A 66,669-nucleotide genomic window follows, 5' to 3' on the forward strand; every position below is an offset into this window, starting at 1 on the left:
GAACAAGAATATGGTGTGTCAATATAAAGATAACCTATCCAAAATCAATGGACTCTGGTTTAACAGGAACCCTTTACATTTTGCCATTCCTCTCTTTTTGTTTCAGCTTTCTTTAATATCTATAACATCTCTGCTTATCGAAAAATGCCTCCATCCTCTTGGACAATCGTCCATAGTAGCGCAAATTTTCGTAAGTCCCAATATTTCTTCTGTCACCAATTCTTGATGCTTATGCTTGAAGATTTGTTAACGATGTTTGCATTATATGTTTGTTTGTTTCGCAGGGTGGTATATTGTATGGCCCTTCGATATTGGGTCATTATGATGTTCTTGGAGCTACTATATTTCCTACTAGAAGCATATTGCCGCTCGAGACAGTCGCCTCACTTGGTATTATGTACTTCTTCTTCGCGATTGGGGTGAGGACGGATCCGGTGACGATGGTCCGGCCAGGGCGACAGGGTTTGATAATAGGTGTTTCAGCTATGTTCCTTACACTGGTGCTCACGGTTTCGTTATCTCTTCTTTTGAAATCTTGCATCATTATGGATAATTCACTTGCGAGAGCTTTACCGTTCATAGCGGCATCTCAGTGTTTGACTCCGTTTCCGAATATCTCCTGCCTTCTTGCTGAGCTTGGGATGCTTAGCAGCGATTTAGGCTGTATAGCAACCACATCTTCGATGACTTGTGACTTAATAGGTATGTCTCTAGTCGCTGTAATGCTAGGAATACTACAATCGGGGAGCGAACCTTTGAATTCCACTCTGTCGATTTCTTCGGCCTTTCTATTTGTTCTTGCTATGATATTTCTGGGTAAGCCAATAATAAAAAGAGTTGCGAAAAGAATACCAAATGGTGGGAAATCCTTGGACGAAAACTGTGTTGTTTGTTTTCTGGCTTGCACCCTGGTGGTTGGATTCATTTCAGAAGTGATTGGACAACATTTTGTGCTTGGACCGTTAGTCTTTGGTCTGGTTGTTCCAGATGGACCGCCTTTGGGTGCACCCCTGATCTCGAGGATCGATTACATGGTCGGGAAATTTCTGTACCCGACATTCCTCACGACTAGTGGATTGAAAACGAACATATTCTCATTTGATTTCCAATCCTTTTGGATTTTGATGCTTGTAATCATCTTTTCTTGCATTGCCAAGATCGGTTCTGTCATAATTGCATCTCATTTTGTGAACATAAACTTTCAAGATTCTATTGTTCTTGGGCTTATGCTGAATGCTAGAGGCGTTTGTGAGCTTATTGTTTACAATCTGTGGAGGGATGGAGGGGTAAGTCAGATTGAATCTCTTGAATCAATCCATTTATTTATAATTTATCAGTAAGTTGATTTAATTACTTTTGATGGCAGGTTCTCAGAGATCAAGAATTTGCTCTGTGTGTTATATCAGTAATAGCAGTAACAGCCATCATAACCCCATTGATAAAGATCCTCTACGACCCTTCGAAACGCCATGTCCCCCTTAAGAAAAGGACGATTCAGAATTTGAAACGGGAGGCTGAGCTCCGAATAGTGGTCTGTATCCTCAACCAAGATAACGTTCCTTCTATCGTTAACCTACTCGAGGCGTCTGATGCGACGAAACAGAGCCCAATTGCTGTCATAGCTGTCCTATTAGAAGAGCTTGTAGGCCGAGCCACTCCCATGCTTGTTGCCCACCAATCGACACGAACTCTACATTCAAGTGACTCGAGATCAGGCCACATCATCAATGCTCTACGCCAATACGAGCTCTGCAACGAAAGATGCGTCACTATCCAGTCATTCAGCGCCATTTCCCACCTACAAACGATACATGACGATATATGCCGTGTTTCGTTAGACCAAAATGCCACCATCGTCATCCTGCCATTTCACAAGCATTGGGAGATTGATGGCTCCATTGGATCGGTGAACAAAGCTATCCAGAACTTGAACATTAAGGTCATGGACAAGGCCCCTTGCTCGGTCGGTATCCTTGTAGACCGAGGAATCTTAACCGGCTCGTTGTCCATTCTCAACAACCAAGCCACCTACCGTGTCGCTGTTATCTACATCGGGGGACCGGATGATGCAGAATCACTTTGTTATGGGGCCCGAATGAGTAGGCACAACAATGTTACTCTGACAGTTGTTCGGTACCTACTCTTCGGATGCGACACGGCAAAGGAGCGGAAACATGACAACAACTTGATAAACGAGGTCCGACACACGAACATGGGTAACGAGAACTTCATCTACCAAGAGCAAGTTGTGAAAGATGGAGTAGGCCTATCAGCATCTTTGAGAACTCTTGAAACAAGCTTTGATTTGCTTATAGTTGGGAGGAATCATCAAGCATCACAAATACTAATGGGACTTGGGGCGTGGAGCGAGTGCCCGGAGCTAGGGGTGGTGGCTGATGTCCTAGCCTCACCGGATTTCGGGAGCACCTCCTCCGTACTGGTGGTGCAGCAGCATAGACTGATAGGAGAAAAGATTAAGAATAGGATGATGAAACCAGTGGTGATTAGTCATGAGTCGTTGCATGATCCAAGAACCGGCGGGCTGGCTACTGCGGCAACAGGGGCTAGTGAACCTGTTGAGTCTAGGTGGGAAATTTCAATTGATAATGCTGATCATCGTGTTTAGATCAAGAGGATTCCAAATGGCTTGTGTGTAAATAATTTATTGAAGTTTGTAGAATATTGTTTTTTCTTTTAGTAGGTATCTTGTGAGACGATGCTACGGATTTTCATCTGTGGAGACATGTCAACTCTGCTCGTATTTACAATAATAAATAATATTTTTTCATGAGTAACTAAAATAAGAGATTCATCCACAAAATTGACTCGTCAAACCTTCTCAAAAAAGTTTTTATATTTTTATTTATTGTTCTTTTGGTGTAGTTGTGCATGCAACAAAAGTCTTGGTTAGAACTATATGTACAGAGGAGCCTCCAACATAGGCAAGAATCTTGATTTCTTTTATCCTCAAATTTTTTATATGTTTTTATTATTTATGTAATTTTTTTACTTAGCACATTAAAGCATATCTTTTCACGCTCAAAACTCAATTCATCTTTTTAATTCTAAAGCACAATTTCATTGAATAATACAATGTAATGACTTTTATATATATTAGCATGAAACACGTGTGGTTTACGTAAATACCAATTATATAATAAAAATTGAAATTTTGATTTTCTCATATTAGAAAAATAAATAAATTAAGAACTTATATAACTTACTATTAAAATTGTTTCCCAAATTAAAATTCAAACTGTTGATTTTATGTTATATAATAAATTATATTAAGCATAATATATAGAACGAAATGAATTGAAACAAATTTTAAATATATATATACATCTAAACATCACGTATTAGGCATAATAACTTAAAAAACAACCAAAAGATTTTATCAATGCATAAATCATAATATGTATATCAATGCATAAATCATAATTTACATACATGAAGCTTACTAAGGATAAATAATTATCAATTTAAAATACTCTTGACTAACTCATCAAAACAATATCAAAACTAATGAAATAATAATATTGATAGTAAAATATAACTCATAATATTCAATCTAAATAATATTTAAGCTCCTACAACACTTTTTTATCTTTTGTTTTTAGAATTCTATATCATATATAATTAATTTTATATCAGAATCGATTTTTTGTAAACGACATCGATGATTATTAATTTCTTGTTAAATACAATTTTAAAATAATAAATTAATTAACATATGTAATAAAATACAAATTCAAGTAATATATATGTTAAATATCAAATAAATTCATGCAATAATTATTAAATATAAATTTTAAACTATCAATATGACTTTTACCATAAAAAATTTGAGTTTTAGAATTTTATTATAGTTAAATCATTTGTAATATTTTTATCCCTTATGTTGGGGATCGATGTATAGTTTAGAGAGTGGGTGAATAAACTCTTTCCTTTAAAGATAGTTTTTGCAAAGGGTGCTAGAATCCTGTTAGAGATTGTAGCTGTTCTTGTTCAAGCGTAAGTCCAGCAGATCACAAATATAAGTGCGGAAACGATCCGATGAAGTAAGGTGAAAACAGTAATAACAGTAGGCAGTAGACGAGTAGTTGTTTCTGGAAGTTCGATTACAAACTCTTCTTCGAAAATTATCGTAAACTGTTTTGCTTGAAGAGGTGAAGAAACAGCAGTACAAAATGATCTCCAAAGATCAGATGTAAGATATGAAGCGTGTACTGCTTTTCTGCAAGTTGAGCTTGGAAGATACGATTGGTTCGTGGTTGCTCAAAGTAACGTTGGATAGATAATGTGTTTCTTGATAAAATAATCAGCGTTGTTCTTTAAATGGGTTTGATCCATATATATAGATAACTTGAATCCAACGTCTATAATTAAAACGGCTTCTTTGACTTCTGATAGAAAGAGCTTTATCACTTAAAAAGGTTCCTGCAAAAAGACTACAAAACAATCAGTCTTGTTTCATACCAAAATAGGTAATGCGTATTAAATGACTTTGTTCAGCATTAATGAAGCATTTAATACTCATACTAGGTAAAGTAACGATAACATTTAAGATTGAAACAATCGAGTAAAAGCCGTTAAGTACCGTTCTAGTGAAGCCAAGTTCTGCTTCTGTTTTTCTAAGCCGTTGAGTACTAACTAAAATACCGCTTTGTTAAAGCGAATCGATAGCTTCTGCTTTGTATTGATTTCTGATAATTGCTATTCCTACCGATTTTGATTCTCATCACCACAACTAAATTAAGTCTATCAATTTTCTCCTTTGTGGTGATGCCAAAACCTAGAAGTTAGTAACGATGAATAATAAAGAAAATAGCAATTAAAACCTGATGATTAATAAGTAAATAAACAGTTGAACAAGGTTCATAAAGCGGCAAGAAATTTTAGTCATCTGTTTCAATATCTCGGAACAAAGGTTCCTCATCCTGAGGATCTTGATTTCTGAAGGATGATTCTGCTTGATGTCCTCCAGTTCTTCCTTCTTCTGACCTCCTTCCTTATGCTTCTGTTCTGTTCACTGTTCCCCCCTTTTTGGCATCAGTAACCTGCACTCGAGTGAGTAAGAAATCCACTCGTTCAGTAAGAGAAACAATGCCATTGTTCAGTATCTCCAGAATTGGTGTTTGACTCGAAACTTGTTCATTCAGAGCCTGAATCGATTGAGATTGGGACTCAATCTGAGTGTTGATAGTTTCAAGTCTAGAGTCCATAGATTCAACTTTGGTAGAGATGGAGTGAAGAGACGCGTTATGAGTAGAGATTCTACGAAGAACATCAGATTGGCCAAGCACGAGGTCAGCGTGGCTTTTCAGGACATTAGTTCTGAAAAGGTCGGATCCAACCTCAAGTTTTGTCAATGATTCTGCTTTGTTGATGACATACTTCGTGACTCGTTCTCTGAAATTTGTGGTGGCATAGACCTCACCAGCATGTGCATGAGATAACTGCTTGACGATCTCTGAGATTCTTTCAATATTCCGTCTGAGTGTGTCAATTTCAAACTCAAGATTGAATTGTTCTTCCTGTGGAGATTGGTTTCTGGCGAGCATTCGTTCTTTTATTTCAGTAAGATGCGCAATATGAGCAATCTGAGAGGGTGATTCAATATGAGGGATAACTAAGGCAGTAGAAGAAACAGGATCTGGTGGAGCAGCAGACTATTCAGCAGCAGCATAGGATTCAGGAAGTGTTCTTTCTTCTGGTTGCTTGGCTTCTATGACTTCCAACTGTTCAGTGGCTGGAATTTGATCATTCACGATAGCTACCATTTCTTCTTGATGTTCAGAGGAGAAGATCTCCAAATTCGGCAGTGATGGAGATTGGGCAGCATCTGATTCTGCTAATTGTTGAGCTGCTGGAGAAGTTTCTGGTTGGACCATGTCATCAACCCGGGCTGCTTCTGGTGCAGCAGTGATATCAACAACAATAGATTGAACGACTTCATCGACTGAAGCCAGTTCACGGACATAGATGAGAGAAGAGGATTGAGTAGGCAACTTGGGGGAGGCAGGAGTACTAGAAACCTTAGCTTCTGGAGGAGCTATAGTTCTTTCCTCAACTGGCTTAGTCTGAACAAGTTCTGGAATGAGGCCTACTGAAATTTTAGTCATCTGTTTCAATATCTCGGAACAAAGGTTCCTCATCCTGAGGATCTTGATTTCTGAAGGATGATTCTGCTTGATGTCCTCCAGTTCTTCCTTCTTCTGACCTCCTTCCTTATGCTTCTGTTCTGTTCACTGTTCCCCCCTTTTTGGCATCAGTAACCTGCACTCGAGTGAGTAAGAAATCCACTCGTTCAGTAAGAGAAACAATGCCATTGTTCAGTATCTCCAGAATTGGTGTTTGACTCGAAACTTGTTCATTCAGAGCCTGAATCGATTGAGATTGGGACTCAATCTGAGTGTTGATAGTTTCAAGTCTAGAGTCCATAGATTCAACTTTGGTAGAGATGGAGTGAAGAGACGCGTTATGAGTAGAGATTCTACGAAGAACATCAGATTGGCCAAGCACGAGGTCAGCGTGGCTTTTCAGGACATTAGTTCTGAAAAGGTCGGATCCAACCTCAAGTTTTGTCAATGATTCTGCTTTGTTGATGACATACTTCGTGACTCGTTCTCTGAAATTTGTGGTGGCTGATGTCCTAGCCTCACCGGATTTCGGGAGCACCTCCTCCGTACTGGTGGTGCAGCAGCATAGACTGATAGGAGAAAAGATTAAGAATAGGATGATGAAACCAGTGGTGATTAGTCATGAGTCGTTGCATGATCCAAGAACCGGCGGGCTGGCTACTGCGGCAACAGGGGCTAGTGAACCTGTTGAGTCTAGGTGGGAAATTTCAATTGATAATGCTGATCATCGTGTTTAGATCAAGAGGATTCCAAATGGCTGTGTAAATAATTTATTGAAGTTTGTAGAATATTGTTTTTTCTTTTAGTAGGTATCTTGTGAGACGATGCTACGGATTTTCATCTGTGGAGACATGTCAACTCTGCTCGTATTTACAATAATAAATAATATTTTTTCATGAGTAACTAAAATAAGAGATTCATCCACAAAATTGACTCGTCAAACCTTCTCAAAAAAGTTTTTATATTTTTATTTATTGTTCTTTTGGTGTAGTTGTGCATGCAACAAAAGTCTTGGTTAGAACTATATGTACAGAGGAGCCTCCAACATAGGCAAGAATCTTGATTTCTTTTATCCTCAAATTTTTTATATGTTTTTATTATTTATGTAATTTTTTTACTTAGCACATTAAAGCATATCTTTTCACGCTCAAAACTCAATTCATCTTTTTAATTCTAAAGCACAATTTCATTGAATAATACAATGTAATGACTTTTATATATATTAGCATGAAACACGTGTGGTTTACGTAAATACCAATTATATAATAAAAATTGAAATTTTGATTTTCTCATATTAGAAAAATAAATAAATTAAGAACTTATATAACTTACTATTAAAATTGTTTCCCAAATTAAAATTCAAACTGTTGATTTTATGTTATATAATAAATTATATTAAGCATAATATATAGAACGAAATGAATTGAAACAAATTTTAAATATATATATACATCTAAACATCACGTATTAGGCATAATAACTTAAAAAACAACCAAAAGATTTTATCAATGCATAAATCATAATATGTATATCAATGCATAAATCATAATTTACATACATGAAGCTTACTAAGGATAAATAATTATCAATTTAAAATACTCTTGACTAACTCATCAAAACAATATCAAAACTAATGAAATAATAATATTGATAGTAAAATATAACTCATAATATTCAATCTAAATAATATTTAAGCTCCTACAACACTTTTTTATCTTTTGTTTTTAGAATTCTATATCATATATAATTAATTTTATATCAGAATCGATTTTTTGTAAACGACATCGATGATTATTAATTTCTTGTTAAATACAATTTTAAAATAATAAATTAATTAACATATGTAATAAAATACAAATTCAAGTAATATATATGTTAAATATCAAATAAATTCATGCAATAATTATTAAATATAAATTTTAAACTATCAATATGACTTTTACCATAAAAAATTTGAGTTTTAGAATTTTATTATAGTTAAATCATTTGTAATATTTTTATCCCTTATGTTGGGGATCGATGTATAGTTTAGAGAGTGGGTGAATAAACTCTTTCCTTTAAAGATAGTTTTTGCAAAGGGTGCTAGAATCCTGTTAGAGATTGTAGCTGTTCTTGTTCAAGCGTAAGTCCAGCAGATCACAAATATAAGTGCGGAAACGATCCGATGAAGTAAGGTGAAAACAGTAATAACAGTAGGCAGTAGACGAGTAGTTGTTTCTGGAAGTTCGATTACAAACTCTTCTTCGAAAATTATCGTAAACTATTTTGCTTGAAGAGGTGAAGAAACAGCAGTACAAAATGATCTCCAAAGATCAGATGTAAGATATGAAGCGTGTACTGCTTTTCTGCAAGTTGAGCTTGGAAGATACGATTGGTTCGTGGTTGCTCAAAGTAACGTTGGATAGATAATGTGTTTCTTGATAAAATAATCAGCGTTGTTCTTTAAATGGGTTTGATCCATATATATAGATAACTTGAATCCAACGTCTATAATTAAAACGGCTTCTTTGACTTCTGATAGAAAGAGCTTTATCACTTAAAAAGGTTCCTGCAAAAAGACTACAAAACAATCAGTCTTGTTTCATACCAAAATAGGTAATGCGTATTAAATGACTTTGTTCAGCATTAATGAAGCATTTAATACTCATACTAGGTAAAGTAACGATAACATTTAAGATTGAAACAATCGAGTAAAAGCCGTTAAGTACCGTTCTAGTGAAGCCAAGTTCTGCTTCTGTTTTTCTAAGCCGTTGAGTACTAACTAAAATACCGCTTTGTTAAAGCGAATCGATAGCTTCTGCTTTGTATTGATTTCTGATAATTGCTATTCCTACCGATTTTGATTCTCATCACCACAACTAAATTAAGTCTATCAATTTTCTCCTTTGTGGTGATGCCAAAACCTAGAAGTTAGTAACGATGAATAATAAAGAAAATAGCAATTAAAACCTGATGATTAATAAGTAAATAAACAGTTGAACAAGGTTCATAAAGCGGCAAGAAATTTTAGTCATCTGTTTCAATATCTCGGAACAAAGGTTCCTCATCCTGAGGATCTTGATTTCTGAAGGATGATTCTGCTTGATGTCCTCCAGTTCTTCCTTCTTCTGACCTCCTTCCTTATGCTTCTGTTCTGTTCACTGTTCCCCCCTTTTTGGCATCAGTAACCTGCACTCGAGTGAGTAAGAAATCCACTCGTTCAGTAAGAGAAACAATGCCATTGTTCAGTATCTCCAGAATTGGTGTTTGACTCGAAACTTGTTCATTCAGAGCCTGAATCGATTGAGATTGGGACTCAATCTGAGTGTTGATAGTTTCAAGTCTAGAGTCCATAGATTCAACTTTGGTAGAGATGGAGTGAAGAGACGCGTTATGAGTAGAGATTCTACGAAGAACATCAGATTGGCCAAGCACGAGGTCAGCGTGGCTTTTCAGGACATTAGTTCTGAAAAGGTCGGATCCAACCTCAAGTTTTGTCAATGATTCTGCTTTGTTGATGACATACTTCGTGACTCGTTCTCTGAAATTTGTGGTGGCATAGACCTCACCAGCATGTGCATGAGATAACTGCTTGACGATCTCTGAGATTCTTTCAATATTCCGTCTGAGTGTGTCAATTTCAAACTCAAGATTGAATTGTTCTTCCTGTGGAGATTGGTTTCTGGCGAGCATTCGTTCTTTTATTTCAGTAAGATGCGCAATATGAGCAATCTGAGAGGGTGATTCAATATGAGGGATAACTAAGGCAGTAGAAGAAACAGGATCTGGTGGAGCAGCAGACTATTCAGCAGCAGCATAGGATTCAGGAAGTGTTCTTTCTTCTGGTTGCTTGGCTTCTATGACTTCCAACTGTTCAGTGGCTGGAATTTGATCATTCACGATAGCTACCATTTCTTCTTGATGTTCAGAGGAGAAGATCTCCAAATTCGGCAGTGATGGAGATTGGGCAGCATCTGATTCTGCTAATTGTTGAGCTGCTGGAGAAGTTTCTGGTTGGACCATGTCATCAACCCGGGCTGCTTCTGGTGCAGCAGTGATATCAACAACAATAGATTGAACGACTTCATCGACTGAAGCCAGTTCACGGACATAGATGAGAGAAGAGGATTGAGTAGGCAACTTGGGGGAGGCAGGAGTACTAGAAACCTTAGCTTCTGGAGGAGCTATAGTTCTTTCCTCAACTGGCTTAGTCTGAACAAGTTCTGGAATGAGGCCTACTGAATATGGTACAGAATCTTCAAAAGTCTGTTCCTCAGCAAGAAGTTGCTCATTCATCATTCTTAATCGATCAGTTAGAATACGGATCACATTCTGATCCTGAGCAGCAGTGGGAATCAAGACATCAAACTTTGACTGAAGAGTCATCAACATTGATTCCAGCTTCTGTCATTTAAGCTGCTCAAAAATGAAACTTCAACGTCTCATTGCTTCAATCACATTTTCAGTCTTGGAAAGAGCAAATACTTTCTCTTCATTCTTTACCATTTTACCAAATGCACCTGGTGTTCTGAAGAATGTGAGAGGATGAAATACTCGAACCTTGTGCCAATCATCAAAGAAAGTCATTTCTTCATTGGCAGATTTCTCAATTTCTTCCAAATGAAGATCAATACCAGTTGAAACAAATGATTTGACGGCGTGAAATGGTGGTTCTTCAATGAGTTTTCCTTTGCCTTTACCCAAAGATAAAGTAGGAAACATGGGTCTAAAAGTACAAGACCCTGTAGTAGATTCACGAATAACAATCCCAGACAAGGTCTGAGAGTCGGAGCAGTAGAGGTTGTGGTAACAGAAGCAGCAGCTGGTTTAGAGACAGAGGTGGTTTTGGTACAGAAGAAACGGCTTCTGGAAACACTTGTCGCAATGGGACAGTGTCTAAATCAGCAATTACTGCTGTTTTCTTGATGTGAAGGAGAGTGCGAGCCTTCCTTTGACTTGGAGTTGCTGGTAGAGATGCCTTGGTGGGAGCAGCAGATTCCTCAGATACTGTTTTGTCAGAGTTAGTGGAGATAACCACTCTTTTCCTTTTGATTTTTTTCTGAGGTTCTTGAGCCTCAGTTTGTGCACCTCCAACCTTCTTTTTCATAGAAATAAATTCAGCCACAGTTGGCTTTGGCCTTAGGACAAACACATTGTCAGCATCAACCATTGTGACGTAGCAGGTGTCCTTATCAGTAGTAAATGCAAAACCAGCATCCTTGAGCATTGTGCTGATCTGCACAGCAAAACCAGAACTTTTTCGAACAATCATATCCGTCATGATTTTGAAAAGAAATTGACTCCAGTCCACCTTATACCCAGAAGTGATTGCAATCATCACCTGAACTTTTTCCTTGGTCAGCCGATCAAACGTTCCGGCTTTCGCCAACAGTGCTTTTGCGACAATGTTAGCGAGCACTTGAAATTCCATCTTCAAAAGCTTCTGAAAACAGGATGGAGAGAGTTCCTCTCCAGAGGCTGAGAAATTGAGTAGGGCATTATACATTTCCTCCTTAGAAATGCCAGAAAGTTTAGAGAAACCAAAACAAGGCAGTAAGAAAATAGATCCCAATAATGCACCGTCGATGGAAATAGATGCGTTCCCTTGAGAATGATGATTTTTCCTTCTTGTACAGTTTCCTTGGCATAGAAATCCAAAAGAACAGTTTTGTAGATCACGGCAGGTGCTTCCAAAATTTTTCTGAGACCGGATTTCTCAATAGCTTGAAACATCTTGACAAGATGTTCATCCTTGATAGTTAGAACGGAAGCAAAGTTAACTTGATAAGCGTTCATAGTGTAAGCTCCGACCATTTCTTTAAACAAGATAAATTTGAAGTAAGATCTGTAAGAGAAATGTGAGCAAGAGAAATCAGTAGCAGGTAGGCAAAAGTCTGGAAGCGTAAAAGTAAAAAAAAATGAAAGAGGCAGTTAATATTAAAAAATGTACAGCCATCAGTGAAACATAAGGACACGTCTCAATATGTTTGCGGTTGAGTATTTGAAAAGTTAAACAGAGGGTGTCAGAGAGATTAATGATTTTAAAACTTTGAAAGATAATTAAAAGAGCGGGTTGTCCAATTGGTTACTTAAAATATCCAGAAGTGGGTTTGTCGTTTTATGATAATATCTACTCGAAGTCATAAGGTGTTGAAATATTTCCAGCACTTGGATACAAAACCAGTAGACACATTGTTTTATCGAAAAGACAAACATCTTTTCTGCTTCTGACAAAGTAGGAAAATATAAGTCTGAAAACGATACTGTTCCCCCTTAATTAATGCAACTAATAAATGTGAAGATACGAAATCTGAGGGAATGACAGATGATTCTTGGTATTCGTGTACGTGGATGGATGTCTCTTCAGCTTCCCGAGACTCTATATAAGTGCCTGCAATTTCACAAACTAAGTCATTTATACTTTTATCAAATCAAAAGGATAGAACAAGTAATCTCTCGGAGTCTTCTCCGGAGTCTGAATCAGCAGAGGAGATCCAGAGGCAATTTCCAGCGTCTCGTAAGAAGATGCTTGAAGACATCCTTTTCAAGATATAAAGACTTGGAAGAAATTCCTCGGTTTATAATATGAACAATCAGTTAGATTGATCAAAATTATTAGGACTAAGCTGTGGAATCACCTCTTCCACAACCACAATCATTCGAAGAGAGGGGATCCCAGCAGTCCTTAGTTAGGTTCCTGCCGAAGTACTTTGCAGTACTTCAAATTGCATCTGGTTTTATGAATGAAAAGCTCATTTTGTCATGTATTTGTTTATCTACTGCTTTTATTGAAATGTAAATGTAAATAATGGATAAGAAAAACTCAGTCTGAATAAATCAGAAGACGTTTCGGTTGACTTGTGATTCTTCTAGTTCTTCAATATTAAATGTGACATGTCTATAAGATAACAACAAGTGTTAAATAACACCAATTCGATATGTCTGATTCAAGAAATTTCAGTAGTTACACGATGTTGTCTCCTTACTCTTCTGCAAATAAATCAATGTTAGTCGAATAACATATAACTGATAATATTAAACAGGATGGTAACACCAATATAATCAAGTTAAATCAGTTAAACCGAGTATATTTCGAAAATAAGAAAACTTATTCTCAGGCAGAGGTTTTGTAAAGATGTCTTCTGCCTGTAAATCAATAGAAACTTATTCCAGATGAATGTCTTTCTTCTGCACATGATCTCTAATAAAATGATGTCTGATGTCAATGTGCTTTGTTTTGGAATGAAGTACTGGATTTTGCGTGATTGCAATAGCACTGGTATTGTCACAGAAGATAGGTGATTCATAGGCTTGAACTCAGTAGTTTTTGAGTTGTTGTTGCATCCACAGTATTTGAGAACAGCAGCTTCCAGCAGCAAGGTATTCTGCTTCTGCAGTATATGTAGCTATGGAAGTCTGCTTTTTACTAAACCAGGAGATCAGCCTATCACCAAGGAATTGACAAAAACCACTTGTGCTTTTCCTGTCTAGTTTGCAACCTGCATAATCAGCATCTGAATATCCAATAAGATCGAAAAATGAATCATTGGGATACCATAGGTCGACATTTTGAGTTCCCTTTAAGTACTTCAGTATACGTTTCGCAGCAATATAATGAGATTGCTTGGGGTTAGATTGAAATTTTGCACAAATGCATACAGCAAATAAAATATCAGGTCTACTGGCAGTAAGATACAATAGTGAGCCAATAAGAACACGATATTGAGATACCTCTACTGGAATTCCACTTTCATCCTTATCAAGCTTGGTAGATGAGCTCATTGGAGCGGAAGCAGCAGAGCATGCTTCCATACCAAACTTTTTCAGTAGCTCCTTGGTATACTTATTGATTTATGAAAATTCTAGTATCAAGTTGTTTGATCTATAGTCCTAGGAAGAATGTTAATTCCCTCGTCATACTCATTTCGAATTGTTCCTGCATCAATTTGGCAAACTTTGCACACAGTTTGGGCTTAGTTGACCCAAAGATAATGTCACCAACATAAATCTGTACTAATAGAATGTGCTTATTCTTGATTAAGGTGAACAAAGTCTTTTCTACTGTACCAATTGTAAAATCATGATTGACAAGGAATTGTGAGAGGGTGTCATACCACGCTCTAGGTGCCTGTTTTAAACCATACAGGGCTTTCTGTAATTTGAATACATGATGTGGTGAGAAATGATCAATAAAATCTGGGGGTTGTTTGACGTAGACCTTTTCTTGTAGTAGACCATTTAGGAATGCACTCTTCACATCCATTTGACAAACTTTGAAATTCTTAAAAGCAGCAAAGGCTAAAAATATTCTGAGAGCTTCAAGCCTTGCTACTGGTGCATAGGTTTCAGCATAGTCTATTCCTTCTTCTTGTCTGAAACCTCGAGCCACCAGTCTTGCTTTATTTCTGATCACAGTGCCTTCTTCATTTAGCTTGTTTCTAAATACCCACCGAGTTCCAATTATAGCTTGGTGAGATGGTCTAGGTACTAGAAACCAAACTTCATTCCTTTTAAATTGATTCAGTTCTTACTGCATGGCTTCGATCTAATGTGGGGCCCCGAGTCCGACATTTAATATTAATGATTATAAATATAACAGACCAAATGATTGAGTCAAATACATAATGTGTGGTTCACATATCCACCAAAACATCTTCAAAATAATTTAAATGTCTCAAATGTTTGAAATATATGTTTCAACATTCCAAAATAAACTAGTGGCCAAATTAATCCAAACATCATCAAATAGCTCTTAAGACCCGAGAATCTCACTCTAACTCGTATCTCCTCGCCTGGAGCTGGACTCTGGCATCCCAAGCCTCGCCTCACCTACCGTCAAGCACATGAAAATAAGAGGTAGCCGACGTGCCGGTGAGTATAAACCCAGTATGATACAATCAATAACATATGAGAATTGAAATTTCACATAGTTCATATAAACTCATAAAGATGCAATATAATGCAATGTATGATCAGAAGATGTGGGCTATCAATAAATCTCAAGATCAAGTGAATCATCTAGTCATAGGGTACCCATGGAAAGAGAATCCCCCAGCAACATCCACCGACTCATCCGCTTGGGGTGGTTTGCTGTGTTCTACAATCCCAGGACTATGGTGCACCTATAGAGAGTGTTCAGGCCATAGCAGCGACCTCCGCATACGCTATGCCAACTCAACTATAGCCCCATACGTCCAAAAAATCAATAAGTCAAGGCGACCTCCGCCATATCAAATCTGAATAGAAAAGTGGCTCAATATGCAATGCAATGATGCATTTCAATCTCATCAAGTCAATATCATAATAAGCTAATCTCAAAAGATCAATCATCAACAAATCACAAGTAATTCATCAAGCCATCGAATTTTCAATTTAAAATAAAAATGATACTTTTACCTCGTATGTTACCGACCGTAACATGTCTTTCAAATATTACCAAAAAGAGATCGAAATATGTAGTTGAGAAGTCTTCAACCTCTGAATTCTACTATAACTCAAGAACTCGGATTCATTCTTTACACAATTGTTGGGATTTGAGTTTTCTTGAATATCTAAATTGCGGATCTTGGCTTAATTAAAAATAGGAGTAACCCAATTAATTAATCAAGCCCATTAATTTTAATTATATGTATCAAGGTCATGGCTTAATTATAAATAGGAGTAATCAAGCTATAACCCTGGTCTCCAACCTCACAATTTTCGAAAATTTGGCCTCCCTTCTCCTCAAATTTTGGGCCCTCTCCTTTTGGAAAGAGGGTTGAGCCGTCTATCTTATTTTTTTCTCTAACGTTAAAACTTCTTCCAAATTTTCTAGTGCAATTTGGAAGATGAACAAATCATCTAGTCGTGGACCTGATTAGAAGAATACACAAAGGAGATCTGAAGAAAATTCGTAGGAAATTCATCAAGAGCTATCTCCGCTAACCCAGAATAGTTGGAGCCTAGTGATCTATTCATCAAAAGTATAACGATTTACTTCCTATGAATGTTTAATTGTAAGAACTATATGAGTGTCCAAAAGGATCTTGAAAGTCAAGATCTAAAAAATTTTTAAACTTCCGCTGCGTTTTGCCACGTAGAAAACCGAGATCCAACAGTGGTATCAGAGCCAATGTTTTTCTAAATCATATGGTTTTGATGTTGAATAATTTGTTTCTAACCACACAAGAAAATTTTTCGGAAAATTGTAGCACCATAAAAATTATTTTTTTCAGAAAAAAATTCGGACCTGCCCGAAACTGTTCCGGGCAGACCGTGCGCACCGCGCAGAGACGCGCAGTGGGCGCGCGCAGCTCGGCGCAGCTGGCGGAGCGTCCGCACGCTGCACGCACAGGAGACCCGCCACTGCCCGAAACGTTCGGGCAGCGGGTGGGCAGCGCGGGCGGCTGCCCGAGAGTGTCTCAGGAACCGTTCTGGATGATAAGCTTGAATTGTTTAGGCCTAGGGTGCAATTTTCCGATTTTTCAAATTTTTGGGTAAAATTTATATTTTTGAAAATTGGTTCAAATTTTCTTTTGGAAAATTAATTTTTTGTAAAATTAATAATTTTCTTGTAAAATAAATAATTAGAATATGATTTTAATTATTTATGGTAAAATGAGTTTTACAAGAAATAATTATTATTGATTTAGTTGTTGTTTATTTAATTTTTTAATAATTGTGTTGGTTAGTAATAAAATTATTAGATATATGATTTATCAATTAATTAACTTTGTTTAATTAAATTGATGTTAATATTTGATATTAAATGCATGAAAGATGATCGAAATCCTTGACCAATGTGTTAGGTGTATGTTAGGATATTTGACCAATGTGTTAGGTGTATGTTAGGATATTTTACTGTTTTATTCATTTTGTTAATATTTGATATTATTAAAGTGAGTCTGGTTTATGGCCCGTTCCCACCCAATGAGATGTATCCCTTTTGTGTCATGGCTATTTAAATGTAAATTATTAAAAATAGTGGGAGATCAAAACTGGAAGATGGTAGGCCCGATGAACAAGATGAAGACATGTAAAATATTGGAAGCTTTTGTAATAGTTGCATTTGCATCCCTACGTTAACCTAGGTTTTGGACCTGGATCCATGTTTGGCTCACATGGATCTAATAGTGTTGGCAATCGATCATCCTTGTCTTCCTTGTCTGTTGTTGAATGTCATATTATGATATATGCGATATAATGTAATATGCATGTATGTATATTAGTAAATAATATAGTTGCATTAATCCGGCAAACATACAAACATGGCACGCGATTTTTAAATTAAAATGATGAGACAATTTTAAAATTAAAATCCCTCATTTTGAATATAATTCAAAATTTATATCAAACCGAAAAAGTAAAAATTAAAAGAGTTTAATTTTTCCTTGCCTTCCATCAACCGTGGTTGCATGTTGATCGCTACCCGCAGACAGTGTCTGACTCATATTATTGGGGAGGCCTGGACGCCGGAAAGCTGTAACTTCCACCGGACATATGATGTGAATTGAGTGGAACTCCCATGACTTCGGCTCATATTATTGGGGGAACTCATGCGACCGTCCATTACTGTGACGTATTGCACTTTTTACTACTTAAAATTTGCGAAAAAATTAAAAATTTTCTTGAATACGAAAATAAAATCAATACGGTCGTCACTACATCATCCATTCACCAATAAAAATTTTGCTAAAAGAAAAGCTTGCTCAAAACATCTCGTATCAAAACGTAAAATCAGAGTATTAATATTTTCAGGCTTAAAATCTTAAAATAACGTGGGCGGTCCTCGGGTCTAGCCTCCCGCTCAATCCAAGCCTGCTCCTTGGTCCCCACCTCCTGTCTCCTCATAGACATCCTCACCTGCATCGATCAAATCTAGTGAGTCTAAAGACTCAACACGTATAAACTGAGAATAGCAAGTAATACATAATAAAATCGCATGCAACTTTAAAATAGAACATACATACTTGAAGCTTGGATTTGAAATGAGCTTGAACTTGCATACATACATAGACGTGCCATAACTTAAAAGCTTACATAAACATGCTTGCGTACTTGTTCATACTTAAACATACATGATTTCATTTTGCGTAGAGGATGTTTCAAAGCAAGTGACCCATACATAATAAACGCCTGATCAGACAAACCACAGTACTGGGCTGACAAGGACGTATCCACTGCCACATACATGAGATCCCCGTTCATAATTTAACGGGCTGGTTGTCCCCGTTCATAATTTAACGCTTTCCAACCACGATCTAACCCATTCATAATTTAACGGGGTGCAGAGGTCCTCAGCCACGTTCACCGACTTCCAAACCCATTCAATTTGGTCACAAGACATTTGGCATACATCAAAAACTTAAAATATTTTCTTGCACGTAAATATACTTACTTGGCGTTGAGGGATTTGTTGGACTTCGACTGGGGTCGTTGCTGCAACATACTAACGTGAATTCATAAACTTAACAGGTGTAACTTAGACGTAACAAACAAGCTTACTAACGAGTTCATACATTTCCCTAGGGCGTTCTAAAATTCCCGTGACTCGACATTATTAAACATTACACTAAACCAAGACATCAACCTCAAAGCATACCATAATATTTCCCAAAAACTCAAGTACACGGACCCCGTGCCCAGGTCTGGCTCCGGGTCCGTGTAGGTGCGGTGGACTGACTCGTGAAGAAAAGGGAAGGCACGGACCCCGTGCTGAGGTCCGGGTGGGGTCCGTGTAGGTGCGCAAAAGTGAAACTCGAGAAGAAGTGAGGACACGGACCCCGTGCTAGGGTCCGTCTAGGGGTCCGTGTAGGCTCGCAAGGATGACACCGTTAAAGAAACAAAGGCATGGACCCCGTGTCAGGGTCCGTGTATGGGTCCGTGTACCTACTGTGAACGCGAACTTACGAAAATTTCTGTACATGTTTTGCTTAACTTTCTAGACTCGATTGCACGGACTATGAATCGACACCCCGAGACCCATCCTAGCATGCTATAACATCAAACCAATTTCGTACAACATCCAAAGCAACGATGTTCAGCCTATGGCACATACAATTCAAAAACGTGGTAATTGACACAAACTCGATTCCTACGACTACTAAGGTGCTCGAGTACCTATCGACACTAAACAACATACAAAATACCAATCCAACATCATAATAATCATACCTAGACACAACAACGATCGACCGTCGATCCCCAACGAAGCCTGCAACAAATAAACTTCAAGAACTCATCAATATCATAATTTTCTTAAAACCCAGTTAGAGCAGTCCCACGAAAAATGCCATAACTCACTCAATGTTTATCCAAACATTTTGAATCTTATATCAAATCGAAGGTATAAAAAAGTTCTACATTTTTCGTGTTGAAAGCTATCTCAGATTCTTGACTGAAAAATCGCAGTAACTCAAAATACAGTGAAAAACGGGATTTTATATCTAAAAACTATTTCAATACGCATCGATAAATTTCCTGCTCAAACTACTACATTTCATACATGGATTTTACGCATAAAAATAACGCAACACATACTATGACATGATCGACGCAGAAAAGAGAGATTATACGTGCCTTTTGATGATAAACTTTACCGAAACGGCGATACCGAAGCGGAGAAAGAAGCGAGGTTGATCTGGAACGATGGTGGCTCGATTATCTTGAATTAAAATTGCCGAAAACTTGCTGGAAAATAAAGGGGAAGGGGGCGGCTGCTTCTTAGATGGAGAACCCTAGGTTTCCTATCTTTAAAAATCTGAAAACATGAATGTGTAGATGTGTTGTGTGTTTTAGTATGTGTAAAAATGTGTAAGTGTGTGTGAGTGTGTGTAACGTGTGTGTGTGTTTTTAATTAGGAGGAATTAGTGCTAAATTAACTAAATTAAATACTAATCAAAAGTTAACACACACTAATTTAATCAAACTCCCCATTTAAAATGCTTACACACTAATTTTAAAAGTTCCAAACTCTTAAATTACTAAATACATAAATAAGGCTTTAAATTGCTAAAACTAAATAAATTATTTAAAACGCCTCATTCTTGACTTAAAATAAAATGCCATCTTTTGAAATTGTCAAAAATCGTCACCGGGTCTTTTCCTCAATCCTGCCTCGGATAATCGCCTGAAACATGAAACTCGTAAAACATTTTAACGTGCATCACATAAACATGAATAATTTAAAATAATGTATTTTCATAAATTATGCATGGCTAAAACTCATTTAAAATTAATTAAACGATTTAATAATTAAACGAATGCATGGGTTATACGCGTACTGAATTCGGGCACTACAGTTCCTCCCCCACTTATATAAATTTCGTCCTCGAAATTAAATCTTACCAAACAACTCTGGGTAGCGAATCCTCATGTCCGCTTCTGACTCCCAAGTGGCCTCTTCCACCGATTGGTTCAGCCACTGGACTTTGACTAGCTTAGTCACTTTGTTCCGGAGTCTGCGCTCCTGTCTGTCTAGGATTTGAATCGGTCGCTCCCCATACGACAGGTCTGGAGCAAGCTGTAACGGCTCATAGCTCAGAATATGCGAAGGATTGGCTAGATATTTCCTCAGCATAGAGACGTGGAACACATTGTGTACCCCGGCCAGATTCGGCGGAAGGGCTACACGGTAAGCTATTGTCCCAACTCTGTCCAGAATCTCGAACGGTCCAATAAATCTCGGACTCAGCTTGCCTCTCTTCCCAAATCTCATTACACCCTTCATAGGTGCTACATTAACGAATACGTGATCACCAACGGCAAACTCGAGATCTCTCCTCCTCTTATCAGTATAGCTCTTCTGACGGCTTTGGGCAGTCTTCATTCTGTCACGAATCTTGACCACCACATCTGCAGTTTGCTGAACTATCTCTGGACCAAGATCTGATCTCTCAACAACTTCATCCCAATGAACTGGTGACCTGCACTTTCTTCCATACAAAGCCTCGTAGGGAGCCATACCTATAGATGATTGGAAAATGTTGTTGTAGGTAAACTCCACTAGAGGTATCTTAGACTCCCAAGTCCCCTGAAAATCAATCATACAGGCTCTCAGAAAGTCCTCTAAAATCTGAATCACTCGCTCAGACTGGCCATCTGTCTGCGGGTGAAATGCTGTACTGAACAGCAACTTTGTCCCCATGGCTGCATGTAAGCTCTTCCAGAAGGACGACGTAAACCTCGGGTCCCTGTCGGACACAATCGAAACTGAGAACCCATGTAAACGGACTATCTCTCTGATATAAAGCTCCGCGTACTGTGTCATGGAGAAAGTCGTCTTCACTAGCAAAAAGTGCGCTGACTTCGTGAATCGATCCACAATAACCCAAATGGCATTAAAGCCTCTGACTGATCTAGGCAATCCAACGACGAAGTCCATCGTGATGTTCTCCCATTTCCACTCTGGGATTGGGAGTGGCTTAAGCATCCGTGCTGGCCTCTGATGTTCAGCTTTCACTTGCTGACAAGTAAGACATTTTGATACAAATCTGCGGATGTCTCTCTTCATCCCCGGCCACCAATACAGAATCTGCAAGTCTTTGTACATTTTGGTACCTCCTGGGTGAATAGAATACGAAGATGCATGTGTCTCCGTCAGAATATCCTGTCTGATCGAATCAACACTAGGCACCCACATTCTACCTCTGTATCTCACAATACCATCTAACACTGTGTACAGTAGACTGCCCTTGGCTTCATCCTTCAGTCTCCATTTCTGCAACTGCTCATCTGAAGACTAGCATGTCCGGATACGGTCTAGCAGAGAAGACTGGACTGTCAGATTAGACAGCCTTGGTGCTCTGCCCTTATGGTAAACTTCCAAACCAAACCTCTGAATCTCAGACTGAAGAGATCTCTGCACTGATAACTGAGCTATGACTGCAACTTTCCTGCTCATGGCATCTGCCACAACATTGGCTTTTCCCGGATGGTAGCTAATCTCGCAATCATAGTCTTTCACCAGTTCCAACCACCGTCTCTGCCTCATGTTCAGCTCCTTCTGCGTGAAGAAATATTTCAGACTTTTGTGATCAGTGAAAATCTGACACTTCTCGCCATACAAGTAGTGTCTCCAAATCTTCAACGCAAAGACGACTGCGGCTAATTCAAGATCATGCTTCGGATAGTTTTTCTCATGCACTTTCAACTGTCTGGAAGCATAAGCTATAACCCGACCTTGCTGCATCAACACTGCGCCTAATCCGAGCTTAGATGCATCGGTATAAAGCACAAATTCACCCTGCCCTGTCGGCATGGCTAGCACTGGCGCCGAAATAAGAGCTTGCTTCAAAGTATCAAAGCTCTTCTGACATTCATCACTCCACACGAATTTAGCATTCTTCTTGATCAGTGAAGTGAGTGGCACTGCTATGGATGAAAATCCCCGAATGAACTTACGGTAGTAACCGGCTATACCCAGAAAACTGCGGATCTCTGATGCATTCTTTGGCTCAACCCATTCCTTAACGGCTGCTACCTTTGTAGGATCCACTTCAATACCACTGCTAGACACTATATGCCCCAAAAATGCTACTTTCTCCAACCAAAATTCGCACTTACTGAACTTCAAAAATAACTTGCGACTCTGCAAAACCTGCAACACTGTCCTCAAATGATGGCTATGCTCCTCATGGCTCTTCGAGTAAATGAGAATATCGTCAATGAATACTATGACGAACTGATCAAGGTAAGGCTGAAATACACGGTTCATGAGGTCCATGAAAATTGCTGGAGCATTCGTCAGTCCAAACGACATCACTAAGAACTCGTAATGCCCATACCTGGTTCTGAAGGCCGTCTTGTGAACGTCTGCATCCTTAACCTTCAACTGGTGATACCCAGATCGAAGATCTATCTTAGAGAACACTGTAGCTCCCTGCAACTGATCAAACAAGTCCTCGATTCTAGAAAGTGGGTATTTATTCTTTATCGTTACCTTGTTCAATTCTCGGTAATCGATGCACAGCCTCATACTCACATCCTTCTTCTTTACAAAAAGCACTGGTGCGCCCCAAGGCGAGCAACTAGGGCGAATAAATTCCTTGTCGAGAAGCTCCTGAATCTGCTTCTTGAGTTCTAACATTTCAGCTGGAGCTAATCGGTACGGTGCCTTAGAGATTGGCACAGTGCCTGGCATAAGATCGATTGCAAACTCCACCTCTCTCTCTGGTGGAAGACCTGTGACGCAATCAAAAAAGACGTCTGGGAATTCACTGACTATTGGCACGTCGGATAAAGATGGAGTGGGCACATCAGGCGCTGAAATAATACTGGCCAAGAAGGCCTGACACCCCTTGGAAATCAGCCTCCTCGCTTGCATGCACGAAATCATGCAAGGGAAACTTCTCCATCTGGCTGGCTCAAATATGAAATGTTCCATGCCCAGCGGCCTAACCAATACTGATCTTTTCTAGAAGTCAATCAGAACCCTGTTCTCTGTCAGCCAGTCCATTCCCAAAATAATGTCGAACTCTGGCATCGGCAGTAGAATCAAATCTGCATATACTAGATGGCCCTGCAATTCCAGATCGATATCTCTGATCACGCTGGTTGCTAACAGCTCTTCCCCGGATGGGACTGTCACCAAAAAATTCATGTCTAGGCCAATGGACTTAATGTCCAGATGATTAGCAAAAGTCTCCGAGATAAAGGAGTGAGTGGCTCCTGAATCTATCAGTGCCGTTGTGGCTAATCTCTTTATGAAAATATTCCCTGAGATGCGTTAGCACAACAAACTACATTATATCCCAAAAATTCTACCATAAACCTCATGTAACAAAAGACACCCACAATTCCAACTAAAACACTAGTATTCCCAATTAAAATTAAACATGCAAGGCAAAGAAATTAATACTGTACTGAATTAAATAAATTACCAGTCAAAAGGGTAGTGTCTGGATTCGCCTCTTGGGCATGCATGGCGAATACTCTCCCTTGGGTTGGCTGCTTCCAGTGTGGGCACTCTTTCAACATGTGGTCCGTAGCTCCACATTTAAAACATTTCCCGGACCCCATAAGCACTGACCGGGATGCTGGCGATTGCATTTCTGACACACTGGGAAATTACCGGGCATCTGAAGCGCCCCCTGCTGCTGGATATGACCCTTGCCTTTCGGCGGTCCCTGATAGGGTTTCTTTCCCGGTTTTCCCTGGTAAGGTTTCTTAAACTGAGGCCTCTGATGTTGTTGCTACTGCGGTGGAGCCTGATAGGGCCTCTTGCCCTGCCTGTCTGCCTCAATGTCCCGCTGGTCTTGTTCTGCCGCCAAAGCCCTAGAAACGGCAACTGCATATGTCTGGATTCGCCTCTTGGGCATGCATGGCGAATACTCTCCCTTGGGTTGGCTGCTTCCAGTGTGGGCACTCTTTCAACATGTGGTCCGTAGCTCCACATTTAAAACATTTCCCGGACCCCATAAGCACTGACCGGGATGCTGGCGATTGCATTTCTGACACACTGGGAAATTACCGGGCATCTGAAGCGCCCCCTGCTGCTGGATAGGACCCTTGCCTTTCGGCGGTCCCTGATAGGGTTTCTTTCCCGGTTTTCCCTGGTAAGGTTTCTTAAATTGAGGCCTCTGATGTTGTTGCTACTGCGGTGGAGCCTGATAGGGCCTCTTGCCCTGCCTGTCTGCCTCAATGTCCCGCTGGTCTTGTTCTGCCGCCAAAGCCCTAGAAACGGCAACTGCATATGTAGTAGGGCCAGCTACCCTCACATCATGGCGCAAGATCGGCCGCAAACCATCCATAAAATGCCTCAGCTTACTCTGGGCATCATTAGCTATCGGGGGTACGAAATGACACCCCCTCTCAAACTTCCTCACAATGTCTGCCACGCTTCTATCCCCCTGCCTCAGTGTCATAAATTCCCTGGTCATGCGGGAGCGTACTTCCTCAGTGAAGTACTTGGCAAAGAACGCTTCCTTGAATCCAGTCGAAGACAGAGTCGGCAAATTAATTGCCACCGACGCACTGTCCCACCAACGTCTGGCATCGCCTGCTAAAAGGAATATGGCACAACGGACTCGGTCTGAATCCTGCAGCTCCATGTAGTCAAAAATCACTTCGATGGACTTAACCCATCCCTCTGCCACTATCGGGTCAGTAAATCCCGAAAACTCCTTAGGATTCATCCTCTCGAACCTCTCATACACCGCCTCTGGTCTGGGCCTTGCCCTTCATTCGCTGCAGCCTGGTTCCCCGTAAACTGAGCGAAGAACTGCGTCATACCTGCAAGCATCTGTGCCTACATGTCTGGAGGTGGGAGTGGAGGTGGAGGAGCGTCTCTCCTCTCCTCCCGAGCTTCTCTATCCTCGTCCCTTGCTTCACGATCAACCACACGTCTAGGAGGCATACTGTTCCAATAATTTACCCAACACGTAAACCCAATATGCATGGACATGGTATAAATGACATCAGATGCACGTACTACAACTTGAAAATATGCACATGCTGAAATCAGAACTTAATACTTTCTACATAGCATTAATTTGAAACTTTAAAACTTACAGACTTGAGGTGTGACTTCGTGAGCTTCTTGCAACTGGCAGTAGACATAACCCTTTACAAGAACACCGCTCTGATACCAACTTTGACGTACCGTACTTTTTACTACTTAAAATTTGCGGAAAAATTAAAAATTTTCTTGAATACGAAAATAAAATCAATACGGTCGTCACTACATCATCCATTCACCAATAAAAATTTTGCTAAAAGAAAAGCTTGCTCAAAACATCTCGTATCAAAACGTAAAATCAGAGTATTAATATTTTCATGCTTAAAATCTTAAAATAACGTGGGCGGTCCTTGGGTCTAGCGTCCCGCTCAGTCCAAGCTTGCTACTTGGTCCCCACCTCCTGTCTCCTCATAGACATCCTCACCTGCATCGATCAAGTCTAGTGAGTCTAAAGACTCAACACGTATAAACTGCGAATAGCAAGTAATACATAATAAAATCGCATGCAACTTTAAAATAGAACATACATACTTGAAGCTTGGATTTTAAATGAGCTTGAACTTGTATACATACATAGACGTGCCATAACTTAAAAGCTTACATAAACATGCTTGCGTACTTGTTCATACTTAAACATACATGACTTCATTTTGCGTAGAGGATGTTTCAAAGCAAGTGACCCATACATAATAAACGCCTGATCAGACAAACCACAGTATTGGGCTGACAGGGACGTATCCACTGCCACATACATGAGATCCCCGTTCATAATTTAACGGGCTGGTTGGTCCCCGTTCATAATTTAATGCTTTCCAACCACGATCTAACTCGTTCATAATTTAATGGGGTGGAGAGGTCCTCGGCCACATTCACCGACTTCCAAACGCATTCAATTTGATCACAAGACATTTAGCATACCTCGAAAATATAAAATATTTTCTTGCACGTCAACATACTTACTTGGCGTTGAGGGATTCGTTGGACTTCGATCGGGGTCGTTGCTGCAACATACTAACGTGAATTCATAAACTTAACGGGTGTAACTTAGACGTAACAAACAAGCTTACTCACGAGTTCATACATTTCCCTAGGGCGTTCTAAAATTCCCGTGACTCGACATTATTAAACATTACACTAAACCAAGACATCAACCTCAAAGCATACCATAATATTTCCCAAAAACTCAAGTACACGGACCCCGTGCCCAAGTCCGTGTAGGTCCGGTGGAATGACTCGTGAAGAAAAGGGAAGGCACGGACCCCGTGCTGAGGTCCAGGTGGGGGTCCGTGTAGGTGCGTAAAAGTGAAACTCGGGAAGAAGTGAGGACACGGACCCCGTGCTAGGGTCCGTCTAGGGATCCGTGTAGGCTCGCAAGGATGACACCGTGAAAGAAACAAAGGCACGGACCCCGTGTCAGGGTCCGTGTATGGGTCCGTGTACCTACTATGAACGCGAACTTACGAAAGTTTTTGTACATGTTTTGCTTAACTTTCTAGACTCGATTGCACGGACTATGAATCGACACCCCGAGACCCATCCTAGCATGCTATAACATCAAACCAATTTCGTACAACATCCAAAGCAACGATGTTCACCCTATGGCACATACAATTCAAAAACGTGGTAATTGACACCAACTCGATTCCTACGACTACTAAGGTGCTCGAGTACCTATCGACACTAAACGACATACAAAATACCAACTCAACATCATAATAATCATACATAGACGCAACAACGATCGCCCGTCGATCCACAACGAAGCCTGCAACAAATAAACTTCAAGAACTCATCAATATCCTAATTTTTTGAAAATGCAGTTTGAGCAGTCCCACGAAAAATGCCATAACTCACTCAATGTTTATCCAAAAATTTTGAATCTTATATCAAATCGAAGGTATCGAAAAGTTCTACATTTTTCATGTTGAAAGCTATCTCAGATTCTTGACTGAAAAATCGCAGTAACTCAAAATACAGTGAAAAACGGGATTTTATATCTAAAAACTATTTCAATACGCATCGATAAATTTCCTGCTCAAACTACTACACATCATACATGGATTTTTTGCATAAAAACAATGCAACACATACTATGACATGATCGACGCAGAAAAGAGAGATTATACGTGCCTTTTGATGATAAACTTTACCGAAACGGCGATACCGAAGCGGAGAAAGAAGCGAGGTTGATCTGGAACGATGGTGGCTCGATTATCTTGAATTAAAATTGCCGAAAACTTGCTGGAAAATAAAGGGGAAGGGGGCGGCTGCTTCTTAGATGGAGAACCCTAGGTTTCCTATCTTTAAAAATCTGAAAACATGAATGTGTAGATGTGTTGTGTGTTTTAGTACGTGTAAAAACATGTAAGTGTGTGTGAGTGTGTGTAACGTGTGTGTGTGTGTTTTTAATTAGGAGGAATTAGTGCTAAATTAACTAAATTAAATACTAATCAAAAGTTAACACACACTAATTTAATCAAACTCCTCATTTAAAATGCTTACACACTAATTTTAAAAGTTCCAAACTCTTAAATTACTAAATACATAAATAAGGCTTTAAATTGCTAAAACTAAATAAATTATTTAAAACCCCTTATCCTTGACTTAAAATAAAATACCATCTTTTGAAATTGCCAAAAATCGTCACCGGGTCTTTTCCTCAATCCTGCCTCGGATAATCGCCTGAAACATGAAACTCGTAAAACATTTTAACGTGCATCATATAAACATGAATAATTTAAAATAATGTATTTTCATAAATTATGCATGGCTAAAACTCATTTAAAATTAATTAAACGATTTAATAATTAAACGAATGCATGGGTTATACGCGTACTGAATGATGAATAGAAAATCCAAATCCCGCACAAATATGGCACGCTAGACTAGATCATATTTCCCAAAGAATGATGAATAAGCTAGTGGGAGAAGGCCTGTTTGACTTGTCAGACATAAATTCTCTACCTACCTGTGAGTCATGTCTAAAAGAAAAAATGACTAAAACTCCATTCAATGGAAACATAGAATGTGCACATGGTCTACTGAATTTGATCCACACGGACGTTTGTGGCCCACTAAGTGTTAGCCCAAAATTTGGGCATTCCTACTTCATTACCTTTACTCATGACCATTTGAGGTATGGGTACGTTTATTTGATGAAACACAAATCTAAAGCATTTGAAAAGTTCAAAGAGTTCAGATCTGAAGTAGAAAACCAGCTAGAAAGAAGTATTAAGGCACTTTGATCAGATCGAGGTGGAGAATACTTAAGTGCTGAATTTTTGGGTTATTTAAAAGAGAATGAGATTCTCTCACAGTGGATTCCACCAGCAACACCACATTTGAATGATGTTTCTGAACGTCGAAATCGAACCTTGATGGACATGGTTCGATCCATGATGGGATTCATTGAATTGCCTATATCGTTTTGGGGCTTTGCGCTTGAAACTGCGGCAATGTTGTTGAATAATGTCCATAATAAAGCAGCGGATAAAATACCATATGAGATATGGATGGGAAAAACTTCCAAACATTCTTACATGAGAATATGAGGATGTCCTGCTTACGTGAAGCAGACAGTGGAAGACAAATTGGATAGTAGATCCACTTTGTGCTATTTTGTAGGATATCCAAAGAATTCTGTTGGATATTATTTCTATCATCTGAATGAAGCAAAAGTGTTTGTTTCAAATAATGCCACCTTTTTGGCAAAAAAATTTCTATTAGATAGAAAAGGCAAGATGATAGAACTTGAAGAAATTTAAGATACTCCCTCAACTATAGAAGTTGAACCCATTTCTCAACAACCAGTAGTTGAAGTACAAGCTCCTAGAAGGTCTGATAGGGTTATTAGACCACCTGCAAGATATACGCTTCTTCATGAACAAAGCCATGGTGAGCATTGTGTTGGATGTGATCCAATGAATTTCAAAGAAGCAATATCTGATACTGATTCAACCAAATGGCTTGAAGCCATGCAGTCTGAAATGGACTCTATGTATTCAAACAAAATCTAGACATTGGTGGATCTACCCGAGGGAATCGTTCCAATAGGATGCCAATGGATCTACAAAAGAAAGCTTGGGGCGGATGAGAAGGTAGTGACCTTCAAAGCAAGACTGGTTGCAAAAGGTTATACTCAAAGGCAAGGAATTGACTATGAGGAAACTTTTTCACCAGTTGCTATGTTTAAGTCCATTAGAATACTACTGGCCATAGCAGCATGGTATGACTATGAGATATGACAAATGGATGTAAAGACTGCATTCCTCAATGGATACATCAAAGAAAAAATTTATATGTCTCAACCCGAGGGATACACATCAGTAGGAAGTGAGCATAAGGTATGGAAACTTCAGAGATCAGTATACGGTCTCAAGCAGGCATCAAGGAGTTGGAACCTCATATTTGATAGCACTATCAAAGAGTTTGGTTTTGCCAAGAATCTTGAGGAACCATGCGTGTACAAGAAAGTTAGCGGGAGTGCAGTGACATTCCTAGTACTTTATGTTGATGAAATCCTCCTCATTGGGAATGATGTAGGATCACTGCAATCGACTAAAGTATGGTTAGCAAGTAAATTCTCCATGAAAGACATGGGTGGAGCATCCTATGTATTGGGAATACAAATCTATAGAGACAGATAAAAAAGGATGCTAGGACTCACCCAAGCCACTTATATCGATACCATTATGAAGCGATTCTCTATGGAAGAGTCCAAGAGAGGATACTTACCAATGTGTCATGATGTTACTCTATCTAAATCTATGTGTCCCAAAACTGATGAAGAGATAGAGATGATGACACGTATTTCATATGCGTCAGCCATTGGTAGTATCATGTATGGTATGATATCGACACGTCCCGATGTTGCTTACGCTCTGAGTGTTGCAAGCAGATATCAGGCGAACCCTGGTCCAATGCATTGGAAGGCCGTGAAAGATATTCTTAATTACTTGAGAAGAATTAAGAACTTGTTCATGGTCTATGGGGGTGGAGAATTAAAATTGGAAGGCTACACTGATTCTAACTTCCAATGTGATATAGATGATTCGAAATCGACCTTTGGTTTTGTATTCGTGCTTAATAGTGCGGCTATCTCTTGGAAAAGTTCCAAGCAAGACACCGTTGCGGATTCCACCACTGAAGCTGAGTACATTGCTGCATCTGCCACAGCCAAAGAGGCTGTTTGAATGAGGAATTTTGTCCAAGAGTTTGGCGTTATTCCTAATGGAGTTGATCCAGTCTCGGTGTACTGCGACAGTACTGGTGTCGTTGAGCAAGCAAAGGAACCAAGGTCTCATCAGCGATCCAAACACGTACTGAGGAAGTTCCACATCATCCGGGATATCGTGGGAAGAGGTGATATATCAGTCGAAAGAGTCTTCTATGCAGATAATGTTGCTGATCAACTTACAAAGCCCTTGCCAGGACCATTGTTTGAAAAGTATCGCGAAGCAATGGGATTAAAGTTTATAGGTAGTTCGCTCTAGGACAAGTGGAAGATTGATAGAGTAGATGCCCTACCAGCCAACTGTTGGCTAGGGATTTTATTGACTCTGTTGTAATAAACAATCTTTATTTTAATATAATTCATTATTTCATGGTTTGTTATTTTTTATCTGTATACCCATGTTATAAAACATAGATAAAGACCTTGATTATACTTTAATACAAATGAATCGTAATTCGATGTTGAAACTCGTTTGTAAACACTGTATGATCTAAATTCATTCCTAGTCGATTCAGCCGCCTAAAACATGGATAAAGGTCGCTTGAGCTCGAGACTAGCATCTGTGATGTTGTGTACTGCGTTTCTTGTTGAGGGCATAGAGATATCCAACATGCAGATGGGTAGTCATATGATGATTATACCGAATAACCCTCCCTCGGACTTTCCAAAAGGTTATCATTCATCGAGAGGATAAGTCCGTGGTTATGATTGTACACCATTAATCCTTACGATTCGGGACAACACTGAGGCTCTATATGCTAGGGCTGTGCTTTGACTCGTTTACCATCCCCAGGAGAGTCATCAGGTGGCGAGGTTGGGTAGAGTTGCGACACATATAGGAGCCAGTGCATTGTAGTCGGGGATTCACCGCTCACCTATGAGTGTGGATATCCTATGTGATCTGATGAAATAATAGTGCGTGGAATCTTTGGCCAGAGTATGAGATGTACGTTAGAGAAAGAATTATCCAATAGTACATGTGATGCCAATATTTATATGTATCACATAGTTATCGAATTATTATGCAACCCTCGATGAACCATTGGTTGCAGATTCGATCGGGATATATGAGATGAAGGGACCATACTGTATGTTAATCATAATCGACTGATTCTTGTAGGCACTATCGTGATACCTAAGGGATCATAGGACGATACTACTAGACGCTCTTACCATGATCCGATGGGTGCAATCAAAATGAGTTCTGACATTCTTGATCAATGTGTGGATGAAAAGAATGAGGCTAACTAGGAGGAGCCCGAATAAGAATAAATGTTATTCTGAATCATAAAGATTTGTGAACGCACGGCTAGCTGTATCCCTGAACCATTGAGGATCACACAAGCACTGGATCATTTGTTCCCATTGAGAGAATAAATTCAAGAAGTTGAATTTATATTATGATATAGTAAATTCAAGGAGTTGAATTTATGATAATTAAATTTTGAGAGAATAAATTCAAGGAGTTGAATTTATAAAATTTGATAATTTTATTTATTAAACTCAAAATTGAGTTTATTAAATATTAAATTTTTGAGGTGATAAAATTCAAGAAGTTGAATTTATAATTTAAACAATAAATTCAAATGTTGAATTGATAATGGATTTAATTTATTAACCTCAAAAGTTGAATTTAATAAATATTAAATTAAAATTGGTTGGAAGTATGTTTAATGGGCTTGTAAGAGTACAAGTCCAACATACTAAATAATTAAAGTTCTTAATGACTTTGATTAATTAATTAAACTAGTTGGGCTAGCCCAATTAATTAATTAATTAAGCCCATTAATTTTAATTATATGTATCAAGGTCATGGCTTAATTATAAATAGGAGTAATCAAGCCATAACCCTGGTCTCCAACCACACAATTTTCGAAAATTTGGCCTCACTTCTCCTCAAATTTTGGGCCCTCTCCTTTTGGAAAGAGGGTTGAGCCGTCTATCTTATTTTTCTTTCCAACGTTAAAACTTCTTCTAAATTTTCTAGTGCAATTTGGAAGAGGAACAAATCATCTAGTCGTGGACCTGATTAGAAGAATACACAAAGGAGATCTGAAGAAAGTTCGTAGGGAATTCATCAAGAGCTATCTCCGCTAACCCCAGAATAGTTGGAGCCTAGTGATCTATTCACCAAAGTTATAACGATTTATTTCCTATGAATGTTTAATTGTAAAAACCATATGAGTGTCCAAAAGGATCTTGAAAGTCAAGATCTAAAATTTTTTTAAACTTCCGCTGTGTTTAGGCAAGTAGAAAACCGAGATCCAACATTCTCCTCATAGTTCTGCTAGTAACATGTTGCATTTTGCTCTACTGCATGATAAGGAAATGAAAATTGGCTAAAGAAGCCGAGAAGGATCTGGCGGTGGGACGAGCAGCTGTTGCCAAGGGTGAAAAGGGTATTCCACCTACTGCTAGTGAAGTTGAAGCGACTGAAGAAACAGGAGGGAAGCTTGTGCATTTTGATGGATCAAGGGTTTTTAGTGCAGATGATCTTTTGTGTGCTACCGCCGAAATAATGGGCAAAAGCACTTACGGAACAGTGTATAAGGCTACAATGGAGGAAGGGATTCAAGTTGTGGTCAAACTGTTGAGAGAAAAGATAACTAAGGGCCCAAGGGAATTTGAAACTGAAGCTAATGTCCTTGGAAAGATTGGACATCCTAATCTCCTTGCTCTTAGAGCTTATTATTTAGGTCCAAAAAGAGAGAAATTGTTAGTTTTTGACTACATGCCTAAAAGAAGTCTTGCAACTTTTCTTCATGGTGAGCTAATAAATTTTTACTCAAAATCTTGATGCATAGTTTCATTTGTCCCCATTTATTAATTATTGCCTTCTGCTGTAGCTCGCGCCCCGAATTCACCTGTCTTCTGGTGGACAAGAATGAAGATATTGAAAGGAACGGCAAGAGGGCTACTCTATCTTCACCATTCTTGATGAACATACAAATGCAAAAATTGCTTAATTCGGCATTTCTCGATTAATAAATGCCTCGGCAAACTCAAGTGTGATAGCTGCTGCGGGGGAGCTGGTTACCAAGCACCTGAGCTTTCAAAGCTCAAGAAAGCTACAGCAAAGACTGATGTCTTCAGCTTAGGAGTGATCTTGTTAGAACTTAACCGGGAAATCCCTGGGGGAGGCCGTGAATGGTGTGGATTTGCCTCAATGGGTGGCATCAGTCGTGAAAGAAGAGTGGACTAATGAAGTTTTTGATCTTCAGTTGATGAGAGATACATCAGTGATCGGTGATGAGTTGTTGAATGCTTTGAAACTGGCATTGCATTGTGTGGATCCCTTGCCGTCGGCTCGACTCGAGGCAAATCAGATTTTGCAGCAACTGGAGGAAACAACTACAAGTTCCGGTGATGATGGTGGAGTAGCAGTATCACCTAGCGATTGAAGAACTTAACAAGGAATCTAGAAGAGATGTAGATTTGTTGTATTCTGCCTCTTATTCTTTCATTCTTACAATTTTTGTGATCTGAATTTCTTTTTTTTTTTTTAAATCAAGTATAGTAATATTGTTGAAAATAAGAGATTGAATGTTGAAAATAAGAGTTGTAAATATTGAAAATTAGTGTGTGATGATGCATTTATTTTTGGATTATTTCCAAAGAAATATATAAATAGGTCTCTCAATTTGTGAAGAAAAACACAATTGAGTAGAGAAAATTTTATGAAAGTGAGTTTAATATATTTTGTGAGTTTGAGATTTTTACTTTTGAACTTAAATTTTTACTTTTAACACGTTATCAGCACGATACTCGAAGGATCAACATATTTTTCCAAGCTCCAAAATACGAGAAAAAAGTAACAATATTCAAAAGTTAGAATATTTATTTTACTGTTTATTTATTTTTATTGTATATATATTTAATATATAATATCATTTTATTTTATAAAGGGAGTCTATGACAGCTCATTATAATAACGTGATGTGATTATATTATTACATTGCTTATATAATTTTATTGTGATAATGTTTATTTATTGTATATATATTTGAATAATATCGTGTTATTATATAAAAGAAGTTTATGACACCTCATTATAATAATGTGATGTGATTATTTCACTGTTTATATATTTTTATTGTGTTATATAATATTTATATATTTGTATAATATCACAGTATTATATAAAAAGAGTCCCTGAAATCTCATTATAATATTGTGATGTGATATACATAATTATTTAAACATGATTAATATTATATACATCATATTATTACCATAAAATTTACATATACATATATTTATTTTTTTAATATTTTTTAACGGTCATAAACGGCTAGTTTTTACCCTACAAATATGATTTTACAAACACATTTAATCACTACAAACTTACTCTTCCTCCCTAAAAATTTTATTCATCAAAATTTTCGAAGATGAAGAAGATGGTTCTTTCAAGATTATTTTGTATAATTATTTTGGTTATTATACTCATTAGTATTGTATTTATCGAAGAATATCCATCTCGTGTTTTTTCTTTATTTTTAAGAATGCTTGTACTTATATTTATCTGTTACTTTTTATTACCATATTAATAGATTTAGAACTTAACTAATAAAATGTATTGTTATTTTTTAGTACCACCATGTCAAATTTGGCAAAACTCGAATTTGTTGCTCTCGACATTACGGGAAAAATTATATGTCATAGACTCTCGATGTAAAAATGCATCTTGAGTCATTGGGTCTAAGTGAGACCATTAAAGAAAATGGTATCTCATCATCACCATAAAAAGCAAAATGTACGTATAATATTTTTGCGTCGACATCTTGATGAAGGATTAAAATGTGAATATCTAATTGAAAAAGATCTCATAGTTTTATGGAATAGATTGAAGAAAGATTTTAACATATAAGGGAAGTTATACTTCCAACCACCCGTGATGAATGGAGTACGTTAAGATTCCAAGATTTTAAGAAAGTCAGTGATTACAATTCAGCGATGTATCGAATAATCTCGTAATTAAAATTTTATAGACATGAGGTTACGGAATCGAAAATGCTTGAAAAAATATTTTTCACTTTTCATGCATCAAATATAACTCTACAACAACAATACAGAGTGTGGATTTGCGAGATATTCTGAACTTATCACATGTCTTCTTGTGGCGAAAAAGAACAACGAGCTGCTGATGAGAAATCATCTGTCTCGATCCAATGGATCAACTGCATTTCCAGAAGTAAAAGTTGTAAGTATAAATAATTTAAACCTGGAAACCAAAATCAAAGTCAAAGACAAGGTTTTGGTCGAGGTCGAAATCGAGGCCGTGGTCGTGGTCGTGGACATGGTTTTGAAAACAATAGAGATAGTTACTACTATAACTCATCTCAAAAGGGCGTCACGAACCACCCACTGAAAAAGCATAATGAGAACATGAGTGTTAATGAAAATTACTCAAAATGATTTGAAAGTTCTTATTTTAGATGCGGCACTCCAGGACATTGGCCTCGTATTTGTCGAGCCCCCGAGCACCTTTCTAAGCTCTTTAAAGAATCGATAAAGGGAAAAGAAAAAGAGATAAATTTCACTGAATGCAGTGACCGTTTGAGTGATTCAACTCATTTCGATGCTGCAGATTTTCTGGATTTCTTTGAAACTGATAAATATATTGGTGGAATAGAAATATAAAATATTTTATTTTTCATGTACTTCTATGCTAATGTTTTATTGTATACTTATGATATGCATTATATTTTTTTTAATAAATTACATATATATTATCAGTAATTTTTTTCATTGCATAATTTTTTTGAAGTTCAAATATGAAAAATGCTATGAATAAAGATAAACATGGAACTAATTTCATGGAAGTTTGCATACCTAATAGTGATAGAACGCACACTATTCTCCGAGATAAAATATATTTCTTGGAACTAAAACCAATAAAAACAATGATGAATACAATATCAGGTCATGTGGACTTGATTAAAGGTTGTGGTAAAACACATTTTTTGTTACCTAATAGTACAAAATTTCTGATAAATGATACTTTATATTCATCACAATCAACAAGAAATTTTTTGAGTTTTAATGACATATATTCTCTTGGGTATAATACTCAGACAATAAATGAAGTAAATGAGAAATATATGTGTCTTACCGCATATAAAGCAAAAAAAAAATATGTAGTTGAAAAACTACCAATGCTCCCTACAGGATTGTATTGTACATATATAAGTCCAATTGAATCAAACATGGTAGTTGATAATTCTTCAATATTATTCAATTGACATGATCGATTAGCACATCCTGGTTCAACAATTATGCGAATAATTATAGAAAATACACATAGCCATCCGCTGAATGACCAGAAGATCTTTCAAAGTAATAAGTTTTAATGCAAAGCATGTTCTCTTGGAAAACTTATTATAAGACCATCACAAGCTAAAATCCAAACTAAATCACCTACATTTCTTGAACGTATTCATTGTGATATTTGTGGGCCAATTCATCCACCATGTGGACCATTTAGATATTTTATGGTATTGATCGATGTCTCCAGCAGATGGTCACATGTATGTTTATTATCAATTCGGAATATGACATTTTCAAGATTACTTGCTCAAATAATAAAATTGCGGAATCAATTTCTCGATCATACAATCAAGAAAATTAGATTTGATAATGCTGGTGACTTTACTTCCCAGACTTTAAATGATTGTTGTATTTCAATGAGAATCACTTTTAGCATCATGTTGCTCATGTACATACACAAAATGTATTAGCTGAATAATTGATTAAACGTCTACAACTGATTGCTAGACCAATGATTACGAAAACAAAACTCCCTGTTTCTATATCGGGACAAACAATTTTACATGTTGATGCATTAATTCGCATCAGACCAAGTGCATATCATAAATACTCCCCATTGCAGCTTGCCTTTGGTAAAGAACCAGACATTTCTCATCTGAGAATTTTTGGATGTATGGTATATGTTTCTATTGCACCACCTCAACGAACAAAAATGGGACCTCAAAGAAAGATCGGAATTTATATCGGTTATGATAGCCTATCAATCATTCAATATCTTGAACCTCATACAGACGACGTATTTACAGCATGTTTTGCTGATTGTCATTTCAATGAGGAAATCTTCCCAATGTTAGGGGGATAAAAGAAACATATCTAAAAGAAAATTACTTGGTATACACCATCATTTTTACATATGAATCCAAGAACTAAACAATGTGAAAATTATGTACAACAAATTGTGCACTTGCAAAGAATAACAAATCAAATACCAGATGCATTTGCAGATATAAAAGGGGTAATTAAATCATATATACATGATGTAAATGCCCTTTCTCGAATTGAAATTTCAAAAAATCAAATTGAAGACACCCATGATGTCATTAAACGCTTGAAGCATGGAAGGTTAATCGGTTCCAAGGATAAAAATCAATCAAAAAGAAAAAGCATAGAGAAACACGATGATCACAAAATAGAGAATGATATTCCAGCAGAAATACATGATGATGAAAATGTTATGTTAGAACCTCAAACTGACGAGAATTGTGAAATATCTATCAATTATATTAATATTGAAAAAATATGGAACCTATAAAAGAAATTGATGAGATATTTTCTTACAATGTGGCATTTTACATCATAAATAACAATTAAGATCATGAACCAAAATCTTTTGGTAAATGTAAAAATCGACAGGACTTGATAAAATGGAAAGACGACATCCTGGTTGAATTGGATTCGCTAAATAAACGTAATTTTTTTAAACCTATAGTCCTTACACCTAAAGGTGTAAAATCTATTGTGTACAAATGGGTTTTTATTCGAAGAAAAATGAGAATGAAATAGTAAGATATAAAGCTCGACTTGTTACACAAGGTTTTTCTCTAAGGCCTAGAATTGATTATGAAGAAACATATTCTCATGTTATGGATGCAATGACGTTTCAATATTTTATTAGTTTGACAGTATCTGAAAATTTAGAAGTGCATCTTATGGATTTTGTCACAGCTTACTTATACGGATCACTTGATAGTAATAAATATATGAAAATCTCTGAAGGATTTAAGATGCCTGAAGAACAAAGTTCAAAACCCAGAGAATGTTATTCTATGAAATTGCAAAGATCATTATATGAGTTAAAGCAATCTGGTCGAATGTGGTATAATCGGCTAAGTGAACACTTAATGAAAAGGGATATGTAAACAATTCAATATGCCTTTGCGTTTTCATTAAGAAAACAACATCCGGATGCATAATTATTGATGTATATGATGATGATTTAAATATCATTTGAACTAATAAGGAAATTCAAGAAGTTGTGTTGCACTTGAATGAAGAATTTGAAATGAAGTACCTCAAAAATACAAAGTATTGTCTTGGTTTGCAAATTGAACAAAAAGTGTAAGATCCAAATTAAGACGACATAATCCAACTGCATGCAAATTTAGGAAATATGAAAAATGGTTAAATAATTGATTTTAATTACTAAATTGATTATGTGATATGTTTATATGTTGTTTTAGTAGTTTTTCTGCGTACGTGCATTAAAATTTATTTTAAGGGTTATTCTAGTTGCGTTGAGGAACGGAGACCGAGGACTGAAAAATGGAAATGTTTTTATTAAATAATTGTTTTTGATTATTTAAAATATGGTTGATGCTTTTTCTTATTTTTGAAAAAAAATAAAGAGTTTGGAGATGATTTTATACGCCAAGACGTAAATTTTTATCGGTGTTGGATTTTAAACAAAAATACGAACGTCTTAGCAACCCGGCTAATAAATTCACAAATTTTATTTAGCAAAATAATTAGTAATTGCACTAAGGGGCTTAATAGGCCTAATTAACTCTCGTAATAGGCCTAAGCTTGGTTAGTGTTTTAATTAACTATATAATATACAAAACTTACCCCATATGATTAGTGTTTTAATTAACTATATAATATACAAAACCTACCCCATAACCATACCATTCACACGCTCACGTCCCCAACAAACACAAAATTCTCTCCCAACATATTACACGGCACACAAGGAGAATTAAGGGAAAAGTTTCGAAAACTTTAAAGGATTTCAAACCAAGGTCGTTCATCGTCATTCTTCGCAATCGTCAACGTATAATCCTGCGTTAAAAACTCAAAGACACGCGATATTCTTTCCTTTAATCATCTATCACACCATAGTATTTATTTAATTGTGTTTTGCATGAAAGTCTAGTGACATCATGCCATATTTTTGTATATCATTCATAAGTGATTTTTAAGGCTTGATTTTTCATCCAAAAACATGTTTTATATGTACCTAAAGGGCTGCCATGAATTAGGATGTTATGGGGCATGTTTTACACGAGTTTTAAGGTCCTAAGAACACACACAACATGCTGCAAACATGAACAAAAACAAGCTGGAACCACTTTTCTGTCATGTTGATCAAGGGGCTCGGTTTATGGGATTTGATACTTGGCTTGGGCTTTGGCTGGACTAGGGCTTGGCTAGGGCAAGGTATGAGTCAGGGAGAGAGTCCTAGCCACGCTAGGGCTCGATCACCAGGGCTGGGAAGGAGTCTTAGCAAGCTAGGACTCCAACCCTTGAAGCCTTTAGGGAGACGCGCAGGGTTCAGTAGCGTGAAGGGAGGAAGTTGCTCAGCCAGGGGGCTTTGGGCTGGGCTAGGTTAGGTCCTTAGGGTCCTAGAAGAGTGCCAAAGGGGCTGATTCAAGGGCTGGCTCGTTGGTTAGGTGGCTAAACAAGAAAACAAGAGTCCTTGGCAAGTGGGTTTCCTCGGCTGTTTCTGCAGCTTATGTTGTAGCTTCGGTTTTGGAGCTTGGAGTTGAGTCTTTTGGGTTTTAAGGGTCCAGGAGGGTTCCTAGAGGGGCTGGTCAGGAATCGGCTCAAGGTGGCTCGGGCATGGCTCGGTGAAAATCGAAGTTGGCTCGAGGGTTAAGGGAAGGGTTCGATTTGTGTTTTTTATGGAATTTAATTCGAAACATGGCTCATGGGGGTCGAGTCATGGTTCACGAGGGCCAAATAATTATTAAAAGTCTAAGTTTTAAATATGTGAATTTTATATTAAATTTTGGGTTAATTCGGGATTAAAACACATTAATATGTTATATTTAAATATTAATTTAAAATTTTTCGATTTAAGCCAAATAAAAATATAGGAAAATTAATATAAGCATAAATAATTATTTGGGATGGTCTAGAGTCAACAAAATAAAGAAAAAAATCAAAAATGTGAAATTTAACGTCTAGGGGTAAAACGATAATTTTCACCCGAAAATTAGTAAACTTCATGGCAGTGTCCTGGATGCTTTTTTATATGCTAATATGATTATTTTAAAATGATTATTTTAAATGTTTATGGATTTTTATGATTTAATATTGACAATTAAATGATATGTTGCATGCTTGGTTTAAAAAGAAAAATGATATTTTTATGCATGATTTTTTTAAAGTTATGATAATATGAAACGTTGGAGGAGGAAAGAAATTGTGACTATTATAATGTTATGATTGGGGATATCGTGAGGGAAAAGGCCCCAGAAGGAGCTCATTTACGGGAGAAAGCCCCAGAGGGAGCCCATTCGTGGGAGAAGGCCCCAGATGGATCCCGTCTATGGGAGAAGGCCCAGAGGGAGCCTGACGATCGTATTTCCATATGATGATGATAGGCCAAGGCTCAGTTGACGGGTGAGAGTGTCGCTGATGTCCCTGCCGCCCAGTACTGTGGTTACATGATAGATGGATCCATCGACCTTATGATGATACGAAAGTCACAATTAACAATCCAAATTCAATAAAAAGAAAACGTATATGCTTTTGATGAAAAATAAGGAAAATGTTTATGATAAAATGATGAATGATATGGATTGATGAAAAGGAAAATGTTTATGTTTAAGTCTATGCATCTTCATGAAAATTTTATTTTACGTACAAGTATTTTCACTGTTGCATGTGATTTTTATACGTATTATTTGTTATTAAAAATATGTTGTGTTGAGTCTTTAGACTCACTAATTGTGATCGATGCAGCTGATTATGATAATAATGATAATGAAGGTCTTCATGGTTAACTTTGTTGGACTTAAGGTGCACATAGCCCGAAGACCAGCGCTTCTAGTTTTCCGCACTTATGATTACGTTTATGATTTATGTTAGATATATTTTTATGACGTTTATTTATTCTTTGAGTGGTTTTTGAGAGGTTGCTAGTTTTAGCTTTATTGCTAATTTAGGTATTGCAAACGAGTGACGATTTTGTGATTCAAACTATTTTCCTTTGGAATTTTCAAATATTAGTTGGTTGATTTATTTTAAAAAATAGTGCAAAATATTTTAAGTGTATTGGTATTTTTCGGACGAGTTGAATGCTAATTGAGGTTCTTTTTTTAAAAAAATTCTAGTATTTTTTAAGCAAAACGAGTAGTGGACGTTTCAGTTGGTATTAGAGCAATGGTTCTGTAAAGGATTGTGCCACCATCAATGCCGGGAAGCTCAGTCGTCAAGCCTCAATCTGTTAGTTTACATGCTTTATTTGATTTATATGATGTTACCTACATATTTACGTGATCTATACGTTCAAGCTACATGTGCATACACGTTTTGAAGTTAAATGACATTTTTGTTCAAGGATGCATGATTAGAAAACTTAGATTTAAATGCATGTTGGTTACGTTAGAATTTGGAAAACGTTCAGATAAAATGCCTCGCAGACGTGTCCCTGTTATGGAGAATCAGGCTGAGAATAATGAGAACCATCAAGAGAATCCACCCTCACCTCCTAATGGGGATGCTGTTGTTCGCGCACTTGAGGGCATGACCCGTTTCTTTGAGCAGTTTCAGCATGCTCCTAGGCCACATCACGATGTTTATGATCAGTTCTGGAGGCTAACGCCGAAGGAATTTTCTGGCACCACCAATCCCTTTGCTGCTGAGGCTTGGATTCGTGCACTCGAGGTGCACTTTCGTTATCTGAATATAGGGGATGCTGACCGTGTGAGGTGCGCCACTTACATGTTTAGGGATGATGCTTCTTTATGGTGGGAAGAAGCCGAGCATGGTATTAACATCGCTACTCTTACTTGGGCTCGATTCAAGGAGTTATGAGAAGTATTTTACTGCTGATGTTAGAGGGCGACTGAAGAGGGAGTTTATGAGCCTCCGTTAGGGAGACTCGACTATTGCTGAGCTTGTGAAGAAATTTGATAGGGGTTGTCACTTTGTACCCCTTATTGCGAGGGATGCTGCGGAGAAGCTTAGACACTTCATGGATGGTCTACGACCTACCATACGACACAATGTGATGATGATGCGTCCCTGGATTATGCTACTGCTACCACCTATGCATTTCAAACTGAGCAATCTTTGAAAGACATCGATTTTGAGATGCAGCGCAAGAAGCAGCAACACCAAAATAATTCACAGCCAAATAAGAAGTCGTATATGGGTGCTTCTAGACCTCCAGGGCCTCAAAAGCCCCAAGGACAAGTCAAGAAGCAAGGACCACCAAAGCAACCAAATCCTGGAGCACCTAAGCCTGCTGAGAGGCCCCTATGCAAGGAGTGTAATCACCCACATCTTGGCAAATGCATGTGGGGGACATACAAGTGTTTTATATGCAAGAAAGATGGGCATAAAACTGCAGATTGCCCAAAGAAGAGAGCATCTATGGTGGGAAGAGCTTATGTTATGCATGCAGAAGAAGCAGAGGAGGAGCCAGACACTACGCTCATTAGGGGTAACCTAGTTATTTAACGTTTTTATATTGCTTTCACTGCATGAAATGTTAAATTGGTTATTAGAATTGATCTGGGAATAAGGATAACCTAGAGGAAATTAGGTTGCATGCTCTACCTTAATTGGAAATTAAGATATGATTTTAGAAATCATAGAATTGGTATTGATTTTTGAGCCTTGATGTGAAGGCACGAAAATTCTTACTTTGAAAATTTGCGGAAAATTAAAAATTTTTCTTTTAAAATAAATGGAGTGCCTCATCCATAAAATCAACTGATGAATCAAGTTCAATGTTTAAAAAAATATAGCAGCGGAAGAAAATAAAGTTTTCCAAAAATAACAATTCAAAGAATGTCCAACAACTGGTAAAAATGTTTGAGCATAAAATGACATGTGCTGAAACTGAGGTCCTCGGGTGCCACTACTGCCGACCCAAGCTGGCTCACTGGTCCCCGCCCTCGGCCCTGGCCTCATAAGTACCTACAACAATCAAGTCTAGTGAGCCTAAAGACTCAGCATGCAAATATCGTAGGTAACGAGTAAATACTAAAGTAAAATTTGCATGGGATAAAATATCATGTCATGAGGCATACTGAAAATGACTTGCACTGAGCAATATAATACGTGCATGACTGAATTAAATATCATAGTAAAAATGTTTGCTCCTTGGAGCCCTGTACTGAAATGACTGATAATAATTTTCTGTTGAGAATATGGTCTACGCCTGTGGCCCCTGCACTGAAACTGAACTGATCGGTAACTGGCTACCGGGGAGTATCAAACTGAACTGAACTGACCGGTCACTGGCGACCGGGTGGTACCAAACTGAACTGATCTGTCACTGGCGACCGTGTAAAATAATGCTCCCATAATAGTGAATTGACCACAAGCAATATCGCATAAATCTCAAAAATAAGTATTTTCTATTTTCATGCACGTAATATAAGTAAATGGCATAAAGAAAATATCTTGTATATTTTACCAACTGGATTGGATCGCTCCCAGGCTCGCTGCAACCTAAATATGCCATGAAAAATATGCAATAGCTTATACTTGACCAAACTATGCAATTAAGTTTGAAAATGCGACAATTACGTCTAACGACTTCGTATTTAATCATGACTCCGAACCAACCCGAACCGACACTGAACCGACGTATAGTCATGATTAAAATATGCTTAAAATTATGAACTAATGCTCATAAAATGATGAGGGTCGAAATTTAGGTGAAATGGAGGCCAAAACAAGAAACGCTCTTTCGAGAGTCAATTTGGCACATCGTACCGTAAATTCTCGTACAACCTCCCGAAACACAAACGGTCAAAAACGCGACCTTCCTATCTCAAGGAGGCACTGTCAAGTCCAAGGCCATAGGCTAAAAGCCAACCAAGGACTCAAACGATCCTCCGAACCGACACAGCAACTTGCTGTAAATTTCAAGCAGCTGTACCATCGCGTATCTTGTGTTGTTTTCGAGACTACCGGCCATTGGGGCGTGATCCACCGACCAGAGACACTTACCAACATCCCAAGGAATGATTTGAACCATGGCTAAGGGCCCTAGGCCAGCCACAATCCTCACCATTCCAGCAACCAACCAAAAGCCCTTACCGAGGGCCCTCATGCGTGCGTGTGTGGTGTTGTGCTTCGCTTGCTGTCTCGACTCGTTCCAATGGCCATTGATTGACCATGGCACGATCTAGACATCTAGGGGCATGGTATAAACCGTGGCTAAGGGCCATAGGCCAACCAAGATCCATACCATTCCACAAAGCTCGAACACACCCATGCTGTCAAAAACCGAAGGGGCCGAGAGGGGAGGGGCTGTTCTTGCATTTGATTTAAAAACCAATGCACCATGGACCGAGCCACCAAAAGGGCAACTTAGTCACGTCTTAGACATATTAGGGAAGTGATCTAACCATGGCTATAGGCCCCTGGGGCAGCCAAGATCAGATCCTTTCCCATCATGACAGCAAACTGAATTTTTTTTTTTTCGAACACAAATGGACACCAATGGAGTTGCTGGCATTTTTGAATTTCCAGCAAGCATGGGGGTTAAAGTACTGGACTAAAGTGATCCTAATCCATCCTAGAACATGTCTAGATGTCGCCTTGGGAGCCTGGAATCGAAACATCCACCTGAAACCACAAAACAAGAGGAAGCCGTGAAATGCACAAGAAAACCGAAATCTGCATGTGATGTTTTTCTGAAAATTCTTTGATGTATTTCGGTTCATACATGAAATGATGATCATAAAACATAAAAATAATGATAGTATGACTTGATTGAATAGTTAAGGAAGAATATATGCATGCCTGGATTCGTTTGAAAGAAAAACGAAAAGAAGAGACGATCCGGCGCGGAGGAGTGGAGCGCTTTGCTACCTAGCTTGTTACTGAATTTTTTCCTCTTGTGTCTAGCTATGCAACCCACGGTTTTCTACTCTGAAATGGCTCTGAATTTCGAGATTAGGGAGATGGGGAAATGGTTAGGGGGGTGAGGGAGATGGGTGCAAAATATAAGGGACAAATCAAGACCAAGTCTCCCTCATTTTGAAATTTTGAATTCTTGTTTGATATCAAATGATTTGTTGGTGCTTGTTGGGGTGAGGTGGCCGATCATAATACCATCTAGACTAGGTGAGGATAAGATTGATCATTAATTAAATGGTGCTCCCAAAAATAAAAGAATTATCCTACTAATTAAATACAAAGAAAGGGTCAAAGGTGTTGAGTTGGCATGGTAATGCTTAGTCATCTAAGGGGGCCGAAAATTCATCTAATAAATGGAAGGAAATATTATTTAGTTGATAAATTTTAATACCTTAAGAGCCTTACCTATCCCTAATTAATTTAGTGAACTAACCTCTTAATTATGGAACTTAAATGAATTTATTTCCTACTCACCTCAAGTAATTTAAATAATTCCTTGAACTTCCTTATTAACTTAAATTAACTTACTTGCTAGCTAAAATAAATTCTGAAAATGATTTCTAAATCTTAAATTCTATCTCAAAACTTCAACTCCAGTCCGGCCTCACTGAAATAACTGAAAATCAAACTACTGCATGAAATAATAAAATAATTAACTTCAAAGAAAAGCATTAAAATAATCATGCAATGAAGTCAATTTAATTTAAAATACTAGAATTATGCATGGCTTATACATAGACTGATTTACGGGTTCTACAATCCTTCCCCCCTAAAAGAAATTTCGTCCTCGAAATTAGAACTCACCAAATAACTCGGGGTATCGATCTCTCATCTCCGGCTCAGACTCCCACGTAGCTTCCTCCTCAGAATGGTTGAGCCATTTGACTTTGACTCGCTTAACCAGCTTGTTCCGAAGCTTCTTCTTTTGCCTGTCTAGGATCTGCACTGGCCTCTCCTCATAAGACAAGTTCGGAGTAAGCTGCAACGGCTCGAAATTCAGCACATGCGAAGGATTTGCCATATACTTCCTCAGCATGGAGACGTGGAACACATTGTGTACTCCGGCCAGATTCGGCGGAAGAGCCACACGATAAGCTAGCGTCCCAACTCTGTCGAGGATCTCAAACGGTCCAATGAATCTCGGACTGAGCTTCCCTTTCTTCCCAAATCTCATGACACCCTTCATAGGTGCCACTTTCACAAAGACATGATCGCCCACTGCAAACTCTAAATCTCTCCTCCGCTGATCGGCATAACTCTTCTGTCGGCTCTGAGCAGTCATCCTATCACGGATCTTGACTACTACATCTGCTGCCTGTTGAACAATCTCTGGACCCAACTCTGCTCTCTCTCCTACTTCATCCCAATGAACAGGAGATCTGCACTTGCGGCCATACAGTGCTTCATACGGAGCCATACCAATAGAAGACTGGAAGCTGTTGTTATAGGTGAACTCAACCAATGGTAATTTCGACTCCCAACTCCCGGAGAAATCAATGACTCAAGCACGGAGAAGATCCTCTAAGATCTGAATAACTCGCTCTGACTGCCCATCTGTCTGCGGATGGAAAGCTGTGCTAAACAGCAACTTCGTACCCATAGTTGAATGCAAACTCTTCCAAAACGAGGAAGTAAATCTGGGATCTCTGTCAGATACGATAGAAACTGGAACACCATGAAGTCGGACTATCTCCCGGATATATAACTCTGCATATTGAACCATGGTGAAAGTCATCTTAATAGGCAAGAAGTGCGCTGACTTGGTAAGACGATCTACAATCACTCAGATAGCATTCGATCCTCTGGCTGACCTCGGCAATCCGATCACAAAGTCCATGGTAACATTCTCCCACTTCCACTCGGGAATAGGGAGAGGCTTGAGCAAACCTGCCGGTCTCTGATGCTCCGCTTTCACTAATTGGCAAGTCAGACACTCGGACACAAATTGCCTGATATCCTTCTTCATCCCTGGCCACCAATACAATAGCTGCAGATCCTTGTACATCTTTGTACTCCCTGGATGAATAGAGTACGGCGACGTATGGGCTTCTAATAAGATATCTGCTCGAATTGAATCACTGCTAGGAACCCATATCCTGCCTCGGTATCTCACAATACCGTCGCTGACTGTGACAAGACACTGCCCTTGGCTTCATCCCTCAGCTTCCATTGTGCCAACTGCTCATCTGCGGCCTGACCACTGCGAATATGGTCAATAAGAGAAGACTGAATCGTCAAAGTAGATAGACGGGGAACTCTACCTCGAGGATATGACTCTAGATCAAACTTCTGCATCTCAAGCTGAAGAGGTTTCTGAATCGTCAAATGAGCCATCACTGCGACTTTTCTGCTCAATGCATCTGCAACTACATTAGCTTTACCCGGGTGGTAGCTAATGTCACAATCGTAGTCTTTCACAAGCTCCAACCAACGCCTCTGACGCATGTTCAGCTCCTTCTGCGTAAAGAAATACTTGAGGCTCTTGTGGTCAGTAAAGATCTGGCACTTCTCTCCATACAGATAATGCCTCCAAATCTTCAAGGCAAAAACTACGGCCGCAAACTCTAGATCATGAGTAGGGTAATTCTTCTCGTGGATTTTCAGCTGTCGAGAATCATACGCTATGACTCTCCCATGCTGCATCAAAACTGCACCTAAACCGAGCTTCGAAGCATCCGTATAAAGGACAAACTCGCCGGGCCCTGATGGCATGGCTAAAACCGGTGCTGAGATGAGAGCTTGCTTCAAAGTATCGAAGCTCTTCTGACACTCCTCGCTCCACACGAATTTAGCATTTTTCTTGGTCAGTGATGTGAGTGGAACGGCAATAGAGGAGAATCCCTGAATGAACTTCCGGTAATATCCTGCTAGCCCAAGAAAACTGCGGATCTCGGATGCATTCTGAGGCACAACCCAATCTCTGACTGCTGCAACTTTTGCTGGGTCTACCTCAATACCACTGCTAGAAACGATGTGGCCTAAGAACGCCACCTTCTCTAACCAGAATTCGCACTTGCTGAACTTCGCGAACAACTTATGCTTCTGCAAGGTCTGCAACACTGTGGTCAGATGTCGGCTGTGATCCTCCTGATTCTTGGAGTAGACGAGAATGTCGTCTATGAATACTATCACAAACTGGTCAAGATATGGCTGAAATACGCGATTCATGAGATCCATGAAGATCGCTGGCGCATTCGTCAGACCGAACGGCATCACAAGGAACTCGTAGTGACCATAACGAGTCCTAAAAGCAGTCTTGGAAACATCAGCATCTCTCACCCTCAACAGGTGATAACCAGAGCGCAGATCAATCTTGGAGAAAATCGAAGCTCCCTGTAACTGGTCAAACAGGTCCTCAATCCTCGGAAGTGGGTATTCGTTCTTCACTGTAACCCTGTTCAACTCCCGATAGTCAATGCAAAGCCTCATAGAGCCATCCTTCTTCTTTACAAATAAGACTGGCGCGCCCCATGGTGAAAAGCTCGGGCGAATGAACTCCTTGTCAAGAAGTTCCTGAATCTGCTTCTTAAGCTCTGCCATCTCTGTCGGTGCTAGTCGGTACGGCGCTTTGGATATCGGAGCCGTACCTAGCATAAGCTCAATGGAAAACTCCAACTCTCTCTCGGGTGGCGTACCAGAGACGTCTTCGGGAAAAACGTCTAAGAAATCTCTGACAATCGGAACATCTGAGGCTGACTGGCTGGGTTCCTCGGGGACAGATAAAAAGGTTGCTAGAAATGCCCCACACCCTCTATGCATGAGCTTCCTGGCCTGAACATAAGGAATAATGCGCGGTAAAGGAAAGTACCTGTCCGGCTCAAATAAGAACTGCTCCATTCCAGGCGGTCGGACAAGAACAGATCTCCGCTGGAAGTCTATCAACACTCTGTTCCTCAATAGCCAGTCCATCCCTAGGATGATGTCAAATTCTGGCATCGGTAGCACAATCAGATCCGCATAAACAAGATTACCGTGCAGCTCAAGGTCTATATCTCGGATAACATTGGTAGCTGTCATCTCCTCGCCTGACGGCAACACTACTGAAAAGGCTATATCTAGCCCAATGGTCTTGATCTTGAGAAAGTTTGCAAAGACCTCCGAAATAAACGAGTGAGTGGCCCCTGAATCTATCAAGGCCTTGGTAGCGGAACCAGATATAAAAATTATCCCCGAAAGAGCGGAACTCTAAGTTGAATCCAATAGCTACAAGAACTAAACTTATAGACATGCAATGGTCAAAGTTCTTCTAACTTAAATCTCCAAAATACTACTGAGTAGAGCATGCAATCCTATCACAGTTCTAAGTTCAATCTTAATCCTTATTCCCAAAACACGGAAATTCAAATAATAACTTAAAGTTTAAAGGTACCTGTCAACAACATAGTCTCCGGGTTGGTTTCCGCGGCATGGAGAGCAAAAACTCTGCCTTGGGTAGGCAGATTCCTCTGAGGGCACTGCAGCAACATGTGGTCTGGACTGCCAAACTTAAAACACTTTTCTGAGCCAGACATACATGCTCCAGGATGGCGGCGTGAGCACTTGGGACAGACTGGGTGCTCATAAATCCTCGGGGCTGGGCGTCCCCGCTGCTGCTGCTGCTGCTGCTGCTGGCCTCTGTTTCTAGGCAGTCCGTGAAAAGGCCTCTTGTTCTGCTGCTGATGATGATGAGGAGGAGGGCGGTGTGGTACCTTGACTGGGCACTTGCCCTGGCGATCCCACTCGATATCCCGCAGATCCTGCTCTGCGGCTAGGGCTTTGGAGACAACAATCTCATAAGTAGCAGGGTCAGACACCCTAACATCCCGGCGAAAGATCGGCCGTAGACCCACCAGGAAATGCATCAACTTGGCTTTGGCATCATTCGCGATCAGGGGCACAAAATGACAGCCCCTCTCGAACTTACGGATGAACTCCGTAACCGTCATATCTCCCTGTCTCAGGCTCATGAACTCAGTGGTCAACCTGGTGCGCACTTCCTCGGCAAAATATATGGAGTAGAAAACCTCCGTAAAGCGCATCCAAGTTAGTGTAGCCAAGTTCAGGGCTACTGCTGCTCCTTCCCACCATAAGCGGGCATCTCCACTGAACAGATAAGTGGCACATCGGACTCTGTCTGCATCTCCCAGCTCCATGAACTCGAAGATAACCTCGAGGGATTTGATCCATCCCTCGGCAATCATGGGGTCAGACGTCCCAGAAAACTCCTTCGGGTGCATCTTCATAAACAGCCTCGGGCCCTGTCGGACTGGCTGCGGCTGCGGCTGCGGCATTGTTCCCCGCAAACTGTGAGAAGAACTGCATCATCCCAGCTAGCATCTGGGCATTCATATCCGGCGGAGGAGGAGGAGGAGGAGGAGGAGGTGTCTGCCTCTCTTGTCTCTGATTGTCATCGTCCTCTCGACGATGCTCGCCACTACCTCTCGGGCGTCCTACTTGACGTCTAGGGGGCATACTGTTCCAAACATAACCCATACGTAACTAACATGCATAATTCCATAATTTATTTTAAATGAACACTGAAATGCTGAAAATCTGGTCGAAATTATTTCATGGAAGCATGCTGTCAAAATAATTCATGCTTTAAAAAAAATGCTGAAATGTAAACTTACAGACCGAAGGCGTGGCTTCGTGAGCTTCTCGTGGTCAGTAGTAGTGTAACCCTATACAGAACCACCGCTCTGATACCAACTGTGAAGGCCCGAAAATTCTTACTTTGAAAATTTGCGGAAAATTAAAAATTTTTCTTTTAAAATAAATGGAGTGCCTCATCCATAAAATCAACTGATGAATCAAGTTCAATGTTTAAAAAAATATAGCAGCGGAAAAAAATAAAGTTTGCCAAAAATAACAATTCAAAGAATGTCCAACAACTGGTAAAAATGTTTGAGCATAAAATGACATGTCCAACAACTGACCGGTCACTGGCGACCGGGTGGTACCAAACTGAACTGATCGGTCACTGGCGACCGTGTAAAATAATGCTCCCATAATAGTGAATTGACCACAAGCAATATCACATAAATCTCAAAAATAAGTATTTTCTATTTTCATGCACGTAATATAATTAAATGGCATAAAGAAAATATCCTGTATATTTTACCAACTGGATTGGATCGCTTCCAGGCTCGCTGCAACCTAAATATGCCATGAAAAATATGCAATAGCTTATACTTGACCAAACTATGCAATTAAGTTTGAAAATGCGACAATTACGTCTAACGACTTCGTATTTAATCATGACTCCGAACCAACCCGAACCGACACTGAACCGATGTATAGTCACGATTAAAATACGCTTAAAATTATGAACTAATGCTCCTAAAATGATGAGGGTCGAAATCTAGGTGAAATGGAGGCCAAAACAAGAAACGCTCTTTCGAGAGTCAATTTGGCACATCGCACCGTAAATTCCCGTATGACCTCAAAAATGATCCGAGTCATGAACGGTCAAAAACGCGACCTTCCTAACTCAAGGATGCACTGTCCATTCCAAGGCCATAGGCTAAAAGCCAACCAAGAACTCAAACGAGCCTCCGAACCAACACAGCAACATGCTGTAAATTTCAAGCAGGTGTACCATCGCGTTTCTTGTGTTGTTTTCGAGACTACCGGCCATTGGGGAGTGAACCACCAACCAGAGATTCTTACCAACATCCCAAGGAATGATTTGAACCATGGCTAAGGGCCCTAGGCCAGCCACAATCCTCACCATTCCAGCAACCAACCAAAAGCTCTTACCGAGGGCCCTCATGCGTGCGTGTGTGGTGTTGTGCTTCGCTTGCTGTCTCGACTCGTTCCAATGGCCATTGATTGACCATGGCACGATCTAGACATCTAGGGGCATGGTATAAACCGTGGCTAAGGGCCATAGGCCAACCAAGATCCATACCATTCCACAAAACTCGAACACACCCATGCTGTCAAAAACCGAAGGGGCCGAGAGGGGAGGGGCTGTTCTTGCATTTGATTTAAAAACCGATGCACCATGGACCGAGCCACCAAAAGGGCGACTTAGTCACATCTTAGACATATTAGGGAAGTGATCTAACCATGGCTATAGGCCCCTGGGGCAGCCAAGATCAGATCCTTTCCCTTCATGACAGCAAACTGAATTTTGTTTTTTCGAACACAAATGGACACTAATGGAGTTGCTGGCATTTTCTAATTTCCAGCAAGCATGGGGGTTGAAGTACTGGACTAAAGTGATCCTAATCCATCCTAGAACATGTCTAGATGTCGCCTTGGGAGCCTGGAATCGAACCATCCACCTGAAATTACAAAACAAGAGGAAGCCGTGAACTGCACAAGAAAACCGAAATCTGCATGTGATGTTTTTCTGAAAATTCTTTGATGTATTTCGGTTCATACATGAAATGATGATCATAAAACATAAAAATAATGATAGTATGACTTGATTGAAGAGTCAAGGAATAATATATGCCTGCCTGGTTTCGTTTGAAAGAAAAACGAAAAGAAAAGACGATCCGGCGCGGAGGAGTGGAGCGATTTGCTACCTAGCTTGTTACTGAATTTTTTCCTCTTGTGTCTAGCTATGCAACCCACGGTTTTCTACTCTGAAATGGCTCTGAATTTCGAGATTAGGGAGATGGGGAAATGGTTAGGGGGGTGAGGGAGATGGGTGCAAAATATAAGGGACAAATCAAGACCAAGTCTCCCTCATTTTGAAATTTTGAATTCTTGTTTGATATCAAATGATTTGTTGGTGCTTGTTGTGGTGAGGTGGCCGATCATAATACCATCTAGACTAGGTGAGGATAAGATTGATCATTAATTAAATGGTGCTCCCAAAAATAAAAGAATTATCCTACTAATTAAATACAAAGAAAGGGTCAAAGGTGTTGAGTTGGCATGGTAATGCTTAGTCATCTAAGGGGGCCGAAAATTCATCTAATAAATGGAAGGAAATATTGTTTAGTTGATAAATTTTAATACCTTAAGAGCCTTACCTATCCCTAATTAATTTAGTGAACTAACCCCTTAATTATGGAACTTAAATGAATTTATTTCCTACTCACCTCAAGTAATTTAAATAATTCCTTGAACTTCCTTATTAACTTAAATTAACTTACTTGCTAGCTAAAATAAATTCTGGAAATGATTTCTAAATCTTAAATTCTATCTCAAAACTCCAACTCCAGTCCGGCCTCACTGAAATAACTGAAAATCAAACTACTGCATGAAATAATAAAATAATTAACTTCAAAGAAAAGCATTAAAATAATCATGCAATGAAGTCAATTTAATTTAAAATACTAGAATTATGCATGGCTTATACGTAGACTGATTTACGGGTTCTACACTTGATTTTATGTAAAAGGATGAAATAATTCCAAATAAAAAGTTTTATGGCCAAAAATTAAAAGAAAATCATAACTAAGGGTTGATAGGGGTTTCGAATATTCTTGAGGGGTCAATGTGCAATTTTCGAAAAGTTTAAGGACTAAAATGTAAATACCAAAAGATAAGGACTATATGCAACTATCAAAAAGTTAAGGGACCAAAAATGTAATTTCCAAAATTTAAGGAACAATAATGTAATTTTCGAAATTTAAGGGACCAAAATGTAAATTTCCGAAAATTTAAGGGTCGAATTGCGATAATTCGAAAATTCTAGGACTAAAACGCAAATTTTGAAAAATTGAAGGGCTAAAACGAAATTTTTCAAGAAATGCTTAAGCTCAACGCGTAATCTTCACATAACTTTGGGAGAATAATGATAGAAATTCCTTAAACTTCAACACGAAAAGATTTAAAAGACATTTTCGTCACATGGAGGATTATCATTCGAGGTGTAGTTACCTATGCACTGCTAGATTAAGAAGCTACACATTCTTTCATATCTGAAACCTTCATCAAGCGACTGAATATTATTCCTGAGGATATGGGTTTGGGTTTCCAAGTTTCTATTCCTTCCGGTGATCAAATGATCACGTCTAAGATTGTGAAGAATCTGGAGCTGCGTTTATTCAGAGATGCGGTTCAGGCAGATCTTATTGTACTTCCTATGCTTGAATTTGATATCATACTTGGTATGGATTGGTTATCAGCGAATGGAGCTTCAATTAATTTTCGTCAGCGATCAGTCTCTATTCGACAGCCTAATGGCAAATCTTTTCTTTGAGGCGGCAAGGAATAAGCAAATGCCGCACATTGTCTCTTGTCTATGTGCGAGAAAGCTTATGAGATGTGGATGCCAAGCTTTTCTAGCATGTGTCACTACCGCGCATGCTCCTATAAATCAGAATTTGGAAGATGTTGATATTGTCATAGACTTTCCTAGCGTCTTTCTCGAAGATGTTTCTGACATTCCCCCCGATCGCGAGGTAGAATTTTCTATTGAGTTTATGTCGGGCACTGTTCCTATATCTAAAGCACCTTATCGTCTAGCATCCGTTGAAATGAAAGAACTTAAAGATCAAATCTAAGTATTGCTAGACAAGGGTTTTACCTGTCCTAGTTACTCGTCGTGGGGCGCACCGGTATTATTTGTGAAGAAAAATGATGGTAGTATGCGACTCTGTATCGATTATCGAGAGCTGAATAGAGTAACTATCAAGAATAAGTATTCTCTGCCAAGAATTGAAGATTTATTTGATCAGTTGCAAGGAGCATCGATATTTTCGAAGATTGATCTTCGTTCTGGATACCATCAGTTGAAAGTGAAATAGTCCGATGTTCACAAGACAACATTTCGAACAAGATATGGGTACTACGAGTTTATGGTCATGCCATTTGGGTTGACCAATGCGCCAGCGTTCTTCATGGATCCTATGAATCGCGTATTTCAGCCGTATCTAGATCAATTTATTATAGTCTTCATTGATGATATATTAATATATTCGAAGAATAAAGAGGAGCACAGTCTTCATTTGAGGACAACACTGCAAGTACTGCGAGATAGGAAGCTATATGCAAAATTCAGCAAGTGCGAGTTTTGGCTTGATAGAGTGGCATTCTTAGGCCACATCATTTCTAGTGATGGAGTTGAGGTTGATCCAAGTAAAGTTGAGGCAGTGAGAGAGTGGCCAGTACCGAAGAGTGTTACCAAGATTCGCAGTTTCTTGGGACTAGCGGGCTACTATCGAAAGTTTATTCAGGGATTCTCATCTATAGCGTTACCTATGAGCGTCTTGAAAAAGAAGAATGCAAAGTTTGTATGAGGATCCGAGTGTCAAAACAGTTCTAAACTTGGTTTGGGCTTAGTTCTGATGCAAAATGACCGAGTTATAGCCAATGCGTCGAGACAGTTGAAAGTTCACGAGAAAAACTACCCCACTCATGATCATGAGCTTGCAGCGGTAGCTTTTGCATTAAAGATTTGAAGACATTACTTATATGGGGAGAAGTGCAAGATATTCACCGATCATAAAAGTTTGAAATACTTCTTCACCCAAAAGGAATTGAATATGCGACAACGAAGATTACTCGAATTAGTGAAAGACTACGACTGTGAGATTAGCTATTATCCAGGAAAAGCTAATGTAGTGGCAGACACAATGAGTCGAAAGGCAGCTGTTATCACTCAAATATCACTCCAAAGACCGTTGCAGTCCGAGATACATTTGTTTGAGCTTACAGTATATGCTAGGGGCGACGCCCCTAACCTTGCCATGTTATCAGTTCAGTCGACTTTGAGAGATATAATCTGTAATGCCCGAGATTTTTTTTATGTTAATCCGAGATTATTTATTCATAAATTGATGGGATTATAGAAGGATCACTCCGAGACCAGATTTGGAAAGGCATGAGTATTATATTTTATGAATATAGCAGACTTCGCGCACATGCGCGGTAGAGAGGCGCGCATATGCGCGATTAGCAAGTGCTGAGGCAGAAGACCTCGCGCATATGCGCGAGACTAGGCGCACATATGCGCGAGCATGTAAAGAGAAGAAGTGCCCAAACAGTAGGTCTCGTGCAAATGCGCGAAGACAGGGCGCGCATATGCGCGAGCAGTTGAAGTGTTATGTGATGAGACAGTAGGTCTCGCGCATATGCGCCGATGATGGTCGCGCATATGCGCGAGACGTGCAGTATGTAGAATGAGCCACATGTCTTTCCCATGCAAGTTGTATGTAAATTCATTAATCTTCCTTCAGAAACTCCAGCAAGAACCGAGAGATTCCCTGAAAGAATTGTCAAGTCCTTAAATCATAGATTTGGGAGTTGCGCAAGATCCGGCCGTTAGAATTTCAATCCGAGTTTGATACCGTGCTCCTCTCGACAAGAGCTTCAAGAATATGTTAGTTTTCTTATGTTATAGCATGGTTTGAAAATATATTGTTGGGAGAATCATAATTTGATCTATATTATATGTTTCTGAGATAGTGATAATCATATAATCAAAACCGGATTGAAGAACAGACACCGTATGAAATTGTTATCATTTTCAGATTGGATTTGATTGAGATTATACCGATTTTGAGAATATCAGATTGTGTTTGTGATTGATTATGAGTTGTGATTGGTATCTATTGATATTGTATTGTTGGGTATATCGAGATTGTGTCGTTATGCCGTCGAAACAGAATTAGATTGAATTCTGATCATATTCAGTATGGACTTAAGTTATATAGTGATATTGTATATTTCGAATGTCATTGCCAGATTGAGTGTTGACAGCTTCGAATTCAAGACTTCGACTTCGTCAGATCGACAAAAGAAAGGTATAAATCAATGTTAAACTGGGAAGATACGACTCGAGTCAGAGATATCTTGAGTTTCCCAAAACCACATACTTTATTGTAATTGCTTTGATGTTTGCAATTCATGAGATTGATATGCTTAATCTATTGATTTATAGCAAAGCATGTATTGAGTCTATGGCAGATGTGCCATGTCTTTGGTAGAGGTGCCAAGTCACTGGACATTTGGTTTATATCGATGTTGCTTAGGAGTATATCGACTCCTATTGTAGAGATTCGATATAGAAGGCCAAAGTCTCGGAATAAGAACGTACGACCATCTAGTTGGGAGAGTAGGTGGAAGACTGTTGCGTTCTTATTCGAACCGGGATCTTTAGATAAGAGTTGAGTCAAGATTAAGTGTCAAAGAGTTTGATTTACAATTTTTTATCAATTCATGTTTTTCAGATTATGATACATGCTATTGATAACTGTTCTATGCTTTTATATATGTTTATATGAAATCCATGTATACGTTGTTTACACTGGAAATATATATTTCTCATCGGAGTTATCTGACTGTTGTTGTGTTTGTATGTGTGCATGACATTAGGTGGGATAGGATCAGGGTCGAGAAGAGGATGAGAGATTGAGTTTAGAGTGGAGATTCGGACCAAGAAGTAGAGTTGATTTTCATCACTTGATATGTAGTGGATGAACATTAGTTTGTTATGATTTTCTTTTGTACAAAACTTGTACTTGGATCTTGTTGTAGATTTTAAACTTGATCTTGTAATTTGAATGAGACGGGACCTACTTGTTATAGAATTTGTAGACTTGTTTATAAAGTGTTCAATATTTTTTAAAAAAAATTTTACGACCCAGATTATTTAATTGATCCATTTAATACTAATGATGATTAAGAAGAATGAGTTAGCGTCCGGGTCCCCGCAGCAGTTGGTATCAAAGCAGTAGCTGTATGTTCCTTAGACTGGGATAGAAGCGAGTGAGCGGGGTAGATTGAGTTTTCTTTCCTTCTTTTGTACTGCCAGCATGTTTTATTGCTTTGAAATACATGTTTACCTGATTATCTGATTTGATTGGAAACGATTATTATTGAAAGAATGAATCAGAACCGATTCTTGATCAGAGGAGGACTGAAACAGATTTTTTATATTTGGTTGCTAACCATTTTTATAATCAGATATGCCTCCTCGAAGAATCCCAGAACAGGGTAGTACTTCTACTAATCCAATGGATGTTACATCAACACCCATGGAAACACTGCTGAAGAGATTTCAGTCATTCAAACCGCCGACTCTGAAGGGCACTGAGAATTCTATTGATTGTGAGATTTGGCTTGATGATATTGAGATGCTGTTTGATTCACTTGATTATACAGATGAACGAAGAGTTAGACTGATTGGGCATTAATTGCAAGACGTTGCAAAGAATTGGTGGCTCACGACTAAGAGAGCGTTGGAGCATCAAGGTACAGTTATTACTTGGAAGATCTTTAAGACTGAATTCTAGCAACGATTCTTCCCAGTATCGTACAGAAAAGACAAGGGTGCAGAGTTTGCTAATCTGAGACATGGTCAACTAAACATAGAAGAATATGTAGCCAAATTCTCTACCTTGTTACGATTCGCTCCGCATGTTGCTGAGAATGATGAAGCAGTGGCTGATCAGTTTATTAATGGGCTGAAATCTGAGATCTTTACACTGGTAAATGCAGGGCGACCGAATAATTTTGTTGATGCCCTGAACAGAGCCAAAGGAGCGGAAGCGGGCCTGATCAGGCAGAAGGGAGCTTCGTATGTTGATCCAGCACCGAAACAGCAACAACCCTCAGCTCAGTTCCACCAACTCCCTCCCAGATTTTATAGTGGTGGTAGCAGCAGTGGAAAGAAAGATCATTTGAAAGCTCGAGGAAAATAGTTTAAGAAGTCTGGTAGTAGTTCATCTAGCTCCAGTGGTTCACGACAGAACCATAGTTATATAGGGGTCTATTGCAGAACTTGTAGAGGAAGACATCCCACAGAGCATTGCCAAGGACTGTTTGGTAGTTGTAATATCTGTCGACAGCAAGGACATTTTGCCAGAGTCTGTCCACAGCGAGGTTCTCAACGATCCCAAGGAGCAGAATCATTTGGATTAGTGGCTCAGACTGATAGACGATCATCTGCTGTTCACTCTTTCCAGCCACCTACTACTCAGTCACAGCAGAGGCCAGGAGGAAGCCAGCCTCCGAGACAGCATGTAACGCCCCAAAAATTTAAAGGTCCACGCGAACCACATGCATTTGAATTATTAAATTCTCCTGTATTTTAATTAAATATTTTAATTGCATGAATTAATTATGTTGTGCATATTTACATGTTTAAAATATATTTTTCAACATTGTTGCATAAAAATGTATTTTTAAAGGTTATTCGAGTTGCGATCGAGGAACGGAGACTGAGGGCTGAAAAATAGAAAATGTTTTTATTAAATAATTATTTTTAATTATTTAAAATAAGGGTGATGGTTTTTCTTATTTTTGAAAATAAGGGGTTTTTAGGTGATTTTATAGACCTGGACGTAATTTTTATCAGTGTTGATTTTTTAGAAAAAATACGAACTTATGGGCAACCCGGCTAATAAATTCACAAATTTATTTAAACAAAAACTTTGAAAACATTTTTAATGAAGGCTAATGGGCTTAATTTAGTGGCTTATTAGGCCTAAGCCTAATTAGCAAATTAATTAGCTATTTAAAACTTTTAATCACCAAAACCCTTCATTTTTGCAAATCAATCACACGGCCACTCAATTTGAGATTCAGAAAATTCTCTCCCAACCACTCAAACCCCACGGCACACGCATTCACAAGTTCAAAGGGGTTTTTCGAAGGGTGCTAAGGAAAACAAGCCAAAGGTTTTCGTCCCGTTCTTCGTCGTCAACGGTTTTTCGTGCGTATAAAACGCAAAAGCACGCCATACATATCCTTTTTCTCATCCATCATATCATATTAATTTTTGAATTATTATATGCAGGAAGAACATGAAATATTTTCAGAATTTTTGGATTTACTCATGTGCATGTTATGAACTATTGATTTTATGCATAAATTCATGCCTTGTTCGTATTTAGGGGCTGCCATGATGTTAGGTTGTGGCCAGGTAAGGTTTATACAGGTTTTAGGGTCACACACACTCAGCCTAAACACCACAAATTATCGGCAGAAGCAAACCTTAGCAGGAACCGTATAACTTGCTGTCAAGGGGTTTGGGGGTGATCGGGTTCACAAGGGAGAGGCTGGCATGGTCTTGGTTTGGGCCAGGGCTCGGCCAGGGCTGTCAAGGGTTAGAGCGAGAGTCCTAGCCAAGCTATGACTCGAACCAAGGTCTAGGGAAAGAGTCCTAGCCATGCTAGGACTCTACCCGAGAAAACGCGCAGCACGCATAGGGAGCTGAGACTTCCAGGGGCTTGGGGGCTCGGTCTGGGGCTCAAGGGCCGGGTCAAGGCAATGCACTAGAGTCCTAGGAGGGTGCACGGGGGTGGCGCAAGGGCTGGGCTCGTTGGTTCAAGGGTTGGGAAGAAAATCAAAGAATCCTACACCACTAAGAGTCTCGGCCAGAATAGGTGGGTCTTGGGGTAGCTCGTTTTTGGGGTTTGGGTTGGTGTCTTGATGAAGTTAGGGTCCAGTAGGTTAATTTAGGAGGTTGGTCAAGTTTTGGATTAGCATGGTTTGGGGGTAACTCGTGAAAATCGAAAGTTGGCTCGGGGTCGAAGTTTAGGTGTCAATTAGGGTTTTTAAATAAAGAAAAATTGGAAAACTGCTCACGGGGGTCGAGTCATGGTCCATAAGGGCTAAAATAATATAAAAAGACTAAATTATGAATTCAGGAATTTTATATTAAAGTTTGGAATTTTTCGGGATTAAAACACCGTCAAAACGATTGATTAAAGATTAATTGAAAATTCTAGATTTTAAGCTAAATAAAATTATTGGAATTTTAATTTAAGCCTAAATAATTATTTGGGACATGTTAGAGACAAGAAATCAAGAAAAAAGTCAAAATCGTAATGTCAAGTCCAGGGGTAAAACGGTCTTTTTACACCGAAAAATTAGTAAACGTCATGGCAGTGCCCTAAATGCTATTTTAGGATATTATGACTATTTTTGAATGTTTATGAGATGTTCATGATTAATTATGATTTATTTAAATGTCCATGAATTTTTATTATTTAAGGTTGACATTTAAAAGACATGTTGCATGTTTGGTTTCAAAAACAAAAATGTTATGTTATGCATGATTTTTATAAAGTGATGAGAATTTAAATGTTGAAGGAAGTGAAGTAATTGTGACTAATTCGTTAATGTTGGAGATGTCGTGAGGGTGACGGTCCCAGTGGAAGCCCGACGATCGTGTTTCCATTATTACGAATATGAGGTTATGAGGTTATGAGGTTTGAGGTAAGAATGGGAATATCGTGAGGGGAGAAGACCCCAAAAGGAGCCCATTTATGGGAGAAGGCCCCAGAGGGAGCCTCGACGATCGTATTTCTATTCGAATCATGATAGGCCAAGGCTCAGTTGACCGGTGAGAGTGTTGCTAATGTACCCGCCGCCCAGTACTATGGTTTCATGTAGATGGATCCATCGATTTTTCATGTTCATGTCATGTCAGAAAAGTCACAATTAACAATCTGAATTCAACAAAGGAAAAGGAAAAGGAAAAGGAAATGTTCATGATCATGTTAAAGGTTTATGTCATGTTGAGGAAAAAGGAAAAAGTTTAAGGTTTTTGTGATACATGTCATGAAAATGTTTATGCTTAAAGTTGATGCATCATTATGAAAATATTTCTATTTAAAGTTCATGCATCATAAAAGGGTTTACGAAAATGTTCATGGTTGAAGTTTATACATCTTCATGAAAACGATATTTTAAGTACAAATATTTTTCACTGTTATATGTTGACTGTATTACGTATTACTTGCTATAAAGATGATAGTGTGTTGAGTCTTTAGACTCACTAGGTGTGATGGATGCAGGTGAGTTTGAGGGAGGTCTTGACGGATGATTTGACTGGACTGAAGGTGCACACAACCCGAGGACCAGCGCTTCTATTTTTCCGCATTTACGATTATGACTTATGATTTATGCTAAAGATTTTAAGACTGTTTATTTATTCTTTTTGGGAGGTTTTTGAGAGGTTTAGTATGGCCTATACTTTTCAAACTTATTGCCTTTTTGGTTGAGTAAAACAGTTGACGATTTCATTTTATGATTATTGCACTTGATTTTTAAAAGGCGAGTTGGTTGGTGTTTTATTTTATAGGGTAAAATATTTTATAAAAATATTTTCATGAGGTTTAGGTCTATGGCCGAAAATTGAGTGTTTATAAAAAAAAAATTCTAGTACTTTTAAAGCAATAAAAAGGGCAGACGTTTCACAGCAGGTCAGAGTGTTTGCATTGACTGAAGAACAGGCCCAGGAAGAACCTGATGATGTTGTTGCAGGTAACTGTTCTCTTTGTGGTTACCCTGCTTATGTATTGATTGTTACGGGTGCATCTCATACTTTTATATCTAAGTGATTTACATTGATATATGATTTGCCTGTTGAGTCATTATCTGCTGTAGTATCTATCTCTTCACATTTGGGGAGAGGTCTTATATCAGTGAAGTCTGTTAAACGTTGTATACTGCCGTATGATGGGAATGAGATGGAGTTAGATTGTATTGTACTCGGTTTGTCTGATTTTGACTGCATTATTGGTATCGATATGCTGACCAAGTATAGAGCTACCGTAGATTGTTTCCAGAAGATTGTGAGATTCAGACCTGAAATGGCTGATGAATGGAAATTTTACGATAAGGGTTCTAGAGCTAGAATTCCTTTGATATTTATGTTGTCTATGACTAGATTATTACAGAAAGGAGCTGAGGGATGCCTTGTTTATTCAGTAGATGTACTGAAATAGAGCCCATCATTGCAGATTTGCCAATGGTATGTGAGTTTGCTGATGTCTTTCCAGATGAGATTCCGGGTTTGCCTCCAATCCGAGAGATAGACTTCAGTATTGAACTAATACCATGTACTGTTCCTATTTCTAAAACTCCATACAGAATGGCACCGATTGAATTGAAAGAATTGAAAGAGCAGTTAGAAGATTTACTGGCCAAAGGTTACATCAGAACCGAGTGTTTCTTCTTGGGGTGCTCCAGTACTGTTTGTCAGAAAGAAAGACGGTTCAATGAGACTCTGCATTGACTATCGACAGCTGAACAAGGCTACGATAAAGAATAAATATCCTTTGCCTCATATCGATGATTTATTTGATCAGTTGCAGGGTTCTTCTATTTATTCCAAGATCGATCTGAGATCTGGATATCATAAGCTTAGAGTCAGAGATTCTGATATATCGAAAATAGCTTTTAGAACCAGGTATGGCCACTATGAGTTTATTGTCATGCCGTTTGGTTTAACGAATGCTCCAGCTGTATTTATGGGTTTGATGAACTGTATATTTCAGAGATATCTTGATGATTTTGTGATTATCTTTATTGATGATATTTTGATTTATTCAAAGAATTTGAATGATCATGCTGAGCATCTTAGAACCGTATTGAAGATTCTGAGAACTGAGAAATTGTATGCTAAGCTGTCTAAATGTGAGTTTTGGCTGAAGTAAGTGATATTTTTGGGACACATTATATCTGGAGATGGTATTTTTGTTGATCCTAGCAAGGTTGAGGCTGTGATCAGTTGGCCTAGACCGACATCAGTGCCAGAGATACGCAGTTTTATGGGTTTAGCAGGATACTATCGTCGATTCATTAAAGATTTTTCCAGCATTGCTAAGCCGATTACTCAGTTGACTCCGAAGAATGCACCTTTTGTTTGGTCAGAAGCTTGTGAATCCAGATTTCTGGAGTTGAAAAAGAGATTAACCAGTGCTCCTGTATTGACTATTCCGTCAGGTACTGTTGATTTTGTTGTTTATTGTGATGCTTCTCACAGACGAATAGGCTGTGTTTTGATGCAGTGAGGACATGTTATTGCTTATACCTCAAGACAATTGAAATCACATGAGACTCGCTACCCAATTCATGATCTTGAATTGGCTACCATCGTATTTGCATTGAAGATCTGGCGTCACTACCTATACGGTGAGAAATTTGAGATTTATTCTGATCACAAGAGTCTGAAATATCTATTTTCACAGTCTGAATTGAATATGAGACAACGAAGATTGCTTGATTTATTGAAAAATTTTGATTGTGAAATCAAATACTATCCGGGGAAATCCAATGCAACAGCTGATGCACTGAGTCGAAAGGTATGTTCTTTATCCTTATCGACGATTGGTGTTCCGAATTTGATTGAAGATTGTTGTCTTTCTGGATTGGTATTTTTAGACAGATTGTCAACCTCTGAGATTGTATACTATTCAAGCTGAACCAGAATTGATTTTTCGAATCAAAGAAGCACAGAAAGTTGATTAGAATGTTCAGAACTCGATATTGATGGTAAGATCAGGGAATCAATCAGAATATCAGGTTCATGATGATGTATTGTATGTGAATAATCGACTTGTTCTGCCAGATGTTTCAGATTTGAAACAGCAGATTTTGACAGAAGCGCATTGTAGTCGTTTGAGTATTCATCCTGGTGGCAGAAAAATGTACAATGATATGAAGAAACAGTTTTGGTGGAAACAAATGAAATCAGACATTGCAGAATTTGTATCCAAATGTTTGAATTGCCAACAGGTGAAAGCAGAAAGGAAGAAACCAGGAGGTCTGTTGCATAGCTTAACGATTCCAGAATGGAAATGGGATCACATTTCCATGGATTTTGTGACGAAGCTACCACGATCCTCCCGAGGTTGCGATGCGATTTGGGTCGTTATTGACAGATTGACCAAATCAGCATGCTTTATTCCTTACAGAATGATGTACAGATACGACCAGATGGCAGAGATTTATGTCAGAGAAGTGGTCAGATTGAATGGTGTGCCGAAGTCTATTGTATCAGATCGTGATCCTCGATTTACTTCACACTTTTGGCACAGTTTGCAATAAGCTCTAGGTACGAAGTTACATTTGAGTACTGCATATCATCCTCAGACAGACGGACAGTCAGAGCGGACTATCCAGACATTAGAGGATATGCTGAGAACTATAGTGTTAGATTTTGGCACTAGTTGGCAAGACTCTTTGCCACTTTGTGAATTTTCGTACAACAATAGTTATGAGACGAGTATAGAGATGGCTCCGTTTGAAGCGTTGTATGGCAAGAAGTGCAGATCCCCTCTTTATTGGGATGAAATACCTGAGGTACCTGAACTTGGTCCTGATATGATTCGAGATATGACTGAGAAAGTGAAGCTGATTCGGCAAAGAATGAAGACAGCTCAAGATAGACAGGCCAAATATGCAGATATTAGACGTCGACCCTTAGAGTTTGAACAAGGAGACAACGTATTCTTGAAGATTTCTCCTTTCAGAGGCATTGTCAGACTTGGCAAGAAAGGAAAATTATCTCCTCGTTATATTGGTCCGTATGAGATTAGAGAAGATAGGTACTCGTGCCTATCGACTCGCTATTCCGCCTTCTTTATCTGGTATACATGATGTCTTTTATGTATCTATGTTTCGGAAATATCTTCTTGATGCTTCACATGTTCTTCAGCCAGACGAGGCAGTTGCTTTGATGTTTGCAATTCATGAGATTGATATGCTTAGTCTATTGATTTGTAGCAAAGCATGTATTGAGTCTATGGCAGATGTTCCATGTCTTTGGCAGAGGTGCCAAGTCACTGGACATTTGGTTTGTATCGATGTTGCTTAGGAGTAGATCGACTCCTATTATAGAGATTCGATATAGAAGGCCAAAATCTGGGAATAAGAACGTACAACCATCTAGCTGGGAAGAGTAGGTGGGAGACTGTTGCGTTCTTATTCGAACCGGGATCCCTAGATAAGAGTTGAGTCAAGATTAAGAGTCAAAGAGTTTGATTTACAGTTTTATATCGATTCATGTTTTTTAGATTATGATACATGCTATTGATAACTGTTCTATG

General features: G+C 38.8%; 1 protein-coding gene and 1 pseudogene across 1 annotated transcript in view; both read left to right on the forward strand.

The window, feature by feature from the left end:
- The window catches only part of LOC142549225 (cation/H(+) antiporter 15-like), a 3,032-nt gene extending 254 nt beyond the window's left edge, over positions 1-2,778 (forward strand). The window contains exons 1-3 of the mRNA XM_075658062.1: positions 1-190; positions 285-1,286; positions 1,367-2,778. The exon at positions 1-190 is cut by the window's left edge and continues 254 nt beyond it. Of these exons, the coding sequence (XP_075514177.1) occupies positions 1-190; positions 285-1,286; positions 1,367-2,626 (2,452 nt within the window). The 3' untranslated portion in view covers positions 2,627-2,778. The remainder of the gene's footprint in view (positions 191-284; positions 1,287-1,366) is intronic.
- A 24,007-nt stretch (positions 2,779-26,785) lies between these two features.
- Positions 26,786-34,191, forward strand: LOC142550160 (putative leucine-rich repeat receptor-like protein kinase IMK3; annotated as a pseudogene).
- The last annotated feature ends 32,478 nt before the right edge of the window (positions 34,192-66,669 follow it).

Source organism: Primulina tabacum, chromosome 6 (assembly GCF_025594145.1).
Source record: "Primulina tabacum isolate GXHZ01 chromosome 6, ASM2559414v2, whole genome shotgun sequence".
Lineage (NCBI taxonomy): Eukaryota > Viridiplantae > Streptophyta > Magnoliopsida > Lamiales > Gesneriaceae > Primulina > Primulina tabacum.